This window comes from Sus scrofa, chromosome 14 (assembly GCF_000003025.6).
Source record: "Sus scrofa isolate TJ Tabasco breed Duroc chromosome 14, Sscrofa11.1, whole genome shotgun sequence".
In the NCBI taxonomy this organism is placed as follows: Eukaryota; Metazoa; Chordata; class Mammalia; order Artiodactyla; family Suidae; genus Sus; species Sus scrofa.
This window is the reverse complement of record NC_010456.5, coordinates 43,738,404-43,797,311: the sequence shown is the minus strand read 5'-3', so window position 1 is coordinate 43,797,311 and position 58,908 is coordinate 43,738,404. Positions and strand designations below refer to the sequence as shown.

The 58,908-nt window shown below is 43.9% G+C and overlaps 1 long non-coding RNA gene across 1 annotated transcript; it reads right to left on the bottom strand.

Moving 5' to 3' along the window:
* On the bottom strand, positions 7,196-47,567 carry LOC110256609. The gene is made up of 4 exons (XR_002338354.1): positions 47,372-47,567; positions 45,198-45,257; positions 37,887-37,965; positions 7,196-8,272 (listed from the first exon to the last, which is right to left on the bottom strand). It is a non-coding gene; the product is annotated as an uncharacterized LOC110256609 (long non-coding RNA).

Genomic DNA, 58,908 nt, shown 5'->3' with positions numbered 1-58,908 from the left:
CCCAGGGGGAAATATCACTTGGCATCAGCAGGAACAGAGGCCAAGGAATTACTCTTTAGAAATCATGGGTGGGCTTGAGTCCAGAAGCCCAAGGGAGAGTGAGCGGAAGTCAGAATGCCCTGAGACTGCCCCACTGACTCCTCTGCGATGTCTGTAAGTCCCTTGCCCTCTCTGACCCTTAATCATCCATATGAAAAAGGAAAATAATTAGGAAAAATGATCTCTTAAAGCCCTCCCAGGTCTGAAGGTTGATCATTCTAGGGTAATAGCTTCCATAGCCAAGACACGATGGGTTCTACTGCAGCTATCCTGGAAAGAATAAAAGCTGACTTTTTAAAGCAGCTGCCTGGAGTTTACCATTTGCTATTTCGCTTAATTCTCACAACCACCCTAGGAGGTTGTAGCGTTATAACCCAAACTCCTCCCCTAGCCTAGAGGACCCTCCAGATCTGGCCCCTCTCTGATCTTTTCTTGTGCTCCCCTTTACAAAGCTCCGGCTGCAAACATTCCAAACCCAGACCTCTCATTTTTGGTGCTTGCTGTTCCCCTGCCTGGAAGGCACTTCCTCCTGATAGGTACACAGATGGCTCATGCTCATCCTGTGGTCGAACAGAACCCCATCTCCTCAGAGAGAACTTTCTCAGTTTTAAGTTCTTCTTAGAATTTCTTATCACTCTCTAAAAATCATCTTTCTTATTTTCTTATGCGTTTTAAGGTGTATTATCTGTGTTCTCCCCCTAGATTCTGACTTCTGTGAAAACAAGAACCTTTTCCAGCCCAAAGCACCTTGGAAGTTTTCAGTGAAGTCCTGCCCAACACTGATTGATCAAATAAGTGAATGAATGAATGAATTTCCACTTTGCCGATGAGTAAACAGAGGCTCAGAGGGGTGATGAAATTTGTCTACAGTCACCAATCCGTGATAGACTAGAGACTCAAACCCAGGGCTGTCTGACCTTGGGCTAGAGTTTATAACCACTTGACCACATTGCCTTTCAGTTCTGGGAACAGGTGATGCTTCCCAGCAGTAAGATTCTAAGCCAGCGGGAGTTCTCAGCCAGAGACATGATCTAAGTGGCAATGTCTGAATGTCTGTGAGCATTTCAAGTCGTTTCAAGAAAAGGCAATGTTAGCAGCACCATTAAAGCCTGCTGTTCCCCATCCCATCCCTGCCATCCCTACCTATTAAAATAATGGTATGAAAAATAAACAGCCTTTATGGACAATTTTCTACAATGCGTGCATTGTTTGTTTCTCTTACCGTTACCATGGCAGTGATGGTTTCTGGATCACTTCAAGTTCCTACATGATGGAAGGGAATGGAATAAAATTGCTTGGGGAAAAATTGCCAAAGGCGTTTTCCTTTTCTGGATGACCCACCTTCCCAGCACTCAACAGCAGCTGCACTCTGAGTAATGTTGCACAGGATAAAAGCTGCCTCTTAACCTGCAGCCTTCTGTGGCTCCCTAGTGCCTGAAATGCAATGGCCCGGGATCCTGGCATGGCTGTAAGGCCTCTACTACCTGGCTTCCTCTCCTGCCCTTTGTCCTCCTGTCACAGAGACCTGCCTGTACGTAATCCCCCTGCTCATTTTGTCCCTTTCCTCTTGATGCTTCACACATTGGCTCATGCTGATCCAGCCTCCTGGGCGACCCTTCCTCCTTCTGCATCTCTGCCAGGCCAGTTACTACTCAGTTTTTCAAGTCACAGTTCATGTGGGATCCCTCTTTGCTGCCCATCTCCCAATCTGGGCATGATTTTTTCCTCCCCATTTTCCCCACAGTCCTCTCAAGTATAGTTTGAAATGGTCACCCAGGTACCACCTTAGTGGAGGGTAGGAACCATGCTTGTTCAGTGAGTAACAGAATGCCAGAAACACAGTAGGTGCTCACTAAATAAATTAATGTTCGTCGAACCAAATTAGAAAAAGAAAAATCAGCTGGTCTGAGAGGCTGCCTAAAGGCACGTTGTCTGAGTGGATCTCATTCCTTGGGAATAAACGTGGGGGTTTTAATTCAACCCCCTGAGATAAAGCCATGCTTCTCAACTTTGGCTGCACCTTAGAACCACCTAGGAGTGTCTAGAAATTCTAATGCCCAGGCTGCATCCCAAGTGCATTACATCAGACTCTCCCTGGGCATCTGTGTTCTTTAAAGCGCCCTAGGTGACCCCAGCGTGCAGCCAGGGTGGGCGCCACTGGGCTTAAGTTTCTGGTTCAGAGTCCCTATCACAGTTCTCTGTGAAGGTTCATGACCAGGATCTCCTAGGGGCTGAGTTCAAGGACCCAGAGCCAGAACTGAGCCAAAATCCACGCAGGGCAGGCAGCTAAGTGCATCCCCTCAGAATCTTTCTTTAACCTATACAGTTGGCATTATGAAATTGAGACTCAGATACTTGGGAGATTGCCTATGTTTATGTATCCAGGCAATGGCAGAGACAAGATTTGAACCTGGGTCTATTTGAACCCAGCGTCTGAGCATTTCTCAAATGTAGGCAGATTGGGGCAGCAGGGAGGAAATGCAGATGTTAGAAGTACCCCAGCTCTGGCTCTCCAGGACACACCCACTGCAAAGGAGTTCCTTCTGCCTCAGTGAGGCTCTGGTAGTGCTCTTCCCTTCCTCTCTGTGCCCGCTTTTCTGTTCTCCTACCTCTACCTCCATCTCTCCCACTGCGTCTCTCTCTTTCTCTCCCATCCCCAGATCTTTCAGAGCAGTGGCTGGGAGCAGCAGAAAGAGTCAGCAGTTGGGGCTGCTCGAGGTCCCTAATTAGAGCACACTGGGAGCTGGGGGTGGTGGTGGTGATTGCAAACCACCCTGTGAGGCCACAGCCTCAGCAGTTTCCAGGGCCACTACTGGGATGCAGCCTCCCCAGGGTGATAGTTTAGGTTTGGAGGATGAGTTCTGGGGCTCCCCACACACTCCACACTGACTTAGCATCCAAATGGCTTCTTTGTGCTTGTTTTCTGGCTGATGTTTATTGTATGCTTTTTAAGTGTCAAGTTCTGTCCCCACAACAGCCCTATAAACCAAATCAAGTGCAAAATGGAATTTGGAAATAAGAACAAGAGAACACACAATTCCTTTTTCCAGGTTTTGCTCAAATCTCAATGAAGTCTTCCCTGACCAAAGGGTTTTAAATGGCAACACTTCTTTATCCCACCCCTGACACCACATGCTACCCATCCCCCTGTCTTACTTTATTTTTCCACATAGAAATTCTGAGCATCTGATTACATTATAATTTTTATCATTTTTGTTATTTACATCTGCCTCCTCCAGCTAAAAAGTCAGTCTCATAAGGGTGGAGACTTTCATCTGCTTTTTTCACTCCTGTATCTCCAGCAACTAGATGTGCATGTGATAGGGGCTTTGTCAACACTGGATGGGATTCATTATTATGTATTACCTAGGACTCTTTGATTCTGGGTAAATTCAGACATAAAAAGGTGGGAGAGCTTTGTCAGAAGGAAGGGAGTATCTCACAGACCTAGGAAAGCAGGTTTGAAGATAGAACCACAGGAGTTCTAGGGATCTAGGAAGTTGGGACCCTATCAAGTCCTTTACAAAGGCTGCACTTGGTATGAATCACTACACAGGTTGGGTCATGTGCTCACCTCTTGGACAGAAATGGGTAAAGCCTTCTGAATGACACCAAGCCTGCATCTGATGAGTGGATCTTAAAACCAAGTATTGATACCAAAATAAAGATGAGTAGAAATTCCATCAAGGGGAAACAGTAGTTGTCCATGATATTTGGGGCACCCCAGTATAGGTAGGAGTGTATGTGGCTATGAATGCCCCATGTACAGACCCTGATGTTTTGAGTTTTCTATGTTTCTTTCTCCTAGCCATCTGAGCTATCTCAATAGTGAGAGACCAGCTGCAAGGTTGCATAGAGGGGCCTGAGCACTATGGCAAACCTCTGAACTTAGAAATCCCAGTTTCCCTTCAGTTTCCATCCAAAATTGGTTCTGGAATGGCCAGCAGCCAACAAGCCATCAGTCTCAGAATGTCTAATAGCCAAAAAGCCTTTAGTGCATTCAGAGCAAGAGGCACAAACAAAAAATTAGACTTGATGCCATCACTAATCAGTATGATCTAGGTTATGCTGCTATGACAAGGAAGCCTCAGAACTTCAGTTACTAAATGCAACAATGGTTTATTTCTCACTGACAAAAGTCCTATGGGGTTTCCATTGCTCTCCAGGACAGATGTCTTCCCTGCAGTGACTGGATGACCTAGGCAACTTCTACCTTGTAGTTTTGTTATCTCTACAAGTGGTTTCCCAGCCACCACCCTTTAGTTCCCTCCAAATGGAAGTGACATATTTCTGCTCACAGTCTATCATCAGAAGGAGTCACACGGTCTCACTCTAACTGCAAGGGAGGCTGGGAAATGCAGGGGACCACATGGAATATTTGATGAGCTCCACTATCTCCTATATACAGATGGCAGAAACATTTCCCACCAGCTAAGGCCGTGACAGTGGGACATGAGCCTTGCGAGAGGTATCACAGAAAAGCCTCTGTCGGGAGGCTGTGATTTGAAACCTGGAGATTCTTTTTTTTTTTTTTTTTTTTTTTTTTTTTTTTTTTAATGCCACACTTGTGGCATATGGTAGTTCCTGAGCCAGAGATTTACTCTGAGCCACAGCTGGGACCTATGCTGCAGTTTCAGCAACCCCAGATCCTTTAACTCACTTTGCCAGGCTGGGGATTGAACCCATGCCTCCACAGTGACCTAAGCTGCTGCAGCTGGATTCTTAACCCACCGCATCATAGCGGGAACTCCAAAACCTGGAGAGTATTGATTTTGTATTCTATACATGCCCGAGCTATATCAGTCCCAGTGGATGGGACTGGATATTTGAGATGGAGAATCCACATGGTTCAAATGGCTAACTCCATGCCAGGCATGACCCACATTCCTTGTTACATTTCTAATATCCCTCTGAAATCTGTGCTCATTTTACAAATGAGGAAGCCAGCCGAGAGCAATGTAAGGACTTGCTAGCAGTTGCAAACTTTACGAATGGCACAGATTATAGAATCCCCGAACCCAAACTTGTGTTCTTTCCCCTATACCAGAAAGCTCACCAAAGCCACGGCAGGCATTGCAAGAGCATTCTCTTCACTGGATGGAAATGATAATGATGATGTTAATGGTGATAAAGATGATGACGGTGAGGACAATGCTATCAACTCTTAATTATTGAAGGGTGACTTCATGTTGGAAAATGTATAATCTCAAGAATCCTCTCAGTCACCCTATGAGGTAGGTTCTACCATGATCCCCATCTCGCAGGTGAGGAAACTGAGGTTCAGAGAGGCAAAACAAAACCTGTTCAAGATCACACAGCTAGTAAGTAGCAGAGTTCAGATGTGAACTCAGGGTTGCCCAATTTCAAAGCGACTCTATCCTACAGAAAAGAGAATGATTCAGTTCAGTGGGCTGTTTTGTCTATATACCTCTAATCACCACATTTGACTAATTGCTTTTCTTTAAGCTGACCACTTCATGTCTTTATGACTTGCATCCTCCTCTGAAACAGTCCTTAAAAGGGAGTGAGACCAGTGTGGCCTGCCCCACCTAGGATGCAGAAGAGAAACATGAACGCCCCTATTATGTTCCCTGTAAAAATATACACCCCCACCTCGGTGTCCTTAACAAAAGACAGATGCTAATTAAAATTTTCACTAGCATTTACAGGCTCAATTTTAATTATACCAGCTCTATCTGAATTTACCGTAGCCCTCTGATTAACAGGGGAAGAAAATCAATAAGCATACCGAAAAATTTGGATATGTTATACGACTAATTCCAATTTTATGTTATAATCATGTTTTAATGTGGCTCCTAATTACCATAATTAAGCTGCCTGTGACAGTGCTGGCTGGGACAGAAGCTGTTACTATTCTAAGATGACTTATTGAAAGCTTTTCCCAGATTTTGGGTGCCATTTGCCATTTGGCTGTTTTGGGGTGCTATGGGTGTGTGTGTGTATGTGTGTGTGCATGCATGCATGTGTGAGATAGTTCTTGGAGCCCTAATTCTGCCCACAAAAGCTTGCTTTCTAAGGTTAAAGCTAAGCCAGGTGGCATGCCCTTGTCACTCATCAAATATTTATTGAGCACTTACTATGTCCCAGGTCTTGTGATGGGCTCTGGGAATATGGATGAGATCTTCCTCTTCCACTGGTATGAGTTAACCATTAGACAACTAATTACATAAGGAAGAAAATACCAGGTGATATGGGAGCTCTTATCACTACCAATACATGTAACATGATGGAGAGGTCTGAAAGGCTTCCCAGAAGAAGCAAGTACTTAGCTGAGACATTAAGAGTCTTGAGAGTTAAGTAAATAGGTGATCATTTGTAGGACATCATCCCTGGCTAAGAAATCAGCAAAGGGACCTGGAACTGAAAGAAGGTTGATGCGAAGTGTTATGAAAAAGGGAATGAGTGGTTCGGGGTGATGCTGGGGCCTGAGTAGGGCCCAGATGTGGTGTCTCACAGACCCCTTCGTGGATGCTCAGTGCCTGGCCACTTCAGGCTCCAGGCCTCTGAGAATCCTTCCTCCCTCCTTTCCTTTCTAAGTTTCTTCTTCTTTCCATTTTCCTCTCTCCTTCCTTTCCCCTCCTATCCATATGAAGACTACCACTGACCATGTACCAGGACAAAGACTCTAGCTCTTGACTTCCTTAGATAGTCATTCATTCGTTCATTCATCCATTTGCTCTCTCCTGAAGAATTTTTTTTTTTTTTTTTTTGGTGGCAGGTTGAAGTTCTCAAGCCAGGCATCAAACTCCAACACAGCAGTGACCTGAGCTGCTACAGTGACAACACTGGATCCTTAACCTGCAGTGCCAAAAAGGGAATCTGCCCAAAGCATTTTTGTACCAGAAACCCAAGTACTAGTACAAGAGTCTACCTTGAACTCTATTCATTTAGTGAATATTATTCATTCAGAAACTTCCCCTAAAGACTTACTATGTTTCTTTTCTTTCTTTTTAGGTCCGCATCTGCGGCTTATGGAAGTTCCCAGGCTAGGGGTCAAATCGGAGGTGCAGCTGCTTACACCTCAGCCACAGCATGACTAGCTCTGAGCCACATCTGCAACCTACACTGCAGCTTGCAGCAATGCCAGATCTTTAACCCACTGAGTGAGACTAGGGATCGAACCCACATCCTCACATGCACTATGTTGGGTTCTTAACACACAGAGCCACAAGGGGAAATCTACTATGTTTTAAATAGATAGCACTCTGGCCTTCCAGCTGAGTTCACTAAATAAGTCATTCATCCACTCGATGACCATTCTAGCGTGGGGTCCTTCAGAAGTAGACACTGAGACAGGGATTTGAGCACAGGTAGTTGACTTGGGAGATGATCCTGGGAAAGATCCGTAGCGGAGAAGAGAAGTGAGGAAAGAAAAAGGAAGGATTATTTTTCCCCTCTCCCTGCCACAAAAAGGATGTTATCAAGGAAATGACCACTGCAGATCATTGTAATTCTGTCTCACTGGGACCTCAAAGATACTCATGTCTTAGGCATAAACACCCCAGCTTCAATCAGTCCTTGTTTCCAGGACTGCTGGTGGTCTTGAGCTAACTCCCCAGGACTTGCAGTCTGCTCTGCTGGCAGGTAGTAGAGAAAGCCCTCCAGCAAAGAGATGAAGATATTAGCAGCTGCAGGGGGTGGGTGTGGGCAGCACAGTTAAGGTTAAGGGCTGAAGGGTATGGGAAAGGGGAGATTACCAAGTGCCTGGACCATAAGGACATTTAACATATCTTCCACAGGCCAGGTATTTGCATTTCATTTAGTGATGCACATCTGCCCAAGTATTTATTGTCCACCACTATCTGCCCTGCACATCAGATCCCACCCCCCAACCCCACTCATTCACAATTCTATCCATTTATCAAACTTGCTTGCACTGGGCTCCTGGGATGCGCTAGGCATTTAAGATTTCAGCCTTAATCTCAGCCTCTAGGAAGCAAGACAGGACCCCAAAGGGGCTGCAAGAGGAGGCTGGACAGGTATCTTCCCTCTGCTGATTGGAAGCCCAGACAGGGCTGGGGTGGCCTTGTGAGGTCTGAGCTGTGATGGAGCAGGCGAGCCGTAGTCATTCTGGCTTCTGTCCATGGCCCCTGGGAGGGCACACAGCAGCTAAGCAAGTGGCCGGGTGTCAGTGAGTCCCCTCTGTGGATCCCAGAGCAGTTCTCTTAGGAGCAGGCGAGGTGCACACTGGCTAACAGGGATTAACTCCTTCCTGCCCAAGAGAGAACAAGGAAGAGTTTGGAGATTAACTGCCAGATAATTAACCATAGGGATCTGTGGTTCCCAACTTTTAATATTCCATAGGATCCGACTGTGAGACTTGATAAACATGCAGGCTCCAGACCCCACCCCAGGTTGTGGTTCCGTGGGTCTAGGGTAGGGGCTGGGGATCTCATTTTAACTAGCATGAAGGTGATTTTTTAGAAGCAGGTGGTCCACAGGGCTTTCTGAGAAAAACACCGCCTTGGTGTAATAACCATCTTTTACAGCTGGGACAACTGAGGCTCAGGGAGAGATTCAAGCTACAGTGACTCATGTGACCAGGACTCAGGCCTCCACCCTGAGGGCCAGAGCGACCCTCCTCTAGAAGAGGTAAGACATCTCAAGCTTCCAGGGACTTGTGCATTTCAGGCACACCCTCTGATATTGACAGGCATTAATGGTGCTAACGAACTAAGGCGACCTGAGTTCACCCTGTAATTGCAGGTGAGGCTGAAAGAGTAAATATAATCCTCATTAATGTAAAGCAACTTTCACTATAGAGATTTTATGCAAAGTTTTAAGCAAAGGCAGAGACTAACCACATCCTTTATTTATTCGTTTAGCTTTCAGGAAAAAAAATATTTCAGAATGCTTATAAAATAGGTGCAGTAAGAGAAACCAAAGCTATATCAAGCTCCCCGCATTCAATGTACGTAACTATATATTTGAGTTAAGACGAGTGTGGACCCAGGCACATGCCCATCTAGACATTTTAGATGGTCACTTGGACAGAGAAGCAAAGGGTGAGGAAGAGAAGGCATGAGAAAAAAAATGGAGGATGAAATAATACAGATGGTATAATGTTAATTGGATGCAGAATACAAAATTGTATACATATATTACCAAGGAGGTATAAAAATAAAAAGAGCATCTATACAAGACATGAAAAAAACAATAAGAAGAAAAAAGAATTACCAGGTCATTAAGTTTAAGTTTTGCACTTCTGTTTTTGAGCATCATTCCACATCCCCCCCACCCCTGCCCACAAAAAATAAAGAAATCTATGGAAAAGAATATAAAAATGTAGTAGCAAAAGAGAGCAAAAAAAGTTTCTATTCTGATAGGTGTGCCATGGGCAAGGGTTCTACAACTTCCTTGGAAATGAGAATTGCTGGGGGGAGGAGGTTGTTAAAATGCTGATTCTCAAGCCCATCCTGAGAGATACCGATTTTAAGGAGTTTCTCATGTAGTTTTTTTTTTTTTTAATAATAATTTTTTTTTCCATTATAGCTGATTTACAGTGTTCTGTCAATTTTCTACTATACAGCATGGTGACCTAGTTACATATACATGTATACATTGTTTTTTCTCACATCATCATGCTCCATCATAAGTGATTAGACATAGTCACAGCGGTATCTCATTGCTACACAGCAGTATCTCATTGCTAATCCATTCCAAAGGCAACAGTCTGCATCTATTAATTCTAAACTCCCAATCCACCCCACTCCATGCCCCTCCCCTTGACAACCACAAGTCTATTCTGCAAGTCCATGATTTTTTCTGTGGAGAGGTTCATTTGTGCTGTGTATTAGATTCCAGATATGTGATATCATATGGTATATGTCTTTCTCGTTCGGACTTACTTCACTCAGGATGACAGTCTCTAGTTCCATCCATGTTGCTGCAAATGGCATTATTTTGTGGCTGAGTAGTATTCCATTGTGTATATATACCACATCTTCCTAATCCAATCATCTGTCAATGGACATTTGGGTTGTTTCCATGTCTTGGCTATTGTGAATAGTGCTGCAATGAACATGTGGGTGCATGTGTCTTTTTCAAGGAGAGTTTTGTCTGGATATATGCCCAAGACTGGATTGCTGGGTCATATGGTAGTTCTATGTATAGTTTTCTAAGGTACCTCCATACTGTTCTTCATGCAGTTTTAATGTACATTGTGATAAGAACACAATTTGGCCCCAGACAGTAGAGCTTGCTCTTAGACCCTTTTCTACCCAGCATGACTTGATCAGGCCTGAAATCCCAGTTTGAATCTACTTTTTGTAATTAGTGTATCTTAAATGCAATCTTGATCTGAGGGGATCACCTATTAATATTGATCTTTATAAGACAGTGTGATAGGGTGAATCAGGCCTGTAGAACTTTTCCTGATACTAGGTTAATGTGCTAAGAAAAGCAAGTATTTATTGAATACTTATGTATGCAATGCCAAGAGCTTTACATACTCTCAACATTTCCAGAAGATACTACTCAGATTACCACCATTTTCCAAATTAAAAAAAAAAAAAAACCCAAGGTACAGAGAGATTAAGTAATCTGCACAAGGTCACAGAGCTAGTAAGTGGAAGAGCCAGGTTTTGAACACTCATTATCTTATAATATACTAATATGTTATCTCTCCCCAAAAGAGAAAAGTAGGAGTTAACATGATGACTCAGGGAATCAAAAATGAGGGAAAAGACACACCAAGAGAGGATAAAGTAGGAATCTAAACCAAGTCTGATAACCATATTTCCAAAGCCAAAATTCCTATGTATGGTTAGGGAAAGAATTTTTTTTTTCCATTTTGCAAAGGTCTGAAGATGTAATCATGCTTACTCATCTTAAGGAATAGGATATATTGAAACAAATAAAACTACATAAGTATATAGAAATAGGGCCAGATCTCTCAATCAGGAAAAAGACATGAGCTCTGGGTATGGAGGGTAAAAAGGCCTGGGATGGGTCTATAGAGAAATGAGGTTATACCATCGGAGTTGTATTGTAAACTCTGACCTCGGGAAGATTTTTTCCTGTAATCTGATGCTGTGAAGGAAAATGTTGAAATATACTAGATGAAATAACACTAGAATTATCAAGATACCAGTGGTGTTGCATTGCATGGATATATCACATTTTGTCTTCATCCACTCACATGTATGATGGACAGTCAGGTTGTTTACTTTTTGGCTCTTACAAATAAAGCTGCCACAAGAATTTGTATACAGGTCTTAGTGAGGCATTGTTTTCATTTCTCTTAAGTAGGAGCAGGAGTGAATGGCTATATGATACAGTAGGTGTATGTTTAACTAATTAAGGAACAGCAGGATGGCTTTCCAGAGTGGTTGCATCATCCTACATTTCTACTAGGAGCTTCTAAGTGTCCCAGTCACTTAACATCCATGCCAACTCTTGGTATAATTCAATTTTCTAATTTAAGCCATACCAGTGGGTGTGTGGTGGTATCTCAGCATGGTCTTAATTTTTATTTACTTTACAACTAATGATGATGAACATCTTTTCATGTGTTTATTTGCCATACATATATCTTTGGTGAAATGTAGGTTCAGTTCTTCTGCCCATTTAAAATTTTTGTGTTTTTAAATTACTGAGTTGTGAGAATTCTTGGTATATTCTAGAGACAAAGCCTTTGTTGGAAACACATTCTCTAAATATTTTCTCTCAGTCAGTCTGTGATTTGCCTTTTCATTCTCATAAGTCTGTCTTAAAGAACAGAATATTTAGGAGTTGTTGTGGCTCAGTGGTAACAAACCCAACTAGGATCCATGAGGATGTGGGTTCCATCCCTGGCCTCACTCAGTGGGTTAAGGATCTGGCATTGCCATGAGCTGTGGTGTAGGCCACAGACATGGCAAGGATCCCACGTTGGCTGTGGTGTAGGTCGGCAGCTGCAGCTCCGATTCTACCCCTAGCCTTGGAAATTTTGCATGTCGTGGGTGCAGCCCTAAAAAGACAATAAACAAACAAACAAACTGGCCCTTGAGAAAATAAGCATTTTTTTTTCAAAAAAGAACAGAATATTTAAATTTCCATCTCATCCAACTAATATGGTCTTTTACATTTTATGATTTTTGCATCATATTTTTCAAACTTTTGCCAAATCCAAGTCCACAGATTTCCTCTTCTGTTCTTTCTTGGACATTTTGTCATTTCAGCTCTTACATTTAGGTCTATGATCTATTTTGAGTAATTTTTGTATCTGGTTTGAGGTAAGAGTAAAGTTTCTTTCATGTATTTATTTATTTTGCATGCAGCCATCCAATTGTTTCGGCATGAATTAATGAAAAGATTGCCCTTTCCCCATTGAATGACCTTGGCAACTCCATTGAAAATCAGTTGACACATGTGTATAGGTCTATTTATCAACTCTCTATTCTATTCCATTGATCTATATGTCTACCTTTACGTCAATACCAAACCAATACAGTCTTGGTTACTATAGACTTATAACATACATTAAAATCAAGCAGTGTAGATCTTCAACTTTGTTCTTTTTCAAAATGGCTTTTGCTCTTCTAGGTTCTTTGTCTTTCCATATGAATTATATGCTGTTCTTGTAAATTTCTGCAAAAACTCATGCTGAGCTTTTAATTGGGACAGCATTCAATCTGTAGATCAATGTGGGCAGTGCTGACATCTTAATAATATTAAACATTCTGACCCATAAATGCCACTTATCTTCTCATTTATTCAAGCCTTCTTTACTTTCTCTCGATACTATTTTATACTTCTTAGAATACAGGTCTTTAAATATCTTTTGTCAAATTTATCACTAAGTATTTCATGTTTTTCCAGCTATAGTGGTGGTATTGCTTAACTTCAACTTCCAGGGGTTGTTACTAGTTTATAGAAATACAATTTCTTTTTTTTTTTTTTTGTCTTTTTGTCTTTTTTTGTTGTTGTTGTTGCTATTTCTTGGGCCGCTCCCGCGGCATATGGAGGTTCCCAGGCTAGGGGTTGAATCGGAGCTGTAGCCACCGGCCTACGCCAGAGCCACAGCAACGCAGGATCTGAGCCACGTCTGCAATCTACACCACAGCTCACGGCAACGCCGGATCGTTCACCCACTGAGCAAGGGCAGGGACCGAACCCGCAACCTCATGGTTCCTAGTCGGATTCGTTAACCACTGCGCCATGACGGGAACTCCCCAATTTCTTTCTTTTTTTGTATACTGAATTTGCTAAATTCACTTACTTCAGTAGCTTCTTTGAAGCGTCTTAGAATTCGTTCTTTGTAAAATTCTTTAGAATTTTCTGTGGGGATAATCATGCCTTCTACAAATAACGTTAGCTTTACTTCATCCTTTCCAATCTAGATGCCTTTATTTATTTATGTTTTTAATTTATTGCCCTGAGTAGAACTTTAAGCAAAGTGTTGAATGGACATGAGTGTGGACACCTTTGCTCCACTCCTGATCTAAGAGGGAGAGCATTCAGTCTGCTGCCCTTAAGGATGATATTAGCTGGAGAATTTTTGTTTGTTTTTTTATAGATACTCTTTATCAGGTCAAAGAAATTTCTTTCTATTCCTGATTTGACGAGGATTTTTCTTATTAGGAATGGATGTTGAATTTTGTCAGATGCTTTGTTGCATCTACTGAGATCATATAATTTTCCCTTTTCAACTCCTCAATATGACAAATTCCTTGTATTGACTTTCAAATTTTAAATCAACCCTGAATTTCTGGCATACACTTCTCTTAGTCACAAAGTATTGTTCTTTTTTTTATACATTGTCGGATCTGATTGGATAGAACTTTGCTATCAATTTGTGTGTCTATGTTTATGACTGATATTGATCTGATCATTAATGCCTTTGATTTTAGTATCAGGGTAATCACGGCCTCACTGAATGAATTTGGAGATTCTTTTTTCTCCTACTTTCTTTTGTAGGAACACAATACATTTGTGTTTAATTGTATTGTTTTTGTCCTTAACTGTTTGGTAGAATTCACCAGTGAAGTCATCTGGGCCTGGAGTATTTTTGTAGGAAGATTTTTCAACTACAAATCCAAGTTCTTTAATAAATGCAACGCTATTCAGGCCATCTACTTTTTCTTGAGTGAGCTTTGGTAGTTGGCACTTTCCAGAAGGATTTGTCTATTTTAGGTGAGTTGTTGAATTAATTGGCATAGCACTAATCATGACATTCCTTAATTTGCTTTTTATTATCTGTAGCATCTGTAGCAATACTGCCTCTCCTATTCCTTATTTTAGGGATTTGTGTATTTTTTTCCTGATTATTCTATCTAGAGGTTTACTACCTGTGTTAAATTTTCACAAAGAACAAGCTTTACTTTTATTGATTCTATTGCTTTTTCATTTTATTGATTTCTACCCTGATCTTTATTTCCTTTCTTTAGCTTACTTTGATTTAACTTGATCTTTTTTTTTTTTAGTACTAGAAGGTAGAAATTGGGCTCATTGATTTCTCCTTTTCTAAAATATGTTTGAAATTATAAATATTCCTCTCAGTATTCCTTCAGTTGCATCCAACTTTTGACACATTGCCCTCTTTAAAAGTTCAGTTCAAATAAATGCATTTTAATTTCTCTTCTGATTTTTCCTTTGTCCCCTTGGTTCTTTGGAAGTGTGTTTTTAGTTTTCAAATACTTGGAAATGTTCCAAAAGTCTGCTACAGATTTCTATTTTAATTTCATTGTGGTTAGAAAATACACTTTCTAATTTGAATCATTTTTTATTTATTGACTTGTTTATGGTCTATGACACGGTTTATATTGGTTAAAATGCTCCATATGCACATACAGAAATTTTTGTATCCTGCTGTTGTTAGGCCAATTACATCAAGTTGGTTGACCACATTGTTTAGTTATCTATACCTTTTTTTATTTTATGTCTACTGTTCCATCAATTATTGACATAGGGATGTTAAAATCACCGAGTATAACTGTGGATTTGTCATTTTCACTTTTAGTTCTGTCAGTTTTGGGTTCATATATTTTGCAGCTAATATTTGACATTTTGAAACAGCATTGTTGAAGTATAGTCTACAAACCATAAAGATCATCCAATTAAAATGTACAATTTGGTGATTTTTAGTAAATTTATAAACTTAGGCAACCATCACCACAATTAAGTTTTAGAAAATTTATAGCACCCCTGAATGATCTCTCTTGCCTATTTGCAGTCAGTCCTTCATGCCTACCTTCAGCCTGAGGCAGCACTAATCTGGATTTCATCTTCTAGATTGGCCTCTTCTAGACATTTCATATGAAAGGAATCATATGGTATGTATTGTAGCCTTTTGCATTCTTCCACTTTGAGGTGCATCCACATTGCAGTCTGGATGAGTACTTCCTTTCCTTTTTATTGCTTCTTATTTCATTGAATGGAGAGATGACATTTTATTTATTCAAAATGTCTGTTGATGGATATTTGGATTGTTTTCACTTTTTGGCAAGTACAAATAATATTGCTCTGAAGATTTGTGTCTAAGTCCTGGTGTGTACATATGCTTTCACTTCTCTTGGATAGATTCCTAGGAGTTGAATTGTTAGGTCATATGGTAGGTCTGTTTAAATTTGTGAGGAACTGCCAAACTGTTTTCCAAAGTGGCTGTACCATTTCACATCCCCACCAGCAACGTAATTCCAGCTTCTTTACATACCGCCAGTGTTTGCTAAAGTCTGTCTTTTTTATTATGAACTGCCTTTTGACTCCATTAAAATGGCATTTATTTCTTAAAAATGGTACAAATGAACTTATTTACAAAATACAAATAGGCTCACAGATATATGAAAAGAAACTTACAGTTACTAAAGGAGAAAAGGGAGGGAGGGAGAAAATAGGAGTTTGAGATTAATGGACTCACACTACTGTATATAAAACAGATAAACAATAAGGACCTACTGTATAGCAGAGAAACTATATTCAATATCTTGTTATAACCTATAATGGAAAAGAATCTGGAAAGTATATACACACATGTATAACTGACTTTGTTGTATACCTGAAACTAACCACTGTAAATCAACTATATTTTAAAAAAATAAAAACAACTAATAGTATACCTAAAAAATGGCATTTATATGATTCAACTTAAGATTACCACTCCATTTTATAGCTGTGAAAGCTGAGAGCCAGAGGTAGAAAATGGCAGAGATCTGATTCCAGTTCACATTGGTCTGTCATGCAGACTCAGTCTTTAAGAGCTGCCTGTGGCTGCCTCTCTTCCTCACTGGAAGCTCAGACCTGGCTTTCCTTTGCAGTCCACAGGGAGCCAGGCTCCAATCTCAGAACCTCTTTCATCTCTTCTCTCAGTCCCTCTGGAGGCTGGCTTGGCCTGGAGGTTTGCTGCCTTGACTTGGCTGCAGAGATACACCAGCTCCAGGCTTGTCACCTGATGCAAGACTGATGCAGAAGGCAATCAGAACTTGCTTAGGTATGTCTGAATCCCATGGGCTTCTTCCCAGATTGGTATTCAAACCAGGAGTTTCAGCTTCTGCTTAATGCATCCCCAATAAACTGTGAGATAACCTCATTTGAATCTGTTACTATATTATTGTTATTAAAAAAATCCTCTTTTAGGTTTGTTGAATTTGTGCTAATACCTGGGCAAGAAAAAAATATAGAATATACAAATATAAAAATTATATCTTTTTCTCCAGCTATTTATCAGTTGACACTTTTCTGAAAACACGTTATTTTAGAAGCATGCTCTGATACCCCAAACCTCTGTGCAACAGCCCACCCCTTCCCCCCACCAAAGCCTTGGTGGTGGCAGGGCAGGAAGCACTTTCAAAATGCTGGCCCTGGAAAGGTGGGCTGGCGGCCTCTGATGAGGTTCCCCCTGGTCTTCTGTGGTAATGAGAAGACTAATGTGAGGAGAGTGCTCAGAAAGCCACATTTATTTAATTTAAAGGGCTCTCTTCTATCCTGCGATTATGATTTTCCCTTACCTTTTAGGTGCTAAAATGTCCTGGCTTTATGAAATGATGGTGGTAAGAGATGGTTGTCATTTTTATAAAAGGTCTTATTTGGTAAACTAGAAAATGGAATACACTACATCAATCCACATGTATTTACTTGTAACTTTTATTTGTTTAATTTTTTCACTGACCAGTGATGTCCAAACGTCTGGGAACTACTGGCTGGGTGACAAGGACACAGGGATGGGGGGGGAATTATAATAGGCTGGCTTTAAAGGTGGCTTCACCACTCTGGAGCAATTTGATCTTAAGTAATAATAATAACAGAAACAATAATAATGGCGAGAATAAACACTAGTGGATGTCTTTTTATGTGCCAAATACCTTTCTAAGTACCTTATATTCATGAACTCATTTGGTCTTTAGTACACCCCAGGGAGATAAATAGAGAAAACTACCAGGAGAGTAGTGACTAAATTAACACACATGAAAGCTATTGGCCTTTGAGCCTGATTCCTGGCCAGAGCTCCTAAAATCCTGGGCATTTCCTGAGTGATAACCATCTTTTGTTTTAATGAGGTTGTACCTAGAGAGCTTCAGGATGGGACCTGGAAAGACCAAGCTTTGACGAGAAGCTTGGAACTTTCAACCTCACCCTTCAACGTTCTAGGGATCACCAGGTGCCAATGATGTAATGGATCCTGCCTACATAATGAAACCCCCATAAAGCCCCTAAATGATGGGTTTCCGGGTCACTGAACATGTTGAGGTGCTGGGAGGTGCTGGGGGGAGTGGCATGGAAGCCTCATACCCCTTCTCCATACCTTTCCCTATGCATCACTTCCATTTGGCTGAGTTGCATCCTTCATAATAAACCAGTAACCTAAGTAAAACACTTTCCCGAGTTCTCTGAGCCATTCCAGCAATTATTCAACCCTGGAAGTGGGGGTTGTGGGACCCCCTGAATCTGTAGCCAACTTGGGCAGTGTGCATAACCTGGGGACCCAAGGCTTGTGACCAGCACCAGAAGTGAGGCAGTCCTGTGGGACTGAGCCCCTAACCTGTGGGGCCTGTACTGAAGTGGGTCTGTCTGTCACAAATGAATTGAACTGTAAAACCCCTAGCTGGTTTCAGAGACTCAGCGAATTAACTGGTGTCAGGAGGGGAAAAAAAAGCTTTGGGTGGGTGGAGGGGGGGGCTTATATATTTCCTGACCCAGATGTGCCCAATTAATATTAATTCTCCCTCCCTTCTTTTCCTCTAGGCAAACCCTCAAAATTTCTCACAGAGGGCATGTTAATTGGTTAACAACTTGGGTTTGGGAATCTAACAGACCTGGATTTGAGACCAGGCTCTGCCCTTTCTTGGCAGGGAGACCCAGGGCAGTTTGCTCAGCTCCCCAGCACTGCAGTGACTGAAGGTTGTAGGGCAGCCAGGGGCAGTTTGCACTTTGTATAATATTCTCCTCTGTCTGGGGAGAAGACCAAAAATGAGAGCCTGGGAAGAAGCATGTGAATTCCGCCTCTCTGCTTCACTCCTCCTGGACTGCATCCACCCCGACTGCAGTGATGTGTGACTTAGTGTCTCTTGCCTGCCCTCCGCCTGCCAGAGCCAGCTTCCCTCCGGGCCAGTCCCCCCAGCCGAGCTCACCCTTGTCATCGGTGCTCACCCCAGTGCAGGGTGGCCTGGCCAGCCACAGTGGAGTGTTAACAAAAGCCTGAGTCAAACTTCATTTCCTCTTGCCCAGGGAGCCTAGCCTGCTGAGGGCCAGGGGCCAGGCCAGCACACTGCTGACAAATCAGCTTATGCTACATGAATTCACTCTTACCACACCCAGGTGAGCAGGCAAGCACACACACATCCTCTCCCCTGTCACAGAGCCCCCAAGGACACCTTGCTTTATGCCCATTGCACAAACAAGAAAACGGAGGCTTGGATAGGCAGGGTTGTTTGCAGAACATCCCAGAGGGAGAAGGGTTGGTTGGGGTTGAAATCCAGGTCCCTTCTGATGCTGATTGTCCCTCTTCTTTTATGCCATTTTTGTCTTGTTTGCTCTTAGGTGCAAATGACTCATTCGCCAGGCTCAAAATACAACCCTCTCCTTGGAGAGCATCACGTGGAGAAAGAAATACAGCAGCCGGAGGGGAGGATTTTAGTGGCAGCAGAATTGTCCTGCAGGGTCTTGAATGGTAACAGCTACCATTTTGTGAGCATTTAGGAGAGCTGGGGGTTGGGCTTTCCATAAATCTTTTCATGTAATCCTCTCAACAACCCAGCCAAGTAAATGTTAACAGTCCCCAATTCGCAGATGTGGAAATTGAGGCTCAGTGAAGAAAAAGAGCTGGCTCAGGATTACACAGTCGGGAAATATAAGGGTGAGGATGTGAACTCAGCACTATGGCTTCAGAGCAAATTTCCTATTGTCCCTGAATGCCAACCCATGTGGCAGTAATCTGTCCCTCCTGGGGTTGGCCTGGGTGTATGCTGCACAGTCTAGGGTGAATCTTTGGTAATCTCTCTTTTGCGTACACAGGACACAATGCCGGTTGCAAAGGAGCTGTAGATACAGCACAACAGAACCTTGTGCCTCTAGTGGGAAGTGTCCAGTTGGGGAGCAGGGACACCTAGTTCTGTCCTTGGCACTGTCACTCAGTGGTTACTCTTTTCCTCTCTGAGTCGGAATTCAAATTCAGTCAAGGAGGGCAATCAATTCCAACTTATATGCCAACTCCTATCCATTGATATTTGGTGTCTAGAGTGTTATACTGAAAAGAATTGTGAGGCTCAGCAATTGATTTGTAATGTGTGTCATTGCAGGGGTGGAGGTGAGTGTGTCTAAGGGCTGTTTTTAGGCTATGCATTTGCAAATTCCAAACCAAGGACTCTCTAAGAAAAAACAAAATGAAACAGCTTCCTATGTCAAAGAGAGGGTTGAAGGTTGTTTTCACTTAAGCACTAGGCAAGGGGGGAAGAAGGCAAGAGCTTAGGGTTGCCAGATAAAATCTGAAAGTCCTACATTTTTATTTGCTAAATCCAAGAGCTGCAAATTCAAGAGACTCCAAAAGTATCTTTCCAGCAGCTTGATTTAATCTCAAAGGTAGCCACAGTTGATATACAGTCACATTTGGCCACAGACCTTTGCGCACTTTATTCTGTACAAGCTCAGCTTAGATCACAAGCCTCTTTGTGAGTAGAGATACAGCTGCCCCTCTGTATCTGGGGGATTGGTTCCAGGACCCCCTGTGGATACCAAAATCTGAGGATGCTCAAGTCTCTTATATAAACTGATGTAGTATTTGTATAAAACCTATACACAGCCTCTGGTATACTTTAAATCATCTCTAAATTACAATAACTAATACAATGTAAATGCTGTATAAAGAGTTGCCACTATGCGGCAAATTCAAGTTTTGCTTTGGGGAACTTTCTGAACAAAAACATTTTTTGACTTTCAATATGGTTGAATCTTTGGACATGGAACCCAGAAATTCAGAGGAATGGAGCCAGCTGAATTACTTCTGGGCAGGGCGTGGAGTTGAACCCAGTTTCTTTTGGGGTGATTACCGGGCCAAGTCAAGATTCTTCTCCCTCACCCCCTTTCTTTATCCCTGGGTGCCATCTGAGTCCAGAGGAGGTTCCTGTCCTGGCTGGCCCCTGCGGACCTCAGGTCAGATCTCAGGCGTCAGCCTTCACCTGGCTGATGCCCACAGTACACCAAGGTAGCAGTTGTAAGGTCCACACACCAGCTTAGGAGGCTTTGATTTTACTGCTTGCCTGGGAGTACCTCATGGCTGCCTCCAGTCTAGACCACACTCTCGGTTATTGCTACTCCGTGGTCAGGGACCCTGTTGAATTTCAGGCTTATCTTGGAAATATCAACTTATGGGAGTTTCAGTGGCCCCTGTCTCTTCCTCTGCCTCAAGACCAGGACCTTAGGGTCCTTCTCAAGACCCTCTGCTGATTATTCTTTCCAGCCCCCTGTCATGGAAGAATGGATACTATGCCTTCACATCTTCCTCTGTATTCTGGTTTTTGTCTTAGGTTCTTGATATTTGAAGTCAGCATTCAGACTTTTTTGCTGCTGTTAAAGGAAGGTTTTTTTTTTTTTTTTTTTCCCTGCTTAAACATTTGACATTTGCAGTTGAAATCCATGGCTTTCAATACCATGGTTTGTGTTATAGATTCACAAAAGTCTGCCTAAGAACTCTAAGCCAATACTTTGATTCTCATTTCTTTCTTCCTTTCTTTTTTTTTTTTTTTTTTCTGTTCCCTTCCCTGAGGGCGATCTGATAGGATTCTTCACTGCTGCTAGAAAGGTAGGCAGAAGGATGGGTACAAGGACTTGAATATAAATACAGTTTTTAATATCAATATATTACACTGCTATGAATACACTTGGAATAAGTTATAAAATCCACAAACCCAAAGGATTCTACCTCCCATACAAAGCAATGATCGTGTAAACACAAGCTGTGCATCATGTCTGACTTATCTCCAGGGATGCTCACATATCTATGGCTAGGATCCTACTTTCCTAAGGTACTGCCGTCTGTCCATCACCACCACGCTGTGAAAAAACTCCCCTAGACTTTATTTCTAGAGTCTTGGTACAAGTTGTTCATCCATTCTTTCAGTCATTGACTTGTCTATTCAGCTGCAGGATTTCTGCAGCTGCGCTCTGAGTTAGGGACCCAGTGATAAACCAGAGACAGCCTCTGCCCTCATGGAGCTCACACGTAAAGACATGGCAGTCCTGAGAAATGCTGGGTGAGTGAATGACCAGGTTCTTCTTGGCTACCCCTTGGTTATTGTGTTAGTTTACTAGAGCTGCCATGACAAGGCAGCACAGACTAGTGGCTTAAACAACAGAAAGTTGTTGCCCCAAGTTCTGGAGTTTAGAAGGCCAAGATCAAGATGTCAGAAGGGCTGCATCTTTCTGAGGGCTGGGAGGAAGCATTGGTTTCATGTGGCTCAACTAATTCTAGCAATCTTTGGTGTTCCTTGGTTTGCAGAAGCATTGTCCAATCTCTGCCTTCATCTCCACATGGCCTTCTTCTTGTTGATGTGTCTTTGTCCAAACTTCCACTTTGTATAAGGACACTAGTCATCTTGGGTTAGGGCCTACCCTAATGATTATCTTAAGTAACAACATCTGCAATAATCCTATTTTCAAGTAACATCATGTTCTGAGATATAGAGGGTTAAGTCTGTAGCATATAAATTCTGGGGACAGAAGTAAACCCGTAACAGTTATACATGGGCTCACAGTTCTCACATCAGATTTCGGGCAAGGAAAGCCTCCTGCCATCTCAGTAAACAAAGGATGTTGCAGCCATCAAGCCATCAGCCACTGCATCCACCCCCAACTGTGCACCCTGAGGGGATTCAGGAGGAAAAAACCCAGCATACTGGCCCTAGATATTTAAGGTTCATATGAAAACAATGATTTCAATGAGCCCAGACTCTTGTATCTATCCAAACACAGAAAAGTGCCAAATTTATTAACTTAAGATATCTGTTTTTTCTTTAATTTTATTTTAATTTCTTAAATTCAATCTCTTGATGTTCTGACTGTGTTTCGGTTGCAAAAATTCCTATATATCCAGGCTCCTCCCTCACCTCTTTGGTATAGGCCCTCAGAGCTATCTGAGAGGCTGTCTCCAGGGCCTAAGTCCACCAAATAAAACCTAATTCTCAGCTTTTAGGTTGTGCATTTTTTTCAGTTGACAAGGCTCAAGGTCTATGAGGACAGGCCACGACACTTGTACACCCCAGGAACTAGCAGTGGACAGAGCCTGTAGCAGGTGCCCCATACATATGTCTTGAGCTGGGAATTATCCACAAATTCACAGAAAGAAAAATAATGAGGTTAAGGATTTGCCCAAGGTCCAAGATGCAGCTAATGTGAGTATTTGAGAGTCTGTGTGTGAGAATGAGTGTGTGTGAGAGTGTATTTAAGTCAGCGTGTTGCTATACATGTGAGATGGTGCATGTGAGCACCGAGGGCATATGAGTGAGTGTATGGTTGTGCATTTGTGCAAGAAAGGGTCAGCTCGTGAGTGTGTGAAGTCAGTGAGCAGGTGTGAGGATGTGGGTGTGAACATGAGTGTATGGTTGAGAGTGTGGGAGCGAGTAGCTGTGTGGAAGCATATTTGTGTGTGTGCATGCATGTGAGCGTGGTGAGGGAGCGGTGACTTCCTCCAGGAAGGCCTCCTGGTGTGGCTGGTGAGCAGGAAGAAAGAGGGGGGAGGCAATTCTAGATGCTGAAGTCTCCTCCTCTCCCTGATCAAACATACTATTCTTTTCACGAGCTCAAACCTTAGCAAGAAGCGCATTAAACCCGAGAACAAGGTCAATGCGCATGTTTGAATGTTCTTGTCCAGGAGCATGAATGCGCGCACCCCCCCCCCCACACACACACACACTGCTGTGGAGGGATGTGTACGTAAATACACATGACAGAGACAGAGATAGAGAGGGGTGGGGAGAGACAGCACTCCTAGTTAACCCTTTCTGATTGGATGTGATTGATCTCAAGGACATATGGGACAGTGGTAGAGCAAAACAATTGCTACGAGTTTTTCATCTCAACTCCAATACCTGGCATTAGTAACTAATCTTTTATGGCCCTTTCACACCCAAGCTAGGAAGTTAAAAAAGTAATAAACACACATTTGTGTGGTGAGGACTATACTTCCGGTTAGTACCTTTCACACATTTCTGAATGTGAAAGGTACTATTCTTTCACATACTCTTAGTATAATTTACTTATTGACAAACACTTATTGAGCACCTATTCACGGCCAGGCCCTGGGTAGGTACTGGAGATACAGTAGTGACTATGAAAGAGAGGGTCATTTGTTCACTCAACAAATTTCTGATTGCCTTTCCCCTGCTTCTTGTTTGTAGGCAAAAGGCTCGCAGCCTCCTAGACCTTCACTGAGTTCCAAAGGGCAATCAAACAGTTGCTCATTAGGGAGTGAGGGACACAGAAAGAAACAACAGTGCAGGGATGGGGCAGGGTCAAGGTCCCTTATCCGGGGATGTACAACCAATCTGATCCAGATCCCTGAGTTTTTCTACAGCATCTAAGGCCCCTACCCAGGTGGAAGATGGTGACTTCAGGCTGAGCACAAGCACTGGACCCCAGACTAGTTGGAACCTGAAAGCTGATGATAGAGATTTCTGGACCAGCACCCTGTGACCCCCCACCAACCAATCAGAGGAAGGTTACCTGCCCTGCAGCTCTCCCTCCAAATTTTGCCTATAAAAACTTCTTTCTTGAAACCCATCAGGGAGTTTGGGTCTTTTGAGCACAATCCAGCCACTCTCCTTGCACGGCCCTTGCAATAAACCTTTACTTACTCAAAACTCTGATGTTTCAGTTTGTTTGGCTTCACTATGGGTCGGGCACATGGACTGGGTTTGACAACAATCTTGTACTAAATACTGAGGCTACCATAGGAATTCACATCCATTCATTCAACAAATACTCATTGCCCACTCACTATGTGCCCTCAGAGTAACTCATTCACTCATCTACGTATTCATTTATTCAACAAATTTGTGACGCCTACCCTTGGCTGTGGGCTAGACACTCAGGCTACCGTAACGAATCATGCAGGGAAGTGTCCGCTCATTTGACAAATGTTCACTGAATATCTACTCCGTGTGGGACAGATATAAGTCATTCATTCATTCAGCAAATATTAATTGGAAGCCTATTTCCAGTCAGGCCAGTCCCAGGGACTGGGGATTTCGTGATGAATAAGACAGACAGTGTCCTTGCCCTTGAAGCATCTTGGAGAGTCATCCCTGAGGTGAGAGTTTAGGAGATTCAGGATTCAAAGTAGAGAGACCATTCCAGGTAACAGGATGGATAGGTTCAAGGATCACCTGAGGAGCTGCTGGTAGGGACGAGGGTGGGACCACGTCTTCCAGCTACCCAGAGCCTCTCTCAATGGCATCCGTCCTACATGAGCATTCATGGAAACCACTCCTCACTAAGGACAGGCTGCACTACCTATGACTCCCTGCCGCCCTCTCTCAGCCTCACATGCAACCCTGTGCTCCCTCCAAGTGGTCTGCCTTCAGACTAATGCATGACTATTCTGCTTCAAAAGCACTGTCATGGCAAATATCCAGCTCATCCCTCTCCTCGTGGCCTCGTGGAGTCAGCCCTCCAAGCCTGGCCAAGGGGGCCGCTCATCTAATAATAATGCTTGACAACGAAGTCAAGACTCACCGGAGCCTATTCTGAGCACGCAGATCAAACACCACACTTGCTTCCCCTCTAGGCCGGCAGCTTCCCTGCACTAGCTTGCTTGCTGGAACTCTGGCTCCAGGCAACTTCCCAGGGATTCCATGGTTTATTTTTGCCTGACCAAGCTGATTTTTTTCTTCCCCTCTCTTATTCTCTCAAGGTTTTGTTCCTGGCGCTGTTGCTAGAGATGCTCTGGCTTTGCAGGGAACTGAAATGTGATTCATTGCAGGGGGAAAAGAAAAAAAATAAAAAATAAATAAAAAAACAAAGTAAAGACTGTAGCTTTCCATAAAATAGGTGTTCAGTTATCAGGAAAAAGTTGTAATGAGGAATAGAGGTAAAAACTTTTAACTCTTGTGGCAACAGGCTTCCCCCTTGCCTCTAGGAGTCTACTTGGGTCCAGCCACCAGGAGGACCCAGTAGAGGGGTCTCCAAACTGTAGCTGATTGGTTGGTTGATCGATTGATTCATTCATTCATTCAATATTTACCAAGCATCTCTTATGTTCAGCCACTGTGCTAGGTGCTTGCAATACATTGATAAGGAGAACAGACTTGCTCCCTGACTTTATGAATCTTAGAGTCATGGTGTAGAGACCCACTATAAAATTTACCCTGCAACATACAGAATGGGGGAAATATTTGAAAACTGTAAATCTGATAAGTACTTGATATTCAGAATATATAAAGAACTCCTACAATTAACAACAAACAACTCGATTCAAAAATAGGCAAAGGACTTCACACAGATATTTCTCCAAAGATGATATACAAGTGGTCAATAAGGAAATGAGAAGACACTGACATCACTAATCATTAGGGAAATGCAAATCAAAATGCAAATCATAATGAGATACCACCATAACCAGGGCCGCTATCAAGATAGCAAAACAGGTGTTGGTCGGTGAGGAGGTGGAGAAATTGGAGCCCTAGTACACTGCTGGTGAGAATGTAAAATAAGTGAAATAAGCTAGTCAAAAAACAAATGCTGCATGATTCTACATGTATGAGGTACCCAGAGCTTCAAATTCATAGAGACAAAAGTAGAACTGTAATCACCAGGGGCTGGGGAAGTTGGTTGATGGGTGCAGAGCTTTAATTTTGCAAAGGAAAAGAGTTCGAGGGTTGGATGATAGTGATGTCTAAAGAGCAATGGGAAGGAGCTTAACACTACACTTAAAAATGGTTAAAATGGTAAATTTCACATTACATGAATTTTATTACAATTTTAAAAAATTACCCAAAGGTGTGGTTTTGAACTGTAGCAAGTGCTATGTGGGAAAAGCACAGGGATTATGACCAGGTTCAAGAGGAAGGGGGTCCAGATCTTGTTTGGTGACTGGCCAGGGAAGGTGTTACCTGAAGAGGTGACATTTAAACTGAGACTTGGAGGGGGAGGAAGAGGTCAGATATCAAAGAGGAAGGGAGGGCACTGCAAGCAGAGGGAACAGCAGGAAAAAGGCAAGATGTCTACGGGTTGGGCAGATTGAAAAAGATGAGATATTACAGCTGGAGGTGAGGTGAAAGAGGCAAAAGACCAGGATTTCTCTGTCTTCAAAGTTTAATGGGAAATCACCGGAAGGGTATATTAGTCATGACTAGATTCTTACTTTCCAGAGTTGACTCCGGCTTCATTTAAAAGAGAATTCTCTTTACCATACGATCCAGCAATCCCACTCCTGAGCATATATCCAGAAATGATGAAAACTCTAATTTGAAAAGATACATGTACGCCAATGTTCACAGCAGCACTATGCACAATAGACAAGACACAGGAGCAACTAAATGTCCACTGAGAGATCGATGGATAAAGAAAATATGAAATACACACTGGAATGTTACTCAGCCATTAAAAAAAAAAGAATGAAATAATGCCATTTGCAGCAACATCGATGGACCTAAAGATTATCATACTAAGTGAAGTGAATCAGACAGAGAAAGACAAACATCATATGCTATCACTTGCATGTAGAATCTAAAAATACGATGCAAATGATCTTATTTACAAACAGAAACAGGCTCACAGATATAGAAAACAAACGTGATTACCAAAGGGAAAAGGGGGAAGGGATAAATTAGGAGTTTGGGATTAATAGATACACACCACTACATACAACATAGATAAACAACAAGGAACTACTGCATAGCACAGGGAATTATACTACAGTATCTTGTAATATGTGTGTGTGTATATCTATATCTATATGCATACTGAATCAATTTGTTGTACACTAGAAACTAGCATAACATTATAAATCAACTATACTTCAATGTAAAGGAAAGAGAATGGACTATAGGGTCAAGAGCAGAGGGAGGGAAACCAATCAGCCCAGGCCAGAGATGATGGGGGGCATGGCACGCAGGGGAGGCAGTGGAGGTGGACAGAAGGAGACAAATTTAAGAGACAGACATGAGGGGAGACAGGCTGGGAGCCGGCAATGAGTTAGGGTCCCTCATGAATAGGGAACTGGAAGCCAGGTCTGTGATGGAGCACCTGTGACCTGAGGTGGATAAGGCGGTCAATGAGAAACAAGTCATAAGGTCAGAGCTAGAAGCAAGGGAGGGAGGGAACAGGGGTTGCGGCAAGGGCGGCAGAAGTGAGCACATGCACAGCCTCCCCAGGCCAGGGGGCCGCTTGTATGGGCTTAATGGCACCAAAGCAGACCTGAAATCCAGGAGCGTGGGGACATCTGTTTGTGTTTACTAAAGCCGCAGCAGCTGATTCTCCAATATAGCACAACACCCTAGGAGGACCAGGCAGCATGAGGCTGTTGTGGAAAAATTCTAAAGACTGGCTCTGTTTAGGTGGTTGCCCTAAGTATCCCATTCTTATCTTACAATACTGAGCTTGTGAGAGCTGATGACCACCTGACGTTTTCTGCACTGCTACAGTAACCCTTCCAGGTGATGGACATGAGGCCCTATTAGAACGGAGGAGATGAAATCGCAGTATCTGAAAAAAAGATGGCTGCCATGACCTTGGGAAGAAATCTCTATTTAGGTTTCTTAAAAAGTTGCACTGCTGTTCTCGGATGAACGTGTTTTACTTGTGTGAAAAAATAAAATAAAGAAATACACTGTTGGGCACACTCATTGCCGGAGGCCACTTGTATTGATGCGAAAAGCAATGGGGGCAGGCAGATATCAAGATTCTTTAAATTGTTTATGACTTTTGTTGCAGTAACTGTACTTCTGAGATTCCTTCTTCATGAAATAATCCTAAGTACGAAATAAAAGCTTTACAGACACAGGCATGGTCACTGCAGTGGTAACAAGTGAAAAACTGAAAACAGCCTAACTGTCCAAAACAAGGGCCAAAAAATCCTGCCTCATTCCATTCATAATGGAATATTATATAGCCGCTCAAACTGATGATTGCAAAGTATGTAGGCCAACCTGGGCAACACTTGCACAGTGGAATGTCTGTGAAATTGATCTCGACCACAGAAAGACAAATCCACAACAGCAAAAGTAAGTTTCTGAACAAAACCAATAAAACCAAAAGGAAATATAGCAAAATGTTAACCATCTTTGTGTTGCATTGATGGAACTGTTGATACGGTTCTTTATTCTGCTTTAATTTATGCAACAATATTTCTATAATATGTGTATTTGACAATGGGTCACATTATTTTTTTATTTAAAGGAAAAAAAAAAAAACAACCTTTTCCAGTTAGCTGACTACTGGGAAATGACTTGAGCTCTTTATGGATGCAGGGTTCAAGATGATGGAGAAGGTGGAAGTACTGCAGGGAAACGTGTGTCATGGTGATTAGGAACTTGGCCTTGGGCTTGGTGTTAGACAGGGCTTGAGTCTGGGCCAGGCACCCTGCCGACTACGTGACCTTGTGTAGATGACTCAACATCTCTCTGAAGGTTCCTCTTTCTCTTCTGCTGCCTGGAGATGATAACAGTACTCCCTTCATAGGGCTTGTGAGGATTATTTGAAATGATGTGAGTAACCACTTAACAATATGCCTGCCATGTAGGCTGCCCTCCATAAACATGAGTTATTATTAATATTTTTATTGCTAGGGGACAGGCTTAAAGGGCTGTCTGGAGAAACTGATGACAGCCAAAGAATCCAGATTTCATTGATCCAAGAGAAGCAGGCTGTGTGGGTGTTTTACTCTGAAAGGAGAGTGATGTTGCTATCAACTCTCCATGGAGCTTTGTAAAAGGAGGTAGTGGTGCATGGCCAGGGCAGCAACCTGGGCAAAGGGCCCCCCACCTTCCCAGGAGCTGCCAAGAGCATCTAAGAAAGGGTTTGCATCAAATGGGCCACAGTCACGCCGTGGAGAAATACCTGATTGAGGCCACTTTAGTGTTTCCCTGACTGGGAAAATTCTTTCCCTCCATCCGGAGGACGCGATGATCTGGCACGTTTGCATCTCTGCACAAGCTGTCTCCTTTCCTTTGAATACACCGCCCTCTGCTTTCACCTACTGTGAATTCCCACTCTGTCTTTAAGACCTGGCTCAAATGGCACCTCCTCTAGGAAGCCTTCCTCAAATGCACTGCCCTAGAATTAATCACCTTTCACAGATAACGCCTTTGTACCTTATACACTGTTAGAGAAACATCTTTTATCACCCATGCTTTGCTTCTCCTTCGTAGCTCTCATCATAACTATACTAAAACAATTCATTAGGGAACTGTCTGATTAATGTCTCCGTGAAGGCAGGGATTGTGTCTCTCTTGTCATGGCTGTGTTAGCAGTCTCTGGAACACAGTAGCTGTTTAGTCAATATTGAATAGATCAGTCAATGAACAAATGGATGCTTTCCACCTTCCAGGTTGCTCCATTTCAGGTATCCCACAACAGGTTTTCTCAGAGAAGAAAAGCTTGGTCAGGGCTGGGATTGAGTTTGTCTTGTTCATTGCTTTCTCTCCTATCATGGACTTGGGGATGCACTGCCAAGATCCCTCTCCCAGTGCTGTTGGCACGTGGCCCCTGCTCTGTGCCCCTTCAGGGAAGCCCCAGCTGCAGAGAGCTGTGGGCCCAAGGTCATGGCCTTTCCAGGGTGGCCACACTTGGTGATTGATTGGTGTGGTCCAGTTTGGGCCGATGCTGGAAGGCCACCCCAGCTCCAGGGTCCTTATGGCATTGGCCAGGTCTCCTGTTGGTCTGTATATGGCTTCTCTCTACCCAGTTCTGCATCCTTCTCCCTCCTTCTAAAGGTGATCCTTTCAAGGGCTCTCTTTACTGCCCCTGAACCTTGTCTCAGGTTCTCCTTCCCCAGGAACCACACCTGCAACATCTTCAGTCCCAGGATGGTTCGGAGTAGCTACTAACTAAATATTTCCTGAGTGAATAAATGGATGAGTGGGTCCCTCTCTGATCGAATGACTGCTTGTCTCCCCCCACAGACCATGAGTTCTCCTGGAAGCAACTATGTTCCTTCATCTCTGTAACCTCAGTGCCTAGTACCATGCCAGGTATACAGCAGGTGCTCCATAAGTGTTGGAGGAATGACAGATAACATGAGCTCTAGAGGAAGACAGATTTGGCAAGAGAGTGGGGATGAGTCAGCATAAATCTGTCTGCACTCTCAGATCTTACACTTAAAAGAACTCTCTCAGAAGCTCCTTTGCTAAAGGTGGATCAGGAGCACTGTTTCTGGACCAATCAGGTGGAACTGGTGAGTTTCCATCTCTGTTCTCCTTCCCAAAGGCTCTTTCAATACTGCATGGTTGAGGAGGAGATGCTGGCTTGGAACATAGCCGAGGTCAGTAATAGTAAACACCTCTTTAGAAATGACTTCCATTACTTGTGGTCAATTTGAGGCTTGCGGGCCATAGAAGCAGATCTCAGCAGGCTTGGAGTTGTGGGGGGTGACAGCAAATTGATTCTGGCAATTAACACAGCAGTTCTCCAAGGTCCAGACCCAGGAGACACTGCCCCTTCCACCGCAGCCCAAGCTGGGCTTGTCCAGAGGCAATCAAAGCAGCAGACAGCACCCAGGCTTTGGGGACGAAACTTATGGGCCTTCTCCAAGCTCTGTGATCTCAGGCAAATGACTTCACCCTACAAGATCTCAGTTACCTCCCCTGTAAAATGTGGCCACTCCAGGGCAGGACAGAACAATAGCCACCACGAGTTGAAGTTTGATTCAGTTGGATGGGGTCTGAATTCCAACCCTGTTGCTTGTTCAGCTGTGTGACCTCAAGCAAGATGCTTACCCTCTCGGAGTCTCAGCTCTTTCATCTGTAAAATGGGGCTGATAATGCCCTTTCTTAGAAGTCATCGTGAGAATTAAGACATCCTACGTAGCACATTTGGTGCACTGCCTGACTCTTAGTGCAGGTTTAATATAAGTTTGCTACTGTTATAATTCAGGGTATGAAGGCAGTTCTATTGCCTAGGCAATTATTTTAGAGCCTCTATGGAGTCCACAAAGTAGCTGACAGGGGCTTTACCATGTCCCCATTGCTGGCTGGCCCAGTTATTTCTTACCAACCTGTATCATTTAATTTTTTTATACACACTTCAATTTTCTCTGATTATATAAGTAACACATGTTCATTGTAGCATATTTGGAAACCACAGAAAAGCACAAAAAGCAAATAAACATCACCCAGAGATAAATACTGCTAACACTTTGGCTTATTTTTCTGCTATCTATATATCTACACTGCACTCAAATACACATATGTATGTAAATACTGGTGCTTCTTCCCTTAAGCTGGGTCGCATGGTATCATGTGGTATAAATTAGTTTGTAACCCGCTTTTTTCACTTAATAGATTAAGGACATTTTTCTGTGTAATAAAGTATCCTTCAAAAACGTGATTTTGTTTTGTTTTGTTTTGTCTTTTTGTCTTTCTAGGGCGCACTCACGGCATATGGAGGTTCCCAGGCTAGGGGTCTAATCGGAGCTGTTGATGCTGGCCTGTACCAGAGCCATAGCAACGTGGGATCCGAGCCATGTCTGTGGCCTACACCACAGCTCACAGCAATGCAGGATCCTTAACCCACTGAGTGAGGCTAGAGATCAAACCTGCAACCTCATGGTTCCTAGTCAGATGATTCGTTTCTGCTGCACCATGATGGGAACACCCCCACCCCCCTGCCTCCTTTTTTTTTTTTTTTTTTTTTTTTTTCTGCTGTGCCTACAGCATATGAAAATTCCTGGGCCAGGGATTGAACCCATACCACAGCATCAACCCAAGCCACTTCTGTGACATCAGATCTTTAACCCTACTGCACCGCAAGATAACTCAAAAAATGTGATTTTTAATCATTTCATAGTATTCTACTATATGGATATATTCTATTTATTTTACCACTTTCCCATTAAGTTTTCTCCTCACCCCAAATTTCACTATTATAAACAGTACAGTGATGACCAGTTTTTTTTTTTTTATTTGTATGTTTGTTTTTGTCTTTTTAGGGCTGCATCTGCGGCATATGGAGGTTTCCAGGCTAGGTGTTGAATCAGAGATGTAGCCACTGGCCTACGCCACAGCCACAGCAATGCCAGATCTGAGCTGTGTCTGCAACCTATACCACAGCTCACAGCAATGCAGGATCCTTAACCCACTGAGTGAGGCCAGGGATCAAACCTTCATCCTCATGAATCCTAGTCAGATTTGTTTCTGCTAAGACATGACAGGAGCTCCAGTGATAACCATCTTTGTGGCTAAATCTTTGAAGGCTCTCTAGAAATTATTGGTAGGACATATTCTTCAAGGGAAATTCTTGGGCAAGAAGATATATTTTAGGCAAGATTCAGACATTCACAGTTCTTGTGTAATATGATCTATTTGCATGTTAAATATCAACTTGATTTCTAACTATTCTGTTGCCTAAATGCTCCTCAGAGATGTTTACCAATTTTCATGCTTTCTAATTATTGCATGAGTGTGCAATTTCCTCACACTGTGCCAACATTGTCTACTAAGTTTTATTTTTTAAGCTTTGTCTAAAGCATGCTTTTAAAATACAAAAATCAATCTATATTGGATGTCACCATAAGCTTGTTGTGTGACTTTGGGAAAGTCACATCCCCTCTTTGGACTTCAATATCCCTATCTATCAAATGAAGGGGTAAACAATCAGAGAATTCTCTTGGTTGCAAGTGAAAGCAGCCAAGTTCAATTGGCTTAAAACAGTATCATTTTTTGGTTCATGTAACTGTAAAGTTTAGGGAGTAGGACTTCAGGCATCCGGTACTCAAACAAGATCATCAAGAAGTAGTTGTTTCTGTCTTCCAAAGGTTCTGTTTTGGCTTGCTTTTTGGGAAGTCACCATCCAGGTAATCACCTTGGGCACTTCCAAGCAGACATTCTCCCAGCTTTAGCACCACTTCTTTTATAATAGGGTCCCAAGATTCATTCTGATTGGGCCAGCTTGAGACATGGGCCCATTATAAACCAATCACTGTGGAGAAGGGGGCTGGACTATGCTGACCGACCAGATCTAGATCTTGGACTCCCCCTGCAGGTAGAGAATGATGGCCCAAGTGAAAGAAAATCATGGTGTGACAAGAGTACGTGGAATCACTGCTGGGCAGGCAAATCACCCTGACAACCTGTGAAGATCCTCTAACCTTGGCATCCCAGCAGTCCGGAGGACCTGGTTTTCCCCAGCATACTTCCTGCAGAGGTTCTGCATACCTGTTTTCTCCATGGTCGATGGCTCCTGCCCATTAAACTCATGGGTCCCTTGTTTCGGTTATCTTTGCTTCTAGGGGCAGTGGAGCAGAGGGGAGGATAATTACCATATAGATTTATGGACCTCTGCTCAACAAACAGAGCCCTTTCCCTGCCAAGGCACAAAGCCAGCCTCATAAATATTAATCAGAAGGAAACTGCAATCAACTCAAGTGGGAAAGGAAATGGCAAATTGCTTTTTCCTCTCTAGGACATAAAAGCAACATTTATTTGTTGCATGACCAGAAGCTGTTTGGTGGGCTGACTGTCTTTCTCAGATTCCAATGATAATCATAATAGCAACTATTATTTGTAAGGTGCCTACTAAGTGCTGCACTTAAATGTGGCATTTCCCTTACATGAATGTTAACTCCAATTTTACAGATGAGAAAGCTGAGGCTCTGGAAGTTTAAGTCACTTGCCTAGAAAGGCATAAGCAATACACGGTTGAGTCAGGATTCAAATCTCATCCACCTGATCTCAGTGTCATTTCCATTTAACGGGCTGCCTCAAGTTTCTCAAAAGGGGGAACTTGATTGTCCTTTGAGTTTTGGGGACACCAGAAATCAGTCTTCTGTTTCATATGAACATCAAGGAGAGTAGAAAAAGGGATCCTGGCTGCTTTTGTAAAAATTTGTTGACACATGGACCTCACAGCCTCAAAGTTCTGGAAAGATCTGCTCTAGTTCCAGTGTTATGCAAGAGCCAGGTGCCAGGTTTATACTCTTTGTCCCCATTTTATAAAAAGTCCACAACTTCACCACTTCACTAGTCTCAGGCCCAATTTACACATAAGGACGTTAAGGCCAGAGGGGTGACTGAGATTACAGCCCAACTTTCATTCATTTATTCAATGAATATTCAACTACAAGTGGAAGTAAGTACGTAATAGAATCTTAACCAACTCGTCATATTTACAGATGCTCATTCTCTCCATAAAACATGACAAAGGGTACCCACCACCCACTGATGGCTTAGAGACATTACTCTTACTCGATGGAGTGCTTGGCGCCCCTCAGCTGAGTTAGAGGCTTCCTCCAAGTCAGCCATGTCTCTTCTCAAACCTGTTTATGCCAGTTGAACTTGTTATTATAATTATACAATTTAATTAAGTAAACCGATTACACCAATTGTAGTGTGAAAAGAAAGGAAAATGCTTCTATGAATAGGAAACTCAATGCTCTACAAAGACTCAGTGAGAAGGAGGGTTCCTGGAAGGAGGCAAAAAAAAACTTTGCTATCAAATGAGGTGTGGGAGGTGATGGAAGGTGCAGATTCAACACATATCACCCGGAAGTGGCTTTGCAAGAAAAATTATATGAAGCTCCAAAAGCAGAAACACACCCATGAGAAAGCCTTACCTTCTGTCATAAGATTCATCTACGCACACTGAGGTTTAAAAAAAAAAAGGGTTAAGAAATTTATCCTTTTCATTCTGTTTTAACCATGATCTTTTTGATTCACTCGTGAATTACTGGCCCTACGAGCATGCAGTAAGATGGGTCCTCTGTGTACTCAAGTAACCAGTTGCAGCAGGATTTGGGGACACAGGGACATGAAGGTAATCAACACACTGGAAATGACTCCAACTTCTCCCCTTGCTCCCATCACAAACACTTTCCTTTCACAAGAAGGATGAATGGTACCTGCATCTGCCAGAAGGCTTAAGCCAAAACCAGGTGTCACCACAGACTTCTCTTCCCACCCCTTGCCCACAGCCAAAGTCCTGTCGATGCATCTCCCTGAAATGTCCCAAACCTACCCCACTGTCCCTCCAATGCCCTCTTCCCCCCCTCACTTCTTCTCTCATTTTTTTTTAAATGTATGAACTTTATTTATTTATTTTTTTGTCTTTTTGCTATTTCTTGGGCCGCTCCTGCGGCATATGGAGGTTCCCAGACTAGGGGATGAATTGGAGCTGTAGCCACCGACCTACGCCAGGGCCACAGCAACGCGGGATCCGAGCCGCGTCTGCAACCTACACCACAGCTCACGGCAACACCGGATCGTTAACCCACTGAGCAAGGGCAGGGACCAAACCCGCAACCTCATGGTTCCTAGTCGGATTTGTTAACCACTGCGCCACGACGGGAACTCCCTTCTCTCATTTCTTCCCACTCTTCCTCCCTCTTCCTTCCCCTCTGTTCTCTCTTCCTCCACTCCTGTTTGCAAATACTTATGGAGTCTCTACTAGGTACTGGTTGACTCTGAGGAAGCACTAATAGGCAGGGCTGATGGGGTCCTGGCCCTCAAGAAGGTTATAGTCATGCAGAGAAGCCTAAATAAACAAGGAAACTGGGAAAGACATTAATAATTATACACTGTTTGAAGTGCTATGAGAAGAGCAAAAGGGACAGTGAAAGAGAACTGTGGAGGGGACTGCTTTAGAGGAAATCAAGGAAGGCTTTCAAGAGGAGGTGGCATTTGAGCTGAAACCCAAATGATGAGAAAGAACCTGCTGAGGGAAAAGTAGGTGGGGGGTGGGGTGGAACAAGCCATGGAGGGGTGTGCCATTGAAGGAAGCTTGAAATCAGATGAGACAAAATGAAAGCTTCCTGGGGTGGCTAGAGTCTGGAGAATGGAGCATTGTGGGATGAGTTAGGAGGTCAGTGGGGTCTGAAAGCCAAGATGAGAGTTTGGATTTTATTATAAAGTCAGTAGGAAGTTTGGATGATTTTAAGCAGGGAACCAATGCTCTCTTTTCTTGAAAAAAAAAAATTAAAACTACTTTTTTAGCTGCACCCACAGCATGCAGAAGTTCCCGGGCCAGGGATCGAACCCACACCACAGCAGTGACAACGCTGGACCCTTAGCCCGCTGAGCCACCAGGGAACTCTCCATGGCCCCTTCACCCAATTTCCCCCAATGGTGACACCTTGCAAAACTAGATACAATATCACAGCCTGGATGTTAACACTGATACAGTCCAGATGAAGAAAGGATCCATCACCTCAAGGATCCCTAATGTCACCCTTTCATGGCCACACCCACTCCCACCCGCTCCTCCTTAGCCCCTAGCAGACACTCGTCTATTCTCGGTTTCTATGATTTTGTAATGCATGAAAGTTATATAAATGGAATTATACAGTAACATCTGTGATTGGCTTTTCCCACCCCTAAACGGAGTATAATTCCCTATGGATTCATTCAGGTTATTATATGTATCAATCGTTCTGTTCTTTTAACTGAGTGGTGTTTCACGTGGATGTATCCCAGTTACATTAATTGTTCCCTCACTGCAGGACATCTGGTTTCCGGGTTTGGGCTATCACGAATAAAACTGCCATAAACATGCAAGTGCAGGTTTTTGTGTGGACGTAAATTTTCACTTCTCTGGGACAAATGCCCAAGAATGTAATGGCAGGGTCTTATGATATTTGTGTAAGATTTGGTTTTATGAGGAACTTCAAAACTGTTTTCCAGAGTGGCTGTCCCATTTATAAAACATTCCCACAAGCAATGTACGAGGGATCCGATTTCTCCGTATCTTTGCCAGCATTTGGTGTTTTTTTTTTTTTTTTTTTTTCTTTCTTTTTTGGCCATTCTGATATCTCGTTGTAGTTTTAATGTGCATGTCCCTACTGGCTAATGATGTGGAGCATCTTTTTATGTGCTTATTTGCCACCAGTATATCCTCTTTAGTAACTCAGTGCTCTTTTACAAAGTTATCGCTCTGCTTTTACTGACAAGCTCCTCTTCCTTAATAAGACTTGAGAGCAGGAGCTGATCCATGGATGATGCTCATAAGTGCGCCTGGGATGAGCAAACTCAGGATCAGGAGCATCACTGAAGCCTGGACATGGCTGATCCTGGGTCAGTGCCCCTCCTGCAGCTCACACCCTGATGTCAATGGCACAAATCTCACCCCTGCTCCACCAGCACCCAGCTGACGGCATCAGTAAGCTCCATCTACGAAGGATTTGACACCCAGAGACTTGCACTCACTGTATAATTAGGTCTAGCAAAGCTTATAAATGTAGTCCCAGATTATAATCACTTTTTAATTATATTTACCTTTGTCTGTAGAGAGGTGCAGTCTCTTATTGGCTCTGAGAGGTAACAATTCAAATCTTCATCCAAAGAAGCAGGTGCCCTGAGAAAGATGCAAAGAAATTAAAAAATGATCTATAGACACAGCGCTCTGGCTTCCAGAATGAGCCTTGGATTCTGAAGTTAGGAAGTTAAGGGTCTTCAGGTTTCCTATTCTCAGGGCACAGGGAAGATGGGAGATGAATAACAGAGTTCAGATCTTGAGTGCTACATGCTGAGTGCTATGCTAAAGACACTTGCCATAAGGGTCTTATTTAATTTGCAAAAGTAACTCTGGGAGGTAGAAACCATTAATGTTATTCCGAGGTTATGGAGGAAATTGAGGAACAGAGAGGGTAAGTGGCTTGTTCAGGATCACACAGCCAGGGGGAAGCAGGACCAGAATTTGAACTCAGCTCTGCCAGATGTCAGAGCCCCTGTAGGGATCCCCAGTGCTGTACATAATATGACCCTGCTTTCCTACAGCTGGGTCCTCTGACTCATGCCTTTGGCATTCCCAGCTCCCTCTGTTCACCCTCATTGGCTCAGAAGGTATCACTCTGAAAAGGATTTTTAGCACCGCCTTCCCACAAGGACCAGAGCAGGTAACATAAAGTCATGCACTCCCACCATGGCCATCCTGATTTGTCACTTCTGCTGACAGTAAGATCCAGATCCCTTTCCAGAAAGTTCTCAGCCTGCGGGATCATGCAGTGGTCATGGTGATGATGGTGATGATGAAGCTGACAATGACAGCCAGTAATTTATTGAGCACTTATGTGCCTACGTGCTGGGCGCTGGTGTTAACTTCTTCATAGGAACTAGGAATGTGCCTCAGAATGCAGTCCTGGGACCAGCAGCACCCTTACTTGGGAACATACTAGAGGTGCAAATATTTGAGTCCCAACACAAAATCTAATGAATCAGAGACTCTGGGGGTGGGTCCAGAGATCTGTGCTGTGGCCAGCCCTCCGACATATGCTCAAGTTTGAAGACCATTACATGAACTCGTTTCTGTCTCACAACCATCCATGAGGTAGGTATTATCTTCATTTCATAGGTGAGGAAACTGATGCTCAAAGAAATCAAGTCACATGCACAAGGTCACACAGCTGGTGAGAGGTGGAGCATCTCTCTGGCCTGTCTTTGCCTTAACGACTCCAACCCATACTTTCTACTCACTATGGTTGGAACCCCAAGAACATGGCTGCATCCTAAACCCCAGCTCACTCACTGAGGGCCTAGATCAGGTTTTCTTGACTTTGGCACTACTGACATTTTGGTCTAGATCATTTTTTGTCGTGATGGACTGTTCTGCACGTTTCAGGCTGTTTAGCAGTATCTTTGGCCTCTCCTCACAGATGCCAGGCGTCTTTCCTCCCCCATTCCAGTTATGACAAACAACAATGTTTCTAGGTATTGCCAAATGCCCCCTAGGGGAAAAAAAAAAAACTGTCTCTGGTTGAGAACAGCTGATGCAGATAAACCACCTGCTTCCATGCAGGACAGAGTCATCCTGGTCCCCTACCCTCACCACTTCCCTCCCATTCCACTGGGTCAGTTGCACATAAACTGCACTTGCATTAACTTAAAGGGGAAAAGTTGAAGTTTAGACCCAAGTTCAAAATCCAGTCTTCCCATTACTGTGTAACTGTTTGCAGCTTACTGTATCTCTTTGAACCTCAGTTTCTTCCTCCGTAAAGGTGATGAGATTTATGGCACTGGGTAGTTAGGAAGAGCAATTTTTTTTTTTTTTTTTTTTTGCTATTTCTTGGGCCGCTCCCATGGCATATGGAGGTTCCCAGGCTAGGGGTTGAATCAGAGCTGTAGCTGCTGGCCTACACCAGAGCCACAGCAACGCAGGATCCGAGCCGCGTCTGCAACCTACACCACAGCTCACGGCAACGCCGGATCCTTAACCCACTGAGCAAGGGCAGGGACCGAACCCGCAACCTCATGGTTCCTAGTCGGATTTGTTAACCACTGTGCCACGACGGGAACTCCAGGAAGAGCAATATTCTGATGTAGGCAAACAGTCTTTAAGCCCTGGAATCAGATATAACCTCAGCTCACTTGCACACCTCACCACTAATAAGCTATGTGACTTTGGGTCAGTTCTTTCCCTTGATCCTCAGTTTCCTCATCTGTACAGTGGAGATGTTTATAACAGATGCTTCCTTAATAAAGCATGAGATAATATAAAGGGTCAACAAGTAGGAGTTTTCTGCAGTATCTGGAACACAGTAGGTGATCAAGAGCACTTAGGGTTATCCCTCTTTCCACACCAGCCCCTGATCCTGGGTCTGACTTAGCTAATGGACTTGCCCATAGGAACCAGTGGACCACTTTGCCTGTCCCTGCTGGACAGTGTGTTAGGGCTTAATGGGCTGCCCTCTCACGAGCTTCTGCCCCAGCCCTGTTCCCACCTCTCAGTGGATGTCCCAGTCTCAGCTTGCCTCTCAGTCGAGGCTAGATACTCAGAGCCAAAAACCATGGCCGTCAGTAGGAGATGAGGACCCTCTTATCCAAACTCGGGGAGGGATCGATATTTAGCTCTTTCTTCATTCTCCAGTCATTTATAATCCATATTAATCTGCTGTCAGGTCCTGTTAAAAAGTCTAAATCCCTTGTACTGTGGTTACCTTTTATTTATTTTATTTATTTATTTTTTTAGGGCCGCATCCGTGGCATATGGAGGTTCCCAGGCTAGGGGTCGAATCAGAGCTGCAGCTGCTGGCCTACACCACAGCCACAGTAATCCAGGTTCTAAGCCATGTCAGCCACCAACACCACAGCTCACAGCAACGCCAGATCCCTAACCCACTAAGCGAGGCCAGGGATTGAACCGATGTCCCCATGGATACTAGTCGGATTTGTTTCCACTACACCACAATGGGAACTCCAAGTGGTTACTTTTTGTGTGGGCCCCAATTTCCTCTGCTGTAAAACAGACGTATAGGGATCTCAATGGCTTCTCTTCCTGGAATACGCTTTCCTTCTATGTCCACCTGTCAACTTCTTCCCATCTTCCAGACCCACCCTGGGTTCCACTTTACTCGAGAAGCCATTCCCTTCTTTCTCTGCTCACCTGGTGGTACTTCCCATATTTATTACAGATTCAACTCTTTATATCTCAGAACTCATTATAATACTAAGCTGGGCATCATTAGTTCTGCACATGCCTGCAGCTGGTCATTAGTTTCTTAAGAATATTGCCTGGAAATTCCAACCCATTTATCTGCCCATTTTCCCATCCATCCATCCATCCATCCATCCACCCATCTTCGCTCCCACTGATCCATCCATTCAACTACCCACCTCATTTGTTTGTTGATTTGTTTTTAACATTTATTCAATCATTCATTCATAAGGGATTTATTGGCCTTTATGTGATGGATAATTTTTAATACATCAACCTGACTAGGCCACGATATCCACCCAGATATTTGGTTAAATATCAGCCTAAGTGTCACCATGAAGGTTGTTTTTTGTTTGTTTGTTTGTTTTAATTTGTCAGGTCCTTTTTTTTTTTTTTTAATCTTTTTAGAGCTGTGCCCTTGGCATATGGAAGTTCCCAGGCTGGGGTTGAACTGGAATTGTAGCCAGTGGCCTACACCACAGCCACAGCAATGCAGGATCTGAGCCACATCTACAACCTATTCCACAGCTCATGGCAATGTGGATCCCTGACCTACTGAGCGAGGCCAGGGATTAAACCTGCATCTTCATGGATACTAGTCAGATTCACTTCTGCTGAGCCATGATGGGAACTCCAGTATTTTTTAAGATGAGATTAATGTTTAGTCAGTATGCTTTTAGGACCTTAGGCATGTGGCTGAAGGTTAAAGCCATTGGTTTATGGAATCTTCTGGGGAAAGTGGATTAATGAGAATAATGAGCACAGAAAATCCCTGGAGAACATTGTTATTTAATGATAAAACAACAGGGAAGAAACTTGGTAGAAAGAGGAATATGAAGAAAGGACCAAAGAGGTATGAATGAAACCAAGAATTGCTTTAGAGGTTAATGGAAAAGATATATATGGAAAGGTGTTATCAAAAGTATAAATTAGAGGAGTTCCCATCCTGGCACAGTGGTTAACGAATCCAACTAGGAACCATGAGGTTATGGGTTCAATCCCTGGCCTTGCTCAGTGGGTTAAGGATCCAGCATTACCATGAACTGTGGTATAGGTCACAGACGCAGCTTGGATCTGGTGTTGCTGTGGCTCTGGCATAGGCTGGTAGCTACAGTTCTGATTAGACCACTAGCCTGGGAACCTACATATGACATGGGTATGGCCCTGGAAAAAGACAAGAAAAAGACAAAAAAAAAAGTATGAAGTAGAATGAAGAGGTCAAATCATAGCTTTGAAATCCAATTCAGCTCAACTTACTTATAGATCCCTTTCCTTCTGTGTACTTTGGTTTAATCATCCAGAAATGGCAATAAAATATGCCTTCTTAGAGCCATTACAAAAATTCAGGCAATGTTAATAGTCTAGCAATGCCTGACACATAGTAGGTAGTTAGTACGTGATATTTCCCATTCATACCCCCCATGATCAGGTCAACAATAAATACTTCCAACTAAAAGAAGACCACAGTATATTACATACACATCTCATTTTTTTTTTCTCACATGTAAAAATGGTATGTGTTGTGGGAAAGGCAGTATGAGTGGCTTGGGTAATTTTTCCTTGCATGGTCTGGGCTGTCAAGGACTGACATCTCTGGTTCAGACTCTGTAGTGACTGTCATCTGACGCTACTGAAAACCAACTCAGAGTGAACTCCCACGGTGATGAGACTGGCACCCATGCCCTTGGCATGCACCCTATCTGCAGCTTATGCGAGGCTGGGGTGTCAGAACTGTCAACCGAGCCTCTTATTCAAGCAGTGAATTCCCTGAAAATGGGGTGTGTGTATATAATTATCAGAGATGTAGATCCTGACATTAAAACAAACTGTCTTGAACCCCCATCATCTCTAAGGATGGCAGTTGAGGAGGGAGATGACATGTCAGCAATGATTAGGGAAGGCATATAACTCAGTACACTGGGGGATGCACACAGTAGAAAAATAGAGGAGGCATTTAATAGCACAGATTATGTTTTTAATTGCTTTAGCAAACGAACTGTACTTGTGCTCTGGTAAAATTGTTGGTGAAGCCACCCCCACTGTTCCCAGGCTGCCTCTGAGTCACCACCAGGATGGGGGCTGGTCTTGGGAAGCCAGAGAGCTTCTAAGGCAGCACAACTGGGCTTGCAAGCGATGTCTACTTCCTAGGGAACCCTTTGTCCCACCCATCTGTGGGGATTCAGATCATTATCAGTGATGTGGTCAAGAGAAATGATGCTAGAGGTAGCCTAACTGGACTTGAAACTGACCGCCACCATTAATTAACCATGTGATCTTAGATAAGACAACTGCACAGTTGAATTGTGTCCCTCTGCTCCAACCCTATCTTTATGCTGAATTCCTAACCCTCACTATCTCAGAATGTGACTTTATTTGGAAATAGGGTCCCTGCAGATGTAATTAGTTAAGATGAGGCTATACTAGAGTAGGGTGGGCTCCTAATTCAATGTGACTGGTGTCCTTATCAAAAGAAGAAATTTGGACACAGACACACACAAGGAGAATGCCATATGAAGATGAAGGCAGAGATCAGAGTGATGCTTCTAGAGCAAAGGAGTGCCAGAGACTGCCAGCAACCCACCAAAAGCCAAGCAAGAGGCATGGAACAGATTCTCCCTCACAGCCCCCAGAAGGAACCAAGCCTGCTGATACCTTTATCTCAGACTTCTAGCCTCCAAAACTACACGACGATATTTCTGTTACTCTAAGTTACCCAGTTTGTGGTACTTGTTGACAGCAAACCTAGGACATTAATACAACAACTTTACTTCTCCGTACCTCTGTTCTCTTATCTGTAAAGATAATGATAGTATCTAGACTTCATGGTGGTGTGTAAGGATTAAGGGCAATTTACGTAAAGCACGTTAAACCAGGCCAACTATATGACAAGCTCTCCATCTCTGTAAGCTGTCAGGTTTTATACTGAAACCATTTTGGAAGGGGATGCTCTGAATGGGGATTAAGAGAGGAAAGCCAACTTGGATCAGATATTTAGTGTTTACTGGGAGCCATTCTCAGTCCCTCATATATCTTGCTTACAGTAAGAAGGCATTTTAATTCCATTTTATTCACACAAAAAAAGTTGAGGCTCAGAGAGGGGACATGATATTGTACCCAAGATCACATGCTACAAGTAGTGGATGAGAGATTTGAACTGTGGACATTGGACTTGGAAGGCAAGAGCCACACCCTCTACTAACTTAGTGCCTCCATGAGCATTAACACTGCTCTTGGGATGGGGGACAGCAGGTAGTGACAGTAAGGGAACACAAGCAACACAAATTGTGAGAGGCCACTGGGGCCACGTAGAGCAGATTTGGACCCAGAACTCAGGGCCACCATCCCTTGGCTATCTGACCATGAACAAGTCATCCCTTGAGCCTCTACTTTAGCAGGTGTAGATGAAGCTCCTGACACCAGATGGGCACTCAGTAAGCCCTCATTATTATTATGATTCTCAGGAGGGAACACTTACATTATGTGTATCTCATGCCAGGTGTTTTATATACCTGGATATGGGTCACTGCTCGATCATTTCTTGGGCAATCTCAGTGCCTCAGTTTCCTCATCTATAAGATGGGGTTATTAACCATCTTAATCCTTGGAGGTGGTCCTTTCTGATATTCCCAGTTAGTTGATGAGTTCTGATTTTAAAGTCCTTGCTTATACAGAAATGAGAGGTTGGTGGCCTCCATGACCCAATTCTCTGCCTCGACAATTTTACTTTCCATATATTTTTGTGTTCCAGTCTTGTTCCAGTTACTATGGCTGCATAACAAATTATCCCAGAACTCAGTAAAACCACCATTTATATGCTCATGGATTCTGGGGGCTGGGATTTCAGACCAAGGCACAGCAGGGATGGCTTGTCTCTGTTTTATGATGCCTGAGGTCTCAGCTGGAAGACTCAAAGGCTGGAGCTGGAACCATCTCGAGTCACATTTATTCCTATGACAAGCGGTTTATACAGACTATTGGTTGCAGGCTTGGTTTGTCTCTGCATGGCCCCACTAGGTGGTCTCTCAGCATGGGCTGGTTTGGGCTGCCTCCTAACCAGATGGCTGGGTTCTGGAACGAAGAGAGAGGGAAAAGGAAAAGGGGTGGGAGGGGGAGATGGGAGCTCCAGGAAAGAACTGTATCCTTTTTTGTGATCTTACCTTGGATGTCCCATAGCATTCTTTCCATTACATCCTATTGACTGAAGCAGCCACCAGCCCCTGCCGAGATTCAAGGGAGGAGACAAAGACCACTTTCTAAGTGGAAGGAGTGTCAGGTCCATTATAAGAAGAGCTTATGGGAATGTATCTAACTCCATCTTTGGAAAATACAACCTGCCAAGCTCTTTCATGGCTTTTAGATAAAAACACATCATTAAAGGTCCTTAAGAAAGACAGTGTTTGGATAACAATGGGCAGAAACCATGAATGTCTGTACAACAGAATATTATCCTACTAGGACCAAAACTCCCCTGGTTTATGATGGCTGGTGCCCCAAAGGAGTTTATAAGAGACACACTACAATATGACAGCCCCCTGATGCTCTAGCAGAGAGAATACTCCGAGTCCCCACTGGACCCCTCAGTTGTCCCTGTTAAACCCATTGTGGTTTTGCTCATGGAAGCGCTGGGCCACACACACTCTGGCTAGCCCTGCAGTGGCTGAGGTTTGGAGGGCGGCCTTGGGACCAGGCTGGACAGAAAAGAACATCCTTTGTTCTCAGCCACACCCTCCATCGTTGTCCTGGGAACTTACACATGATGAGCCAGACACTCCGGCTGTCTCTGGGACAGGGACACATTGGGGAAGCTTTCTGAAAAATCATCCAGAATCGCACAGTCATGTTTGTTTCACTGGGAGCCAATTGCATTGTTTTCATCATTCATTTGAACAACAACAAGGATAATCAGTTGAGGGTGTCCCACATGCCAGGTCATGGCAATAGTGTGGTGGGCAAGCCTGGCTTCACCACCTTACAGTCAGTATCCTAAACGCTCTAATGGGAAAAACCAAGGAAGCTATGGGCGTCCAGAGGTGGCCCCTGACTCAGTCTGGGGATCAGAGAAGCCTTCCTGGAGGTGGGGATGTCTAGGAAGCTTTGTTTATTTTTGGTCTTTTTAGGGCCGAACCCTCGACATGTGGAGGTTCCCAGGCTAGGGGATAGAATTGGAGCCATAGCCACCAGCCTATGCCACAGCTACAGCAACGCAGGATCTGTGATTTACACTGCAGCTTGTGGCAACACTGAATCTTTTAACACACTGAGTGAAGCCAGGGATCGAACCTGTATCCTCATGGATACTAGTCAGGTTCTTAACCCGCTGAGTCACAATGGAAACTGCTAGGAAGGGTTTTGAAGTTGGCAGAGGAGTTCGATAAATGAAGAGGACGTGGGACAATGAGAGTTCTGGACAGAGGAGCCTACCCGAACAAGGTCCAGGAACCCAGCTAAGTGGGGAAGGGACACCAGGGCACAGCTTTCAGCCCTGGCAGGGGACAGAGTGAAGGTTTTGACATCATCCCTGCCGGAGTATCCTGATGGGCAGAGGTGGCAATGTAGACAGGTGGGCTGAGGGCCCCTGAAAGTCTCAGTACTGAGCTGGATGTGGCAGGGGGTTCAGAAAAGGATGGGAAGGAAACTGTCAGCTAGAAATGTGGCAGTGGGTTTGGAGAGGATGTGAGATTTTGCTGAGACAACTGGCAAGAATTCGAAGGGGGTGGGGAGGAGGGAGGGTGGAGGAGACGCAGCTGTGAGGAGGACAGACAGGGAACCAGCCAAACTGAGGCCGGTCGGGCAGAGCAAGGCAAGTACCGTGCACGGTGACTGAGCCATGTGAGGGGAGAACGGAGGCTGGGTGTGTGTGTGTGCATGGCTGGGGCAGGGGTGTAACTCAGGTGCTAGTATAGGCGTGTACACACACACACCACACAACACACCACCACACTTGCTGGCCGCCATGTCTCAAGCAGCAAATAAAAAACAAGTCTGTACTGTTTCTAGATTAAAAATAGGTAACATCTGGGAGTTTCCATTGTGGCTCAGTGGTTAACGAGCCCGACTAGTATCCATGAGGACTCGGGTTCTGTCTCTGGCCTTGCTCAGTGGGTTAAGATCCAGCATTGCCGTGAGCTGTGGTATAGGTCGCAGACGTGGCTTGGATCTGGTGTGGCTGTGACCGTGGCATAGGCCAGTGGTTACAGCTCTGATTGGACCCCTAGCCTGGGAATCTCCGCATGCTATGAGTATGGCCCTAAAAAGACAGACAGACAGACAGACAGACAGACACACACACACACACACACACACAAATAGGTAACATTTGGACCACACTTACTTTGTCCCAGGTGCTGTGGAAGTGACTTGCTGGCCCTCTGCAGGCTCCAGGCAAGGGGGCCATGGATGGCTAGGGAGACCTTGCCCACCCCACCCCGCGACTCCAGCAAAAATCTGTGAGATCAGACTTACATCCTGTCCTATCCCAGAGACACTAGTTTCTTGTGACCCAGGAGTGTGCTTACTTGGGGCTTTTATCTCCTTTTAGTAGAACCCACACAGTCCATGCCCTAGCTAGGAAGATCTCAGACACCTGGGCCTCATCTAGTTCTCAGGCAAATGCAGCCCCATCCTTAGAGCCACAGCCACACCTGGGAGGAGAAGGTAGTAGCCAGGTGAGCTGGGAAGCCTCTCCACCCTCCTTTCTAGTGATCCAGAAAGACCATGCCCTTGTATCATTAATAATAGCCCCATGAGAGCATGTAACCCTGTTAATAGACCCATTTCACAGACGGGGCCACTGAGGCTCAGAAAGATGAACATCACTTGAGCAGGGTTACACCTATTTAGTAAGTAGTACAGGCTGGATATGGGCCCAGTGGTTCTGAATCCAGTGTGTGCCCTCCTCCAATGCCCTGAACACCACAGTGTGATGAGGTTACAACCGAGTGTGGATGGAGGACCCTTACAGTGCCCTGATCAGGGGGTCAAAAAACACCCACAACTTCAGAATGGACAGGACTGTGGGGCTGGGTCTTCAAGGCTGCATAGGAATTTGGTGAGAAAGGCATGGCGGTCGGGGAGGAAACAGCATGTGTGAAGGTGTGACCTGTGGCAAAGTGAATTGGGGAGTTTTGTGTGGTTAGAGAAGCCATGAACCCAATTTTAAAGGCCTTAGAAGCCACATGGAAGCAGCTGTGGGCTTTGAAGACCCAGAGGAGCCCAGCTATGGATCAGGTTGGTTTGCTGATGGGAGGCAGGGCTGTTCCATGGTTCAGAACCAGCTGGGGAGTCTGGCTGCTGCCTTCAGATCCCAGGGCTGCGGCACCTAGTTGCGTGTCCTTGGATAAATAATGTGGCTTTTCTACACGTTACTGTCCTCATCTGTGAAATGAGGAAGAGGGTAATAAAAGTACAGGACTCAGAGGTACGGAGAGGCGCAAATGATCTAATCCAGGCCTAGCTTTCAGCAGGGTGCTTGGCGCATGGCAAGCGATTGATTAATATTCCCTGCCATTATCCTTTTCGAAGGAACTCTCTGGAGGCGGCATTCAAGTGATGTGAACAGGTGGGCAGACAGAGGATGGGGATTAAAGGGGCTGCAGCACAAGTCCAGACCAGCAATGGTGATGCCTGGTTCCCAGATGCAGCTGTGAGGACAAAGTGTGGAGCACAGACTGAGGGGAAGACTGGCGAGCATCATTCAGAGAGAGGATTCAATAAGCTAACACACACGGGAGGCTGCTGCAAACTGTACACATTTAAGTATGATTACAATTAGGGCTATTTTCATCAGCTTTATTTCTGGGCCCGTCAGCTTTGGTTCTCTCGAGAGAAGATGCCATTTAATTCTCCCAGATCAAACATTGAACAAACATAGCACGGAATAAACCCAGCCTCGCCTATTTAGCATGCGCTCTGTATTTTTAGTTGCCAAGTGCAACGCCCGAGATTTACCACCTTGGCTGACATGATTCTCTGCCTGAGACGATCTGGACGAGGGACTGTACACACGCTGTCGTGGCCAAGAACACGGGACCTGGAGCCCGACTCCATGGGTCTGAATCCCAGCTCTGCCCTTGGGAAGCTGCTCAACCTCTCTGTGGCCCCAGTGATAAAAGGAAGAGAATCTTAGAATTACCTGACGGGGCTGCTGGGAAGATTTAGTGACAGAGGGTCAGGGTCTGGAACGTGAATACATTCATCATGGTTGTCATCGCCACCATCAGTGCCACTCTTCTCAGTATTTCTCTTGGTTGTGCAAAAATATAGTGATTTTTCAGCAGGACATATTAGGTATGTTAATGTGTAACATTTATTATCTGTAAATGAATAAATATGTGTATTTAAAATGTTTCTGTGTTCATTTCCAATGTGATACCTTATGTTGATATAAAACATATATATTTGCACAAAAGTTCTTTGCAGGTCTTCCATCATTTCTAAGAGTGTAAACAGTCTTGAGAACAATGCCTTTGAAAAACTAGAGAGACTGGGTGGTTACAACGTCACAGGCAGGAAGTACTAGGAATTCCTCTTGAGTGCCTGCAATTAGACTGCCCTGGGGTTTCTGGACCCCACTCTGTGGTGAGGGTGACGCTTCCATGATCGCAGCTGGGTGGACCAGATGTTAGGGGCGCAGGTCTGACGCCACCTTCCCATCCACTGTGGGTTGACTGCCCTCCAGAAGCCGTAGGCTGAACTTCACAGTTGCCACACCACTTTATGGGCCATTAATCTCCTCTGAGTCAGGGCGAAGGGCTTGGCTTGGCTCCCTGTGCTTGTCCGCTCTGGGAGTTGCTTGATTGTCTCTTTACTTTGGCCCCAAAGAGCACCTTTCTACTAATTAAAGGGGCCTTTATTCTAGAGGCCTCTGGAGAGGGCACACATAGACTTATTATGCCACAGACAAGCTGATCCTTAGTCCTCACTGGGTCCTTTTGGGGAGAAGAGCAGGAACAAAAAATTTCTAAGTATGTACTACACACAGGGCACAGTGTCCTGGCGTTTTTCATGTGTAGTTAAGAACACAGGTGTCAGAATCCTTTCAGCATGCTGCTTATTAGCTGTGTGACCTTGGGCAAGTCACTGCACCTCCTCTGGTCCTCAGTGTCTGCAGCTGCACAATGGCTATAATCATCATTCTGACCCTTGTAGAACTGCAGTGTGGAAGGAGGGAGACTCCCTCCACCCTGCCGAAGGTGCATAGTATCCATCACTAACAGGTGCTTGGCTCTGTCACTGATAAAGACTATGGCTACTATCTTAATAAACCTTCCAGACAACCCCACAGGTAAAGGAAGAGGGACCCAAAGCTCAGAAGAAATTTGTGTTCAAAGTCATACACCCTGTGCATGGCTTCAGCCAGGGTGGGGTGAGTTGAGTCCAGGAGCTGAGAGTCTTGTCTGCTTGGTGACACCTGCAGTTTCCATCTGAGATCTCATTTTCCCTCTCTTTCACCTTCAGGCAAGTTGCTAATATTTGATAGGAAACCCGACATGAAACACAGGATCTGTGCCATCGTTTCGTCTCCATGTCTATTTCTCTGTCCCTGAATGATGGCAGAGAGTCTTTTTGACTGGAGCAGCAGTCCTGCTGCAAACAGCTTTGAAATGATCCAAAAATATTTCACATCATTTAATTTTTTTTCCCTGAAGGATATCAGTTGTAAGGACAAGGGTTTTAAAAAAATGATTCTGATTTGCACTGAACGAGGGGTGATCCTATAGGAACCGAGGGAGGAGGGCGGGAGGCTGAGTGAAACTGAGGGAAAGGAGGCTGGGGGGGGGGGGATAATGTACATTCCCAAAGTTGAGCCGCTGAATTAAGGCATCAGGAAAATCTCCCAATTATGGTAGCAAATGGAGGAAAGACAGACATGAAATTTACCTTTAAAGTGAACAAGGCAGTAGGAAATTTAACACCTCTCAGATCAAGGCTTCGATCTATTTGGAGAGGAAGAGCTGCCTTTATCTCCTTGATATGCTGCCTTTTTCTCCTTGAAGAGAAAAAACTGTCAGATAAGGGGTGTGTGTGTGTGTGTGTGAGAGAGAGAGTGACAGAGAGCAGGCGGGGGTGGGAGGGACATACAGAGACAGAGGGAGAGAGAGAAAGCCACAAAGGGAGACAGACGCAGAGAATGAAATAGACCTTGGTTGGGAGGGATGGACTCAGTGAATGGACCAGGTCCAATCCTGGCACAGGCATCAGTAAGTCTCCGAGCTCTCCCTGTCCATCCGAGCTGCTCTGGTAAGAGATCCCAGGGACCACCATCGTTGTGGACACCTGTAACCCCTGTCTCCTGGTTTGGGACACCCCGGGTGTCCAGTATGTAGACTGCAAGCTGGGCCTCTGCCTGGGAAGTGGACAGATTCCCCTTGACCCCTCTAGAGGGACTATAGTAGACAAGCCTGGTCAGAAGGTCTGAGTCCAGATCCAGCTCTGCAGGGGCTTGCTGTGTGATCTTGGGCAAACTTACCTAACCACCCTGGACCTCAGTTTTCCCACCTATAAAATGGGAAGGACCATTCCTCTCCTTCCTATCTCCCAGGGCTGGTGTGAGACTTTAAATGATATCATGGTTCTAAGTAGGCTTCTAAAAGTTAAAATCCTTAATTAATTAATTTATTTATTTTGGTCACACCCACAACATGCAGAAATTCCAAGGCCAGGGATCAAACCCACACCACAGCAGTGACAATGTGGATCTTTAACTGCTAGGCCACCAAGGAATTCCTGAAATACTTAACTTTCATCTGTGGGGGTCAAGGTCCAATTTGTTGCATTTCCTAGATAACGTTCCAATTCTCCTCTTACCTGTGAGCAGCCAGTCTGCCCAGAAAAGAGATCGTTGTGTTTTTAGGCTGTGGGAGGAAAATGTTCAGGGAACTTATATCTTCCTCTCCAGAGGAAAACCCTTGAAGCAGGCCATGAAACTAGGTAGGGAGAGGATGATAATATAATGATGATTTTTAAAAGGAAAACAAAATGACAGACATCAACTATGATAATGTATGAGGGAAGTGCTGAGTGATTTTTTTCTTCCCTCACAAAGGTCCTGGCCTCCTTCCCATCACCAATTTCTGAATGGGCCAATGGCTGCTGGGTCATTCCCCCCTCCCTTTTTTTTTTTTTTTTTTTTTTTTTTTGGCCATATCCATGGCATGCAGAAGTTCCCAGGCCAGGGACTGAACCCAAGCCACAGCAGGGACCCAAGCTGCTGCAGTGACAATGCCGGATCTTTAACTCACAGGGCCATAGGAGAACTCCCAGGTAATTCCTTTGGAGAATGGATTATGGCTGTGACTTTCCCTTTCCATCATGCCTGGGGCTACTCCTTGCCTTGGTCCAGTCCCCTCCCTCTCAGGCCTGCAGGCGGGCCATGGGCAGCAGCTCCATAACTGCTCCCTAAGTCAAGGGGTTTGGCAGGATGTGGATTCCTCTAGCACATCCTTCCTCATTGCCTGTAGTCCTCCAGAAACAGGAAATGGAAGTGCTTCATAAGCAGGAGTCTTCTGAATGAAACAGCCAAGTAGCAGTCAGGCAGTCACTCACACAATAGCCTCACACCTGCCCTGGCAGATGAGTGTCATCAACACCCCAGCTTGACAGGTGGAGCCCAGAGCATCATGGTGACACAGAAGGTGAGATGGGGCTGGATGGCATGTGCCCTTGGCTTGCTGTGTGACCTCCTACATGCTCTGGGTCTGTGGAGACACTTCATCTAAAAATCGGAGAAAGCAATTTCTACCATATTTTGTGGCATGCAGGAAAGTGTGCATAGAAATGTCTGGCCTTGTATAGGAAGTTAAAAATAACAAAAATACGGAAATGGTGACCACTGACTCATGTATGAAGGCCCTCAGGTTTAATAACTTGTCCTGGGAAACAGGGCTGGAATTAGGTTGGAAGATTGGTGTTCAGACTAGACTCTAGGGATCTTTCAATTAGGTGTGTATCCTGCATCAAATTAAGGACATTAGCATTTTGATGGGGAGTGACACTGCCTGTCTCCCTTACACTTTGTGGCTTCTCACCACATCTCACCTTCCCCAGAAAACACTTGATTTGTAAAGACAGATGTTCTGCCTTCCCCTTCATTGAAACTTACTGACCAGAGTCCCATCCTTTCAGAGCTTAGTCTTCAGCCTATGCTCATGCATTAAAACCCAGAGTGATGTTCTGATCCAGTATCAAAATCAAATAACTACAGGGAATGGGGCAGGTGTAATGAATATGAGAGGTGGTCATTTGTGAGACATTAGGGAACACTGAGGTCTGGGGCAAATCCTAATTATGTAAATTAATTATCTCAATTAAAATTTAATTATATTAAATTTTAAAATGTAAAATTTATTATTTAAATAAATCATTAAATTTAAACATTAAACAATAAATGTATTTAAATAAATTATTAAATGTATTGTTCATTTCAGAGTTCCTGCTGTGGAACAACAGGATCAGCACTGTCTTGGGAGCGCTGTGATGCAGTTTCGATCTCCAGCCCAGCGGAGCAGGCTAAAGATCCGGCATTGCCACAGCTGCAGCTTAGATCGCAACTGCAGCTCAGATCTGATCTCTGGCCTGGGAACTCCATGTGCCACAGGGTGGCCAAAAATAACAATAAAAAAAGCATTGTTTATTTAAATGATTATTTTAAAATAATTATCCCAATTAAAATTTTTATTTATTTATTTATTTATTTTTAGGGCCATACCTGTGGCATATGGAAATTCCTGGGCTAGGGATCTAATTGGAGTTGCAGCTTCTGGCCTACACCATAGCCACAGCAACACCAGATCTGTGCTGCATCTGTGACTTACACTACAGCTTCAATGTCAGATCCTCAACCCATTGAGTGAGGCCAGGGATCGAACTCTCATGCTCAAGGACATGGTGTTGGGTTCTTAACCAGCTGAGCCACAATAGGAACTCCCTAATTAAACATTTTTAAAAATATTTAACAGAGATAAAAATAGGCCTCAGGGTTCCACATGGCTCACAGAGCACTTGGAACTTTTGTTCTAACTCAGCTTCTACACTCTGCAGAGAAAATGCAATTTGCCCATGTCCACAGAGCTTACAAGGTGGCTGAAGCCACAGTGGTTGTTTCTCTGATCCCAGTCCAGTACTTGTACTGCTCTGAGCTCTAACTAATTCATACTATCGTGTTAATGACTGAGCCTTCGTGTTATTCTTGGAAAGGTAACAGTCACCATAGAAATCCACTCACTTGTGACCATGTGTTGAGAGACATTTGAGAGCAGAGGTGTCCTTGGCATGTGCCCTAATTGTTCATCTCATACATTTACTTCTGAGAAAGAAGTAGCCTCCTTACCCTTAACAGGAAATGGTGATGCCCATCACTTTCTATTTGTTATCAGGCAAGAGAAACCTCTTGGGCTGCATGACTCCATCTTAGGGAACAGTGCATCAGTTCCCTGCCACCCACCCCTCCCCAAGTCGAAGGCTTTCCCCCAGCACAGGAACGGACTTGCTAATGAATGCAAAGCAATGCTGTCTCCTTATATTTTCCTGTGCTTTCTGCAAAAAAGAAGGATGATGCACTTTATTTGAATTCTGCGACCTTTGCAAACACATGCCTGCTTATTCTGTTCTATTGCAGAGGAAAATGTGAAAGCCCACGTGATGCAGGAGGAAAATGTGAGACCCTTAAAATTTCCATTGGTTGTGGCCTGGTGATGTATGTTCAAGGAAGCCTTGCAATGTTTTAAGACAGAGTTGATGAGACAAGTTTTGGGAAGCCTCTGTTTTTCCTTCTCAAAAATGGGGAGAATAATGTAACCAACAAGAACTGATACAATGATGAAACCAGAAAACACAGTCTAAGCAGCCAGCACAGTGCCTCCCACATAGTAAGAGCTCAATATGGAAGAACAATATGAGGGATTTAGCCTCAGGGGAAGCAACGTACAGAGCAGGGTTGCAAACTACGGCTGCGGGCCAAATAAAACAACTCAAATTTCTTTGGAAACATTCATGTCCTTTCATGTGGGCATTATAAGTAGCTCTCTCTGTGCTACAATGATAAAGTTGACTAGCTGCTGAAAAAATTGACTATCTGGTCTTTGCAGAAAAAGCTTGATGACTTCTGACCTAGTAGAATCAGACAGGTCTGGGTTCATGGTTATGAAACAGGCTGCTTTGCTTCTCCAAGCCCCAGTTTTCCCATCTCTAAAATGGGGATAATAATTGAACCTTCTCATAAGGCTGTCACAAGGAGTAGACAGTATAGGGCCTGACACACAGTAGGGACTTAGATTTTTTTTTTCCATTTTTTGGCTGCCCTGTAGCATTTGGAGTTTCTGGGCCAGGGATCAGATACAGCTGCATCCATGTTGCTGCAAATGGCATTACTTTGTTCTTTTTTGTGGCTAATATATATAGTAGAATATATATAGGGATATATATATATATATATAGCATTTTCTTAATCCATTCCTCTGTCAATGGACGTTTAGGTTGTTTCCTTGTTTATTGTGAAGAGTGCTGCAATGAGCTAGAATCTTTTTGAACTACAGTTTTGTCCAGATATATGCCCAGGAGTGGGACTGCTGGATCATATGGTAGTTCTATACTTAGTTTTCTGAGGAAGAGGTCATGCTTTTAATTTCTATACTATATACTGTCTCTTTAAAGGCACTGGATGAGGAAATTGTGGCTACAAACAAAAAAAGAACAACTGAATAAACAAGCATCCTTGCCCATAAAGACATAAAGAGAGACGTTGAAAAAATAGTCCTTCCTGTCTCAGGGCCGCATAATCTCAGGGCGCTGGGCAAGTCTCCCTGCCTCGCTGGTCCTCAGTTTCCTGGTCTGGCATTTGGGGAGATGTCCTCCAGTGTCCTTTCCATCCAGGGTCCCAGGTTTCTGCACAGCCCCTTGGCTGCCAGCTGTGAAGCCAGGAGCCCGGGGCTGCCATAAAATTCAGGTCACACGGGCTGAGATGCACTGCTCCTTTCCCAGCAGGACCTGTGTCCCCAAAGGATCCCAGTGTACCCGGCAAAACGGAAACCAGAGAGACTGAATGCTTTTATCAAAGCAGCAACTCCAGAGAAGCTGGGAGGCTGTGAAGCCTCGGGAAGGCAAATCAAAGGCAAACTTTGAGGACACACTTTGTGAGGCAATGAACATTGCAACTGCACTATCGACTCTATGGAAGGCAATTGACTTGGACCAGAGCGAGGCTGTGTCTGTTCCTGTCTCCAGTCTGAAAAAGTGAACCCAGAAGGCAAGTCAGACAAGCATGCAGCAATTGGTTTGTCAGATAATTGGCATAAAAATGTTGCTTTTCCCTCGCCTCTTGAATTATTTGAGTGCTTCAAGAAAAACCTTCCGTCTTCAAATTTTATGTAGAAACACAATTGTGGAGAGGTTTATTCTTTATTCTATCTAACCTATCTACTATCTATCTATCTATCTATCTATCTATCTATCTATCTATCTATCTATCTATCTATCTATCTATCCATCCATCCATCTTACTATATAGCTGTCCATCTGAATGTATATTAGATACATATTAGATCCTTTCTTCTCTAGCTACCAAATATATGATCCCGTTTTTTTCTTTCTTTCTACCTATTACCTATCTATAGCATCTCATCTGTGTATATAAGGGAATCTAACATGTATCAGAGAGTGAGAGAGAGATTCTATGTATCAGGCATTGAGCTAGTCTCTGGGGAATCACTGATTACAAGACAGACATGATTTAAAAAAAAGGTGGTCTGGCCTCATCGAACCTGCCATCAGGGGATTACAACCCAGCTGCCATATGTGAAGTTGCAGAAAGCATGAAGGAGTGGGAAGCTGGGAAGCCAAGGGGAGACCTCAAATCAGCCAAAAGGCAGTGGAGGGAGGAATAACAGTGGTCAGGGAAGGATCCCTGGGGAACGGTACTATCACAAAAAGCACTGGATTCAAATTCAGGATCAATATCTATATTTTCTATCACTTCCTCTCTATGTGACAATGAACATGTTGCTTTCCCTAGTGGTCCTCATTCATAAAATCAAGCCAGCATTTCTCAAAGGATCTGCCACAGAACACCTGCCCTTCATGGCATTCTGTGTAAGAAGGGTTTCCTGGCCAACCAGGCATGCGATACCCGCATGGGACCCTACTCTGTTGAGAGTGCAGACTACATCTTAAGGTATAGTAAAGGCTCCGACCATTCTGCAGTAAAAATGATAATTGTATTTAACTCCATTTCCAAAACTTCTTTGATAATACATGCTCTAAAGAAGAATCTCACTATTCTAGGAGTCCACGGGACACTTTTTGGAAAATGTAGAAACACTATCAAATTTAAAATACCTTACACTTGCATAGTACTTTAAATCTTATTAGCACGTTCATAACATCCTGCCTGATTATCACAAAAAGTCTGAGAAGATGATGCAACAGCCCCTCCCTCCCTTCTCCCCTCTCCTCCCTTCCTCCCTTCCTTCCTTCCCTCCTTCCTTCTTTTCCTTCCTTCCTTCTTTCCATCTTCCTTATTCCCTCAACATTTTTTGAATGCCTCCCTAGGCCAGAATTCAACAGTTACAAAACATGAGGAAATTGAGGTAGAGAGAAGAAATGATCTCTTCAGGGTCACCAAGAGCTGGAGTTAAAGACTGTGCAGCCCAGGGAAAAACTAAACAAACAGCTGGTCCAGGCTAGAGGCTATGCTATCTTACTTTCCTTCCTATAAAAGGTCACAAACTCAAACTGTCCAGAGGCCGGGGAGTGGCAGCATTGGTGAGCCTGGCAGACCAAGTGTAGTGCAGTAGGAAGCGTTGAGGACGAAGGCAAAGTAGAGAAGAGAGTCCTTCCAGGAAAGGGTGGCCGCAGCTGATATTATTCTATGAAAATCCAGGCATGGTATTGCCAAATGTTTTGACTTTTCATGGTGAACTTTAAATCTACATTTTTCGGTAAAACTTCTAGATGATTCTTAGCCATAAGTTCCATTGTTAAGGGGGCCTCAACATACACTGATGGGCTAAATTTGACTCAGAGGGCACTGGTTAACCCCCCCCCCCAGTGAATATGCTTCTGTCACTGCACTTGGCACTCCTCTTTATACTTATTAATTCACATATCTACTCTCTTTCCCCACAACTGGGTTGTAACCCCCTTGAGGGGAGGGATTGTGCCTTAATCATCTTTGCATGTCCCAGCGCCCTTCATAGAGCTGGCACGTAAAAGGACATAATAAATGTTTATTGAATGAATGCTTACATTCCTTCCCTCCACAGCAGCTGAAAAATAAATATATAATAGCTTTTAATTAAAAGAAACAGTATGAAATATGCATGAGAATCTTATTCTTTAACAGGAGGCAGTGTGTTGGAGAAAGATTTTCAAATTACATTTGCCAGCAATGCTCCCAAAAGGCTGAAAAATTTTTCTGGGCATGTGGTCTCTGCTGGAGAAATCTTGTTCTCAGTTCTGCATTGCGACTAATGCTCATTGCGTTTGGATAGATCTTGAAGAACAAGAAGACTGCTCATCAAAACAGGGTGGGTCTTGCCCTCATCAGCCAGAGAGATCTACTGATGAGGAATCCAAACACCCCTTGTGCTACCTCACCACCATCACTCAGACTGTTACTCCCTGGAAATGCCTTTTCCAGCAATAATGATGAGCTAGTGCTAATTACAAACTGCCTCCAATCAGAGATCCGGTACAACAGCCTGAAGGTTTAACCAATGGTTTCAAAATCAGACAGATGTGAACCGGAATCCCTGCTTTGGCACAACTACCAAGGTGAACTTGAGCCAGAGCCCGAGTCTCTCTGAACCTCAGTTTCCTTTTGTAACGCATGTGGATAATAATTCCTACCTTCTAGTTTTGATACAGAGGGTTGGG